Source organism: Ambystoma mexicanum, chromosome 3p (genome assembly GCF_040938575.1).
Source record: "Ambystoma mexicanum isolate Mex_15411 chromosome 3p, UKY_AmexF1_1, whole genome shotgun sequence".
NCBI lineage: Eukaryota > Metazoa > Chordata > Amphibia > Caudata > Ambystomatidae > Ambystoma > Ambystoma mexicanum.
Genome location: NC_090925.1, coordinates 1,062,302,357 through 1,062,374,445, shown reverse-complemented (window position 1 = coordinate 1,062,374,445; position 72,089 = coordinate 1,062,302,357).

Sequence of the window (72,089 nt, the reverse complement as noted above, 5' to 3'; positions counted from 1 at the left end):
AGATTATTCATAAAAAGCATTTGATAAAGCAGAGTGGAACTATTTACTTAATACACTACAGAGATTCGGTCTCGGACCTCTATTTGTCAATAGAATTGTCCTTTTTTACCAGAACCCCTCAGCCAAGATACTGTGCAATGGGCACCTCTCAGATTCCTTCTCCGTCAAGACAGATACCAGTCAGGGATGCCCCTGTCCGATCTTTTGTTTCCCTTAGCTCTCAAACCACTGTCCATTGCAATCCGATTTAGCCATGATATAAAGGGATTCCAAACACACATAGGGACTAAGAAACTAATGCTATTAACCCTATCCAGGCCACAACAATAACTCGCTGCTACTCTGACCCTGATAAATCACTTCTCGCAAATATCGGCTACAAAGTCAAATTGTCCAAAATCCAAGGTGTTCCCAATATCATTGAGTACCCCAATTGAGTATATATATGCGTGTGACTATGAAGGGACGCCAACAGGCTTTAAATACCTGTGGATTCATATATCAAATAATCTGAATGAAATGTTCTAAAAAAAAATAGAACCAATATGGAACACTATCTCAGCTTATATGGCAAGATTAAAAAAATTAAACATATCATTTTGGGACAAAATACAAATTGTCAAGATGGCGATTATCCCTAAGCTCAATTACATATTCTCGTTGATGCCGTTACGGCCCACAAAGAAATTCTTCAAAGATGACAAACTGAGGATAAAATATTTACTATGGGACTATGTCAGACCAAGAGCGAGTATGAATAAGCTATTTGCTAACCCTCTTTGGGTGGGCATGTAACTGTCTCATACCATAGATCAGATCGCCCTATCAGAGCAGGGCCAGGAACCAGATTGGCTAAAACCTGAAATGGAAGCTACAAACACGCTCGATAATCAGGGGCTACTTTATGGGGCTAAAGCTAAGTTAACGTCAGATCCAGTTGCACATGCCACACTTAGAAGTTGGGCAGCGGTCCGCAGACTATTGCAAGCAGACCTCTGCCTACAAATAGAGGCACCCATCTGGAACAACTGGAAACAGAAAATAGGTAGGCAGATGTTTAAATGGAAAGTGTGGGCTACTCTAGCTATCGGCACTATCGGAGATGTCTGAAAGACTGATGGAATGACTACGTTAGACAATCTACAAAGGAAATATGCTCTCCCTAGCAGTCGAAGATGGAAAGTTTACACTACAAAAAGCATGCATAGCAACAGCTATGAGGTCAAATAAATACTCTGGCAGCACTTCCCCGATAGCACATTTCCTACAGTCACGCAAAGGAGACAAATACATAGTTTCCAGAACATTCATCACCCTCGTGACATCCATCTTCCATGATGTCACAGCATCAGACGCAGGACGCAATTGAGAGAACCTGTTACAAGAGTATTTTACAGTTGACGATCTGGATAGGATACTGAGGTATCACATGACAGAGCAAAGCTCTCACACTTTAAAATGCTTCATGAGTGGCACTGGTCACCAAGCAAATTGCACAAGCAGGACTACCTATAGGGGTGGCAAGTGCTGGCGATGTACCCATTCTCTGCTCATGCCCCTGGATACAGAGCTATTGGTCCCAAGTGCTGAACCACATAGACACGCGCGGGGAAACATTCAACCGAGAAGCACGAGCAATGCTATCACATTACCTACAAAGCAGAGATTATTCCCACACCAGCACGGGAATAAATGTGATGCTATGTTGATTTATACCTCGCACCGTTACCATTTGCATGGGCTCCAGGCGCTCTTGGTGAGTGATAGCCTTGTCAGTCACACAGACTTGCATTTTCAGATACTGGAAAGCACATACATGCCCGTCCTACCAGACTTGATTACACATAATGTTCAAAGTAGCATCATATGAGCACATCATATATAGACTCAAGATGAGGAGAACACAGTGCATGATATCTGGGGTAGCTTCTTGGAAAGTAGGAGTTGCACCAATAGCATATAATAAGTATACAGTGCTCCCCCACAGCCGATCACATTTACCTGCACTTACTTACAACGCACAATGTACCTCTATCAACCCCGATCGTCATGAGGTCACCAATGGATAGCGACGTATTATGTTAAAGTATCATGCGTAAAAATGTAATGTTCTAGGAATATATTCTTAGTCTGCGTATCAGTGTCAGTTCTAAGTTAAGTTACGTTGCAAAGAATACTGGACACACAGGTTGTTCCGTACTGTGGAAGAGTACCGGGTCTACTGAAGAGAAATGTTCCCAACGAAATGCAAAGGTCTAGCTAAACCTATGCGACTCAGAGATCCTAGTAAAAACCATTAAACAAAAAATAAAGTATAAGTTAACCAAGAATATTTCAGGCAACCACCCCATGCTGGAGAAAGTATGGAATGATGCCAAAAAACTTTTACCGAATGGCAAGACATGGGACTATTGGATTCAACTTTAATTAGATTAGTGGACTTCATAATTCCCCCGATTTTCATGTCCCCCAGTGTCTAGTTATTTGCATTGCTCGGTTTGTGCAATTAAGGGATACATTGAAAGAGATTGCAAAAGCCAGGAAAACAAAATGGAAGAAAGGCTCAACCTTGAGCAAGTCTTCCATTCATGGCCGCCGACCAAGATGCAGCTGGTGAATGTTCTTATTTTTTTACAAAAATAGACAATTACTACACTGGGATTTAGCCACCTGGTTGTAAGTGCAATAATACCCCAGTGAGCGCATTAACACCGGGCCCTTGTGCAGTTACCAACCCATGTAGTTCGCCACCATGTGTATCTTTGCATACAAAATACATACGTACATTATTTGCTGCATATGTTGCACTCCATTGTGTTGATAGCACATTGGATTGGAAATGTGAGTGTATAGATCTCAGTGGGCTTAGAAGAGAACTGCAGGTATCACTTTGAATCCTGGTTGTGGATCAGACTTTCATAACTCCATGGTGACTATCAGTGCCTGGGTTAATAACCAGTGATTGAAGTGTATGAAAAGAAGTGGTGGAACTATGTTTCCTGATGGCCCGCCCCCGCTCACCACAAACCACATCCCCACGCCCGCTCCAACGGGCAATACAAACCCCATACTTGGGTCCCGCCTTTCCTCCGTTTCACCTCCACCACTGTGTAAAGGCTGAAAGAAACACAGAGAAAAAAAATGCTAGCGCAGCCAATCTCCCCATGAAAAATGAAAAAACAAAAAATTAAAATAAAAGATGCCCGCCGCCATATGGAAAAGGGACAAAGTCTGTTTTCCAAGTCTATGGCAGCGGCCAGACAGGAGGAGCTTGGGACCAGAATGCAGTGCTTCGGTCCCGCAGGCAAGTGGAGGGGTTAGGGAGGCTCCCTGTTGCCTCCCCGCAATGGAAAAAAAGAAGAAAAAAAAGCGCCACCTGGGTAAGTGCCTCTGGTGGCTGGGACAGCTGGCAGGGGATTGTGTTTTCCTGCCTGCTGTCCCAGTCACCTGAATGGCTCAGCACCCTTTCCCGGGTGCGAACATATAATAATACTAGACCCTCTTCAGGCCCGGTGACAGGAGACCGGCCTGTCACTCTAGTCACCAGTACTCAGCTGGGCACCTAGCAACGTGCCACCTATGACAAAGGTAAACAAGTCAGAACCTAGAAAGACTGAGGACGTGGACACTGGCACATCCAATCAAATAATCCTTCAACTAGACTGTAAGTGGGTGCCCTCTAGAGTGGCCGAAGGCGACACGTCTTGCACATTACAGAAACCTTTGAATTAAGAATAAATGGACACAAAAAGAGCTGATTCTAATTAACAAAACTCGGGAAAAGTATGAGGCATGCCTTTCATTGTTCCTATGCATGTTGTCATCTTAAAGTCTACATGGCTTGTTCATCATTGTGGCTCACTTACATCTTTTAAAATATTCTTCACTTATATGGGGGGAGGGTGAAACTGTGTGTATGTTGAATGCAATTTGGATGATAGGGACTGGGAGCAAGTCACTTTTTCACCGCTTTATGGTTAGTCATAGGACGTGTCCTTCCACATCCTTTGGTGCCTTTCTATTTTTGAGGATGCAGTATCCTCGGCCTCCAAACTAGGAAGAGAGAGGCATCTAAATGGGCCAGAACAGTTTTTGTTTGGATTCTGAACTGTGAGAGAAGAAAACTCGTTCTTTTTAGGTTGTGCCAAAAATTGGGCTGTGCTTATAGTTCGAAAAGGGTGCTTGAATTGTATTTGCCAAACACATATTTTTTAAAGTAAAAAAGGGGTTGCAGTTAATTGTGCATTGCCTGATTGACCCACTTTTGTCCCAAACGTGTGCCTTAAAGAAATTATCCAAACACAGACCTAATCTTGATGAAACAAAAATCTTGATGAAACAAATTGATTCTTTCAAAAAAAATACATTTGTCACCAAAAACCCAACGAAAAAGTAATGTTCCCAATAGTCATTGTAGCAAACCTGTACTTTTGTATTTTTGATCCAATTCGGTATTTCAGTTTAAAACTAAGACAGACAACGAGGTTTAGTATCGGCCAAACAGTGTTGCGCACCCACGTGGAGCCATTCTGGGATCTCTTCACTAGTTTTAGGGGAACTTCCAGGAAAACCTTCACTGAAGAGTTCCCCGGCCTCCAGCAAATAAGGATGACCCGCCCATATTCACTGTTGGCAGAATTCTGAAGTCCTAAGGAACCCACCCACTCCTCCTTGAAGCCCGCTAGAAATAGCACTTTAAGGGAAAACATGCGGACGTGAACTGCGTATTTTATTGTTACACTGTAATAGTTTATTTACATATTATTGTGGGCCTTTGCAGGAGCCTGGTCCCACTCACAGGGCCTTCCTGTAAAAACACTTTAAGGTCGATCACCTGAAAATGTGTGGTGATGCAGTATTAGACAAGCTAGCCTGTCCACTGTCACATAGCCCATGCAATAATAATTGTCCAAAGTCAAGATGTATGCCTGTGCAGCGAGAGAAAAATGGCGTCGAGCACAGCATCATTTTGAGATACACTTGAGCCAGCCTCACTCATGGCGCCACTGGTTCCAAACCAACCTCTCCTATGGCCAGCACCAGACTAAGCGTCCACCATAAGGGGAATCAGAAAACTCATACTGGCCATGTTTGTCATATCAAATTACGATATCTCGCATAACATTTTAATGTGTAAATCCACTCTTTACAATATTTATGCCTCCCATTCGCAAATTTTTCTTTTTGCTGGAGAATGCCTGGGCTGCTTGAAACTCTGAAAACCCTTCCGCTAACGTAGTCTCACAAGAACCATTTTGTTTCAAATTCTCCGACATACAGTCAACGCGCAACACGCCATCTAACATAGGTGGTGTCTTGTTATCTTCGGCCTATAAATCACTCTCATAGAAGGATGCTCAGCAGGTCTGTCCAAAGAATTTGAAGGACTCTAAAGTGCATGTTTTAAGAGTTTAAGAGCACAAAGTGTCTTGTAGTCGAATCCCTTCAAGGCAAATGAGTCCTGAATCCATCTGTTGACTGGGAGTTCCAGACGCAGTGTCTGACGCAGATTTGTTTAAAGTTCTTTCTTTGTGCCTTTGGCAAAACTCTTTATTGAATTAATTACACAGGTTAAGTATAGTATGCTTTAGTCAATTACAAAGGGGCGGAGGCCATTTTGTTCGCTAAACTAAGGCAGTGGAAAAGTTCCACCGTCTATCCGTTGCAAATCGGGCTACGTCCCTCCTCTGCTACTGGCTTGAGCATTTCATCCGGCATATCAAGAAAATATCGCATAATAACTCAGTTCAGGGGGTTACACTAAAATAATGCAGGAAAACGTTAATGTTTTAGGAAGAATTAAAGCATCCAATTTCCAGTCGGGGAATAAAAAAACAATTGTTTACATCCTCCTGTCAACAACATAAAAAAAGTCGACTTAAAATCTGCTCTGTTTGCGTGGCAGCTTCAATATTTTGTCAAACGATGAACAACTTATCATCGTATTTAAGTTGAAGATTTATATCTCACCCGCTTGTAAATTGAGTCACCTCCATGCGGTTTGTGCAGCTTCAGCAGGCAACAGAAATGTGTTCATCCAACCATCGCTAACTGGGTAACTGCAAGTCTGCAGTGCTTTAAACCTAAAGATTTAATTTTGGTCACTATATTGGAAAGGGAACATAACTAGGAATTGTCTATGCTACAATCTTTTTACAAACTTTAGAAAGAATGAACGTTCCCGTTAACACGGCATAAGCTGTGAATCTTGTAGGATGTTTTAATTGGGCAACATCTAATTAAAGGGAAATGTCAGCCCACCCAAAACCAGGTGCACACAGTTTTTCCTTCATTTGATAACATTCTTTTTATAAACCTGGGACCCCCATTTTAATAGAATTGATTTCCTTCAGCCTCCCTCACATATTGGGACAAGAAACACACAGGGTTGCTCCTAAGATCCAGTCATTACTAAAATCAAAACAATTGATTACACTTAAAGATAAACAAGTTATGCATCCATGAAATTCTGTTGCCAAGGATGATCAATTATCAATACACTAGTCACCTCAGTTTTCATTGATCCAGTTATGGAAATAGAGACTCTTGTAACACACACAACACCACATGTAAATTCACCCCGAGCGTGCATGCACCATGGATTGAAAAATGCATGAGAGTACATAATGAATATCTAATTTGTTAAAAAGCAGATTCATTCAAACCATTCCTCTCTCCACTTCCCATTTTTTGAAAAAAGATACCCACTTACTCAATACACGTCTGAATTTCAGCAGCATTCTAGAGAACTCAATTTCAACAAGCTTCTGGACCCTCCTGCATGTAAATTGCTTGTAGAAAGGAACATGTATGTTCAACCGTATCTGGGCTACTAGTCCTTCAGTGGTGTTTCTAATTAATTACCTTGTAAAAGTGTATCTTTCTTACTTTCAATGGGCAACTTAAAATGCAGGAAAATAGATAGTGAATAATCACCCTCTCCATTTTGTCTTCAGGAACTCAGAATTAATAACTGTGTTCTGTTTGATGGTACACCCAGGAATTACTTCAGTTATATTCTTTTCCTAGGTATGCACATAGTGAGATATGCATTTGACTACTCTAATACGTCTTCCACACTAAACGTATTCGCACAGAGAAGTAGTGTGGGGATCTTGCTGTTTACACATCATCAGGACCAGAGTATCAAATGTATAATTCCAGAGGCACATACACTTCTGAAATGTTCCCTAACTACTCAAGAAGTACAATCTATTAATACATTCCCACCTCTCAGTGTTTACAAATGACAGGGCCTGGGTTCATTTTAATTCCATTTACAGTATTGTTCCGCTCAGGATTACTTTCCCTTTAGATCATACTCACTCTTGAATTTCTTTCGTCTGTCTCACAGACAGGTGGAAACTCTCTTAAGGACTTGTTCAATTCTCCCTATCTAGGAACAGGCAACATCAGGCAGCTTTTCTCCACAGCTGTCTGCTGTCTCTTTCACTAAAGAAGGCCTGGGACTTTAACTCCTGGTTACCTCACAGTGTAACAACAATTCCTAGCATGGCTACTGAGCCTAATCTCCATGCTGTCTCTATGCAAAGTTCCAATGACACCCTAATCACTGTTTGAAAATGCCACACAGATACACCATTCAAATTTGCCAACAAACCATCACACAACATAGATTTTCCTGGATTATTTTGCCAAATCTGATGAAATTGTGTTTGTGTTAAGGTCCACCATGGACCTTGCAAACTTGAATAACTAGAGGATTATAATATAATATGTCAGTTCTACGTCAATAATAGTTCACTACAATATGAGAGAACAACACATTAGCATACCTGTAGTATTTTAGGTAATGACCTTAAAGCCCTGCTCCCACAAAAACTTCTTGTGAACCAGTGATTACTCCATTCAATGTGTGATTGATGGGTGATTACAAATTATGTGTAGACCGGGCAAGCAGCAAGCTGTGTGAAACAATAACCTTGCCCCCTGTTTTATTTCACTTTGCGGATGCTGTAGATTGTTTGCTTGTTCTCATGAATGTGCAGGCTTCCATTCAGTAGGGTCATATGCAGCTACAATCCTAGTGGTTCGCTCTATGTATACTGTGGAGTGGGAAAAGAGGTGGTAAAGTGTTAACCGCCACTATTTATTCCCCATAGGAGTGTGTATGATTTGGTAGGTGTTGGTGAAGTTTGAGAACAGACTGAATTTATTTAGTTTCCCTGCTCCCCCTGGTCCACCTAACAAAATTACTAGTTTTTTCGCCTCCATCCCTTTTTATGCTGAAGGGAAACCAATGGATGTCAATGTAATTTGCTTGCCTTCATACCCTGTTAAAAGCAGAACGAGTCCATAAGAATCCATTGTAGACGCATCTCTCAAGATTAATTGCAAGAGGCATTGACGCGTTTGCAGGCGTTTTGTGAAAAATGAAGACTAAAGGCCATTTTGCATGTGTTTTACTCTTTCTTACTCACTCGGAGGTGGAGGCAATTAAAAATGCATGAAGGGGAGCTTTTAAACAAAAGTGCAAATAGAGGTGGAACCCACAGTACAAAACGAAATTACCTGATAGTCTTTTTCACCAACATCTTTCAACGATGATGGACATATTTCCAGGTTTGTTTATCATGTAACGTGTGCACTGTTACATTGATCTGTGCAAAACAGAGAATTATTTTAGGTCTTGAAAACAAAATATGAACACATATGTTTACCAACTTGAGCTGGGACGATATGTGGTTAAGTACCTACATGTCCACTTAAGCAAATTGTGTGATCCTGGGCAACTCATTCAATCTCGCCGTGCCTTACCTGCCAAATTAGGTGCCACTAGAGGTGATTTAATATGCAAATGCATGCTATACCAAAAAAAAGCCTCACTCATAGTTCAATTGACTAGTGTTGCTCCATAGATAATGATAGATATCCTTCATAATCATCATACAAAATAGCCAATGCTATTTCTCCAAATGTATGTTGCCCTGAAGATATTGGTTACTTTTACAAATGCTTTTATGGTGAGTCTTGTCTATCACTCCTGCGTAATAGAACTCCACTGCACCACTTTTCAACTCATTTAAACATGTGCTTCAAAATGCAGGGGAAAATACCATTTTGGCCTTCAAATTTTAATTTTCTAAGCCACAAAATGTCCCATTACATGCTCCAGTATTCTTGGAAGTGGGGGCTTGTAATTCACAGCAAGATGCTGGAACCCCAATTCCCTCCTTGGTGGTGTGCTGGGAGTAGGCACAGTGTTCCTGGAGGCATTGTTGAAGCACACTGAAGCTGATTTGGAATCAGCGCTGAGGGCCTCATTGCTCAGCCCTAACACAGGAGAGGAGCATCAACCCATATTCTCACGAGCCAGGCCAAGACGACATGGGGGGGGGTGGTGCTTGAGGAGTTTGTAAACAGGTATGGAGGTATGGCACACCTCATTGAACATGGCAGGGTGGTGAAAATGGTTGGAATAGTAGGGGAAGAGACAATGAGAAGGGAAGATCAGTACATTTTCTTCCTATACTATTTGTCTTGCTTCTCTTTTGCTCTTGGCTTGTATTGTTTCCTATAGGACACATAATGAATATATGTTGAATAAAAGATGCATAACTTTTATTCTCAGGGCTTTATTCATTGGGATTGGACTCTCAGGCTATAGTTGAGGGGACAGTGGTGTGCAGTGTTTATTTATCATGCTGTGGCAAAGACAGTTTTCCTTACGGGTTAGAGGAGAATGGATTGGAGTTCAAGTGAGAAGTAGATGGAAGGTGGTAGGAGTGGGCGGGGGCGTATGGAAGGGGATGAGGAAGCAGATGGAAGAGGATGAGGAAAGCAGAAGATTTTTGGAAGGTGTACGGAAGAGCCTGTGATTTTGGAAGTGATGGACGGACGTACGGGAAGAGTAGATATCCCACTTGAACAAATTGAGTGATCCTGGTTAAACCCAGCAAAGTCCAGTGAGGCCACCAGGCTGTCTCCAGCCAGTCATACCCAAAAACACACTACTCCAATAGGAGAAAAAGACAACTAAAAAAGAGTTATTCATTGTTGAACTTGTGATAGCCATTAACTCCCCCCACTCTAAGCTCTGCCGCCATGTCCCACCTACCAAGGGTCCTCTCTCAATCTCGCCTACAGCGCTCTCCGTCTTAAATCTGCCACTGAAGATGGTATGCTCAATTAATTACAGCGTAATATCCCATTGTTATTTAGTGATTCGTGGTGCATTCCTCACTCTTCTAGGCACTTTGATAGTATGTGTTACTTGTGCCCAATATAATGGTACTCAATGTTCACCTCTGAAGGAGAAGGGCTGATTTGAACATTTGATACCTAGTTCCCTACGTAATTTCCGATGTACGCACGTGACCCTGTGAACGTTTTTTTTTTTTTTTTACCAATACATGTGCGTGCAGGTCAACACTCATTACTTCCTTTTGTGAATCATTACTGGGAAGGCACAAGGGAGACGCCGAGCTTGATAGCCTACAGCGAGTGTTGGTAAACTGTTTCTCGGGTAGTCCCCCCCCCCCCCCGCAGCTCCCCCCGCCCCCCCACTGCCTGCACAAGCCAGACAGCCCTACTTCTGAGGAAGGCTGAGCGGGTGCCAGCTCTAATTGCTAATAACAGCGTGCAGCCTGTCTTTACGCCGCTTTGAAGTCTACTTCTGGAAGGCGCCAGGTAAGTGCATGGTGACTGCTCTTGCTGAAATCAGATGCATTTGTGCATGCCACTTTCAGTCAAGTGGGCTCACACCGTGCCAATTTCCACCTTCCGGAAACCAAGGGTGGGCATTTCTGTTGGAACACCGTGCCCTTGTTGAGGAATGCCTCCTGTCCAGTGCTTAGAGACTTAAAAAAGTAGTTTCCACACCAGGACGACTGATGTACAACACTATCAGAGCGTACAATGAGAGGCATGACAGGTAGAATCTCGCATCCGCCAAACAAACCTTTATTGTATAATAACTTTTGTATTCTCTTTTTTTATTTGAGGCAGCAAATACATATTTTGAAGATAAAAAACACATTTCATTGAACAACGATTGATGGTAACAATCCCATCTCTATGCGCTGTACAGTCGGAAGAAGTGTTTGGTGGTGAAAGGGAACATAAAAACTGTGGGGAACGCTCTAATTGGAGTAACGGGGAGAGGGAAGGGTTTCCCCAGAGCAGGACATTTCGGTGCTGCCGGTTCGGCGCGGGACGATTTGGCGCGGCCGGTTCGGCGCGCGAGCCGGTTCGGCGCGGCAGTGCGCGCTGAACTGGCCGCACAGAAATGTCCTGCTCCGGCTGCCGCTTCCTACATGCATAAAGGGGAATTCACTTACGCATCCCTACTAACTTTGCAACTAGGAAAGAAAACGAGCATGATTCCAACTTTGTAACTAGGAATTCAAACGAGCAAGATTCCCATACTGCCAGAGACGTACTGCTTAATATTTCTAGTTTCCGAATGGGGGTATGCACACCGTACTGGCAAAATGTTATGGATCGGCGGTGTGTCACAGCTGCGAACCTTTTTAACAGAGAGACGTGATTCTCCCCCTAAGAGTCAATTTGCGACGTTTTATGCACATCTGGATTTCAATCACTCACATGACCCAACAAGACTTGTAGATGAAGGGCACAACTTTCATACTTAACCTGCAATTACACCTATGTGTTTATGGTTGCGGGCAAGTATGAAAGTTGTGCACCTCTCCAAAAACCCGGCTTCCGGCGCCAAAACATCCCAGTGCCAAAACAACCCGTCGCCGAACAGGCCGCGCCGAACTGGCCGCGGCGAATCGGCCTGCGCCGAACCGGCGGCGCCGACGAAACAGGGTTTCCCCGCTCTTGCACAGCCTCCGTAGCCATTTCCCCCGCCGTCTCTGGGTCTCTCTTCCCCCTTGTTCTTTCTGAGTCTCTTTCACTCTGCACTGCTCTCTTTGACGTTTTCTCCATCAAAAGTATTGTTTTACCATTTATATGTATGATTGACTCTTTTAGCCCCTCCCTCCCTCTCTCTCTCGTTCTCTCTTTCTCTCTCTCTCTCTCTCTCTCTGTCTCTGTCTTTGTCTCTCTCTCTCTGCCCCCCTCTGTGTCTCTCTTGCTCTCCCCCTCTCCATATATTTTACACGTGGCCTTCCTTTAGTTTTCTCTTTCACTTTCTATAGGTCATGCTGCATCATCTCTAGATTTGCCCCGCCCTTTCCTATTCCTCCCGCACATTTCTCTCTATTGCTTTCTTGACTGGTTTTCTACTACATTCAGGGGTCAAGTCCTAAAAATTAAAGTGAGGGGACTCATCAACAAACCCAATAGGATGTGACTTCGTCAGAAATTAGCATATCAAGGGAAATTATTCACATTTCATTAAATTGGCTTTGCATAACTACCCGAATTGAAGAGGACACATGGGATTTGCCTTTCATAAAATCAACACACACAAAAAACCAATACAGGATATTTTCTTTTAATAGTGTTTTTGAAAACGTTAAAAGGTGTGCATGTTTTAAACTCCAAGAACCAATACAAATGTTTTCCCTGTGACTTGCAGTACCAAAATGGGATATTTCACCTTTAGTTGTTTGTTATTTTTCATCAGGTTAAAGAGTGCAGTGGTGAAGTGTTTGCCCTACAAACCTGAAGACTTGGGTTTGATCCCCAGGGTTGGCATAAATTCAAAGAGAACACCCAATGTTTCCATTTTAGCCAGGGGGGGACTGAGTCCACCCTCTGAATAAAGTGGGTGGACTCTGTCCCCCTGCCTCTACCCTCGACTTGAGCCCTGCCTATGGGAAAAGACCGACAATGAAATGGAGAGATGGAAAGGACTCAACCTATTCTTCTGGAGCAAAATCCAGGTAGTGAAAATTACAATCACACCTAACTTAATTAACATTTGAATGTTGCCACTGGCTCCAGACCCTGTTTCGACTCAAATCAGAGATCTAGAGAATCATATCCTTTATATGGAACGTCTAAGACCCAGGATCAGCACAGCCAAGCTCCACACGGCGCAGACCTCAGAGGCCTGGCAGTACCGAAAATAGAACTATATAACCTAGCAATACATATCACTCCCAATAAAACATTCAAAGAATTAAATACAAAACAAGCTGTAATGCTCTGGAAAATAACATGTCATATATTTCACTATTCATTAGGTCATTATAGGGATAGGCAAAGCACACTTCCAACCCTATTTTAGCGCACTCTTCCCACAGCTGGGAGAGAGCGCACAAGTCGATGCGAATAAACCCGTTTATACATTTGGAGGCCCCCATTTGGATCAACTGCAGCCTCAGGATAGCCTCCCTTATGAACCTCTAGCAAGAGCGGGCAAAATGAGAAATAAAGACTATAAGAGACATTTGGAACACCCAGACACACCGAATGATGTTCTTCGCACAGATGTAAACCAAATTCAATCTGCATAACGACGACCAGTGGCAGTATCTCCAGCTAAGAATCTGGATACAAGCAGCCATGACAAGCACGAAATCGGGGCTTGTGAAATCCCCTCTAGCAAACCTCATACGAAAATGGGGAAGTGGCAAGAGGATAGTCTCGGCATACTATGTGACGCTCATTGAAGCAACACATCACGTAAGAATGCCATTTATCCTGAAGCAAAATTGGGGGAAAGTGTTGGACTACGCATATATAGCGAAGCACTGGTCACAACTCCTAGCCCATAGTACAGAAGGTCTCAGGGAGGCAGGACTCACATTTGCTTAAACACACATTCTGATTGGCCCTCGCCAGGGCATTACCCGGCCGGGAATCCCTCGGCCGGGATTCCGCTCCTTTGTCCCCGGCTGGTGGGCGTGGCAGTCAGTCAGACAATGAGGAGACTCGAAGCAGGGCCATCCTCACTCCGAGCATGCACACAGCTGGAGGCCGCCAAGTCACCCGCCGGGGATTCAGCTATGTTTTTTTCTTTTTTTTCCCTCCCTCCCTGCCCTCCCAACCCCACTTACCTTCTGATTTCTCCTTTTTTCAGGAGCAAACGTTCTGGGAACACTTCTATTTCCAGCGCATCCGCTCGCGATGGCCGCCATGGAAAGGGAAAACGGACTCTGTTTTCCCTTTCCCGGCGGCCATTTCCGTGGACATTTTTCTTTTTTTTTCTTTTTTTTTCTTTTCCGAAACGTTCCAGTGAGGCAGGTAATGCCCCAGGGCCTTCATTAAGGCCATATAACTATGGGCCCCGGCGCATTACCTGACTCTGTAATGCCCCCGCGGCTCGGGGCATATTGCTTAAATAAAGCCACTTCATAGCTGGCACTGGACTCCAGGGAAACTTTGTAAAGAGAAGAACCAGGTGAATGCTTGAGGTGAGCTGAAAAAGGAGCAAACATAGTACACATATTGGGGTTTTGCACACATTTAAGAAGATAATGGAATTAGATCTTCTTAACAATAAACCCTCTTGGGACATATCTATAATCCCATCTCAACCAATGATCTTCCTACACGACTTTGCCAACCTAGGAAAGCTAGATAGGCACAAACAAAAATGGCTCTGCATAAGCTGACGAGGGCGAACAGCGCCGGCTCAAGGTGCGCTCAGAGAATGTTGCCGCACAAGGGTGCCCCCACTGAGCATCAAATAAAGGGCGCCTTGCCTCCAGCTCAGTGTCATGTAAACAGCACCTAATAAAGAATCACACCGTGATTCTTTAATAGGCGCTCTTTAGATGACACTGAACTTGAGGAAAGGTGCCCTTATATACACTATACAAGAACAGCAGTGGGCTCCGTTCTGCATTTGTGATGGGTGGGGCAGCGGCACACAAATCTTGCACAGAGCGCTGACAGGCCTTGGCCCAGCATAGACAGTGAAGCAATGTATACTGAGACACTGGAGACAGACAAACACACCCACCATAGAAGAATACACGCAAGAAGTGGCAAACATAGCACTCTATGAAAGACTGATTTCCTGCCTCAACAACGCAGAACAGATTTTCTTAGAACAAAGGAACCACGTCCTAAACCAGCACAGATAAACCGCACATAGGACCATGACACTTGACACTTAACTATTAGACAGCCGTTAGTGCCGAACACAGCCAGGAATCGAGTCGTGTCACAAAGCTACGAGCCTAACCAGCAGAGGCGTAGACACGGTAGGTTCTGAGCGGGCATGGCCGACCCAAAATGTGTAAATGCCCACTGAGCAGTGCTGTGTGTGGATTTACAGATGTTAATATGACTGCAGTGGGCAAAACTACATTTCCTTCACGCCCCACTTGTTACATAATCCTTGCTATGCCTCTGCTATCAGGCTACTCCAGAATGTTTTGAAATTGAACACATTCATTAATATAGACTGAGAGTAACAAATCTGCTGAGCTGATGTGGCGGTGGCGGCATGCTTGACCGAGCCTAATTACAGGCTTAATGGGAGCTTGATGAAACAGATACTTAATAGAACAGCGATAAATAAATGTGTTGATCCGATGCCGCGACCCGTTCGTAAGAGCTAATCATAGGCACAATGGAAGTTTGACGATACATATCTTTTGTACTACCACATACTGGGAACACCATACATGTCGAACCGATGTGGCAGAATGCTTGAACGAGCCTAATAATAGGCTGACTGGGAGCTTGAAGAGAAATCATTTATAGACTTAGACAGATTGATGAGGAGAAGCTGGACGCTATACTTGTTTAATCATCGTAATTCTGACTGAACCCAACATACCTTGTTGATTTGAAGAGTAATACTTAGTGAATGTTAACTTTGTACTCAAACAACACACGTTAACTTCGTGCTCACACAACATGTCACAATTTCAGCCTTTGATTTGTATTGGCTTTGTGCTTTGAAAACAGTTTTGAAATTAATTATTCACCTTTTTTTAAAACAAGATTACCTTCAGAATGCCTATGTGGGAAAGTCCACATGGTGAAACTGATGGCCATACAGATGGCAGTTCTTAGCAACGTCACCTCATTTACCCCATTTACTAACATCTCCTTGATTATGCATTTCTTGACATAATAATTGCGTGCATTGAATTGAAGCACAAAAAAAAGTAATGTTAAAAATCACTTTTGTATCTAACTGTGCATCTGTCCTTAGGGTAGACTTGTTTGTTTAGGTTAACCACTAGACAGGTCTCAGAAGAAAACTATAGGTGTAAAACCAACTCCGACTCCCCCTCACGGCGCCGCCGCCCTGCAAAAGCAGACATGTCAGTCAACCATGAACTGCACCCTTGATGATGAGTACAAATGCCCATTGATACTGCAAGTTTCCCAGTTAGCCCGTTGGTGTTTTCTTTTTTTAGTTTACCTGTATTCACATAAGGATATGCCATAATCTGTAGCGATAGGCTGAAGAAAATATCACCCACATATCCAGGACTCACCTATAGCCCCGGGTGTTTTGATTGTAGCCCCAGATAGAAGCTCAGGTGCTACAACCAAAATGCTACCTAGCCCTGAGTCCCGCCAGTCCCGACATTATCTTAGACCCTGATCTTTTACAGACCTAGCAACACCCACTGTGTAGAAACCAGTGAAGTTTTGCACATCAATTAATACATGTGTTTCAGGCATACTTATTTCATTTTCCTTTTCTCAATATCAATGTAATATTAAAAACAGAAAAATCTCAACTAAAGAAATGCAAAGGTCATGCACTTACAGACTATATGCACAAGTGACACTCTCAACAGAAAATGTGACTTTTGGGATAAATTAGCAGCTGGCAAGACTACATACTTCCAGGAACAAGTCAACATAGGGCATAACGTCCTTCTGAGTAGACCAACACACATCTGGCTGCCGGCATTACTAACAATGAAGGAAGCCTAAAAGAATGAACTGAAACTTTGATGATCCAAGAAGAGGAATATTCCTTATTTACCATTAGGAAGTTGGTGGTTGTAGATGCAGATGACATTAACTCCACAAAACATCTGATGCAGAAGCAAAAAGTCTTCAGAGGATCGTTCAGCTTTAATGGAATCCTCAGTGCTGTTTCACTTCTCTGCACTTGCCATTGGTATGACATAAAAAGAAACACGAAAGGGAGTCCTGTCTAAAGAGACAAAGTTGATTGCAATTTAATTATATGCAAAAGGAATTTAAAGTGTATCTGCTCCTCTATTGTAGCATAATTTATGCATATCCAAAGGATAAGTGTACAGGCAAAGGGGGAGGTAGTCCATGCACTCAAAAGATTAAATAGAATAGAAACTGAGAGTAATTTTTAATTTTTCACTTCTCAGACATTCAACAAAAGCTGGATTTATGAATTCCAGTAAGTAAGGCAGCCATTGCATAAAAACAGTTATACAATTATTCCGCATTACAAAAAGAGGATGCTGCATTGTAAACTTTTGCGGCACATGTGTAACAAAATTAGGTGAGTGGATACATAAAGATGCCGTGTAATGGCCTTTACAAAGAGAAAGGTACACATACAGGCTCAAAATATTTACACATTTATCACAAACATATATAAACAACATGAACCATTGTTGCTCTAAGCACAGAACCTTGGAAAGGTCTGACAAAAGCCAGGCTAGAGGGTGACCAAAGTGGATCGACGTCCTTGACATAAATCGAACCCAAAATTTGTAAAAGGGGCCGGGGGACCTAATAACCCAAGATTGCAGGGTCCCTGGACGTTTCGGCTAAAGAGTGTCAACAGGACTGGGAGATGAATCAAGTCTTGTATTGGCTGGAGACTCCAGCTTCATTCGGTACAGCGCTGCCCTCACGGACACACACGGCTGGAGTCTCCAGCCAATACAAGACTTGATTCATCCTGGGTCGTACCCAGCCTGGTCTCCCAGTCCTGTTGACACTCTTGGTAATCCAGGATCCCCATAAGCCGCATGATGTGAGAATTTAACCACTTACATCTTTGTAAGTGTCTAGTGGAACTATGACTAAGATAGACATCCGGAAAACATTCAGGTTTTAGTCCAGAGCAAGGGGTCCCCATACCTTGGCTCCAAGAAGAAGGCTGTGACCCACTGTTTAGCCGAAACGTCCAGGGACCCTGCAACCTTGGGTTACTAGGTCCCCCCGCCCCTTTTACAAATTTTGGGTTCGATTTATGTCAAGGACGTCGATCCACTTTGGTCACCCTCTAGCCTGGCTTTTGTCAGACCTTTCCAAGGTTCTGTGCTTAGAGCAACAATGGTTCATGTTGTTTATATATGTTTGTGATAAATGTGTAAATATTTTGAGCCTGTATGTGTACCTTTCTCTTTGTAAAGGCCATTACACGGCATCTTTATGTATCCACTCACCTAAGTTTGTTACACATGTGCCGCAAAGGTTTACAATGCAGCATCCTCTTTTTGTAATGCGGAATAATTGTATAACTGTTTTTATGCAATGGCTGCCTTACTTACTGGAATTCATAAATCCAGCTTTTGTTGAATGTCTGAGAAGTGAAAAATTAAAAATTACTCTCAGTTTCTATTCTATTTAATCTTTTGAGTGCATGGACTACCTCCCCCTTTGCCTGTACACTTATCCTTTGGATATGCATAAATTATGCTACAATAGAGGAGCAGATACACTTTAAATTCCTTTTGCATATAATTAAATTGCAATCAACTTTGTCTCTTTAGACAGGACTCCCTTTCGTGTTTCTTTCTATTGATAGCCCTTTGTCCTGTGCTATAATTTGGGGCTTTCCCTCCTGTATCCCATTGGTATGACATAGCCTGTTCAAGCTTCTCAACTTTATTCCACTACTGGGATTGGTGTGGCAGCAGCATGCTCCTCTGCAACCTCTGTTCAAATACATGAACACATGCAATTTACCCAACATTATTGCTGTACTACTGTGACTGTAGTGTGCTCCTTGGATGTGACCAACAGTAAAAAAGCGGTGCCTTTCGCAAAACACCCACATAGCACCAGCACATTCAAAGAAGGCAACCATGTACACAATGTAAGGGAATGTCTGCCTGTGAAGTTGGAGTTGCATATCAATTGTGTTGGGGATAGGTTAGGACAGAGCCTAGTTTGTCAGGTAGTAATGGTAGGGGCTGATGACAGGAGAGATGGTAGAACAGAGCCGTGGCAGCTGGTGATTGTTTTAATTGGAGGAGTGTACATATTTCTCCTAAATATGCCAGAGTGACCTAGAGCAGTGAGGGAGCCCAAACCAACTAAGGGACGTTCGTGGGAGTTCTCCCCCATGAAAATATTTCTAATAACTGGTTAAAATGGTTCATTTTTACAGCTCACTGAAAGTGAACAATTGGATAAAAAGACAGACAGTTTGCAATTAAATGTTCATGCTGGCTGTGCCCATATATTTCTATGCTGGCTACACCAATATATGCCAGCATTCCCACATAAGAGCATACACACGTTTGCTTTGTACATAATGCCAGTACTGATACTATAAGAAAACCTGTTCATGGTGGTGCTGCCAATATACCCAGGTAAGAACAGACTCCAATTGGCTTTGCCATTAAAAATGCCATGCCACAATACAAAATCACTTTCTAACTGGCTGTACCAAAATGCAAGTCTAGCCACCTACTAACACATCATACTTGCTTTGTCAAAGCTGCCCGGTAAACAATGCTGTGCAAAGTAAGAAATAGCTAGATTGGATGTACCAAAATGAAAGTCTTGTCAATTAGTGACACTTATCTGCATGCTTTATTATAGAAGGTCAGCAAAAAATGCCATGCCAAAGAAATCACTATAGTAGCTGCACCAAAAAACCTGTCTAGCCATGTAAGAATGCTTATCGTGTTTGATTAATTGTAAATAGCCAATAAAAAATGCCATGCAAAAGAAATAGCTAGACTGGATTCACCAAAATGCCAGTTTACCCACGTAATGACACAACATGCTTGCTTTATCAAAAATGGCCAGTAAAAAAATGGCATGCCACAATAAGAAATGACTTGACTGGCTACACCAAAATGCCTGTCTCCCAATGTAATAACACTTATTAATCCTGATTTCTCACATATGCCCACTACAACAATGTTATGCCCCAGTATGAAACAGCTAGTCTGGCTCCATCAAATGACAGTTTAGTCACATAATAACACTTAGCATAGGTATTTATCAACGATGGCTAGCAGAACATGATGCTGTCACTGCATACTGTTTTACTGGGCAGCTTTATTTTTTTCTGTCACCACCCGCCTACTCCACATCAGTGACCTAGAACAAACACCACCACACAGATCTACACAACATTCACTTGCTCATTCACACTCCCTTTCCTCACTCATTCATTCATTTTAACACCCACAAATGCACCATACTCTCACTCATTCATTCGCACAAGGCACACATGCATAAAATACATTCTTGCATTCATCCCCAGACCAAGATTCTGCTGCTCTCCATGTGCTGGCTTCCCAGGAACCATCAAAGCCCTCCAGTGCCTGTGCACACACAAACAGGAACCAGAAAGGAAAGAGTGCTTCCTTGTTCCTGCTCATGCACGCAGGAGCACTACCATCTCTACAATCCAGAAACTGTCAATGTGTGGAGAGGTGCAGGAGCACCCTCATGCATATTTAGACGTTCAGCTCTCCAGCCTATACCCCCAATGGGCCATGCCAGACTGGGGAATCAAAACACCCCTTTCCTTGCCTGGTGCAATGGACATGTGCTCTGGGAAACAAAAACTGTCAAAGGGAAATGTTGTTTCCCTTGGAATGTTTAAACCAGCCCAGGAAAGGAAAGCTACTGGGGAAGTGTTCACACTCGACTGATTGCTCCATAATGGGTGCAGTACTTGCGGGTCAGATCTCTCCTCTCTGTTCATGTACAAGCCGCCATAGGAACACGGCCTGGAAGTACATTGAAAAAATGGGAGAGGCTGGGGTCAGGAAAGCTGTTAGGATAGGGCACAGTTGGCCAATGGGGAGTATGGTGCCAGTTCAAATAATTGTAGTGAGTAGGGCAGGGACAGTAGGTCATGGAGCAATGGAAGCAGTTGGGTCAGGGTCGGAGTTAGGACAGGCCATACCTGGGTAGCAGGGGAGAGAATGGGAGCAGTTGCAGTTAGGGAGAGTGTAGAACTATGCCCAGTTCACCCAGGTGAAAATGCGAGTAGTTGGGGATAGAGGAGTGGATAGGCCCGAGCCCACTTGGAAGGGGGTGGATAGATGTTGGTGTCGAGGAGGGAGTAGGTTGTGGTGATATGCTGAAGGGAGAATGGAAGCAGCTGGAGTAAGGGGAGGGTCAGGACAAAATCTAGTGGTCCGGGGAGTAATAGAAGCAGTAGGGTCAGTGCAGGAGGTGGGACAGCATCCAGCGTGCCATGGGAAAACATGGGAGACGTTGGGGGCAGGATAGAAGATAAGACTGAGCATAGCTGGCCAGAGGGAAATGTTGTGGTTAGGCAGAGCATAGGACAGCGTCAAGCTGGCTGGGGGGTTGGGAGAAGTTGGGGGTCAGGGCTGGCCAGGGGGTAATGGGAGCGGTTGGAGTAGTGGGGGGTGTAGGACAGGGCCCAGTTGACCAAGATGGAAATGGGACTGTAGGGCCGGGGAGATGAGAGAACAGGGCCCAGTTAGTGGGGTGAATGTGTAATGCTCACTTGTATGTTGTCTCTTGTGGGGGTCCCCATGTATGACCTCACCTCCACCAACAGATACCAGTGTGCTTCTAATCACCTCAAAAGAAATCCAATGGAGAGGGGTAGGATGGTTTGCTAGGCTTTATCCCATTGTATGATCAATTCTTTGTGTGTCACAGGAGTCGTATATCCCCACCTTCAGTGGATGAGAGGTTGCACACAATTATGAACCTTATCACAACGCTATCTCCCTTTCCTACACCACCCTAACCCACTTACTCAGTCCCCACCATGTGTATAGATGATGTTAGTAGTTGTGGGAATGCTGGAAATAAATTGACCTAGTTACTTCATTAAGGTCAATGACGTAGACCTGCTGATGTCCATTTCTGCTGGCGTTGCATACGTGTCAGGGACTGGATTGCCTTGCTCAGGTCCATCAAAACCTTTTTGAGAGATATCCTTTTTCTTTGCTTTTCAGAGTTTAAACATGATCTGGTGCTATACCTGAGCTTCAGGTCAGTGGAAGCTGCAACAGGTAAGGACTGAGGAGTTCCGGGCAGACCCTGGGGGAGGGTTGTATTCCAGTTGTTGTTTTGTCCAGGTATGACTTGCTGCTCTGGCTCACGGACGCAATATGGTCTTGAACTTAAGGTAGGTCCAACTAAGCTCTGAAGTGTAGCTCCTATGCTTCAGTATGGCTCGGGAGTCCAGGTAAGTTCATGGTAAATTGTCTGACCTGCTACCATTCAAGGGGCCAGAATTTCTGTGTTTTGCTTCGGGAATGGAGTTCAGATAAGTCTTTGGGAGGTTGGGTGACTGTGTTCAATCTTGAACCACTGCTGAAATAGGGATCCCGACAGGCCCAGCAGTGTGAAGGGATCCCTGATAGCTCAGGTCCAGGGGGGGCTCGGTCCAGTTCTCACCCTGATTTTATGCCATGGTGAGGGGTGGGCCTGGTTTACTGCAGCTGGTGCAACGGACCGGCGACTCTGGCTCACTCGATAATACGTCACACAGGAAACAGGGCTCCTGCATTCGGTCTGCATGACTTGCATGAGGCAGCGGCCTGGAGAGAGGAAGGAGCATTGCTTGTGTGGAACAGGTAAGGAAATAATGTATTAGCTTTTTAAAATATGTACGTGTGAATGCGTGAGTGCGTGGGTGTATGTCTGCTGTGATTGTTTGGAATGTTTTGGATGTATGTATGCGTGCTTATGCATGCATGCATGTGAATCGTGAATGTATGTATGGGTGCTCAGTGTGCCTGTCGTGTGATTGAGAATGCAGTGTATGTGGATGAAAGTTCTGGGTTCTTGTGTGGGGAATGCAGTGTGAGTGAAAGCGAGAGGTGTATGGGTAAGTGACTGGTGGGAGAATGGGTATGAATGTGACTGTGCATGTTGTGGGTCGTGGGTGCATGTGTGGAGAATGTAGTGTCAGTGGCATAACTGTGACATTGTGGACTGGCATTCTAGAGTCCATATCGTGAGGTACATTGAGCCAGTGAAATCTAGAAAAAAAAGTGATCCGGGTATGGCAAAATCTTAGACAAGTACTCGTCTTATGAGTCTGGCAGGTGGCGAGGATCACTTAGAGCAGTGGTATTCAAATTATTTTATGGTAAACCCGCCCTTGAGTAACAACATTGCGCCCGAGCCCCCGCTGGAGTACAATTATTGTTGCTGGGCCCCCCAGATGCCATATCTGCTATGTTTTCTATTATAAACAGTCAACATAATCCCTTTTGAAGAGCTTCACACCCTTCCTGGGCATCCGTCGGCCCCCCTAAGGGGGGGGGGGCAGCCCCACAGTTTGAAGACCACTGACTTAGAGAGAACTCAGTATTCTGACTAGAGTGATAAGAGCAGACAGAACCTAACAAAGAAAGAAGTGCAGCAGGAGGCAGATCCCAGGGAGTAGAGGGGCATAGTGTTAGACTACAGTCCTAAATTAAGCTGTAATTACCATTTTGTATTCTTTTGGAACCCCTCATTAATTTACACAGTCCATCGGAAGCTAGGGTGACCAGACGTCCCTGTTTTCCCTGGACAGTCCCGGGAAATCGCCCTCTGTCCCCGGAGTTTGTTAATTTTACAAACCCTGTCCTGGGTTTGCAAGGGTGGGTGGCTACCGTCCTTGTGCCTGTGAGCGCACCCCTTCCCCGACCCCCCGCAACAGGCCAGCTACATAGAAGAAAGACTACCGTTTTATTTGTATTTACGTTAGTCCCACTTCTATGTCTATGGACTGTCCAGGTTTTTTTTTTTTAATTTATTTGGTAACCATATCCCAAGCCCTGTGACTATATGTGTTTAAATATAGCAGTGTTTCGTACGTCTCGAATTCTAAAAGTTGCAAGTTGCTCCCTCTTTAACAACAAAGAACAGTTTGAGCTCACTTATTCTGGGCTTCTCTTGGGCAAGGGGAAGCCAGCTGATATTCACTTCCTGCAGAAGGTAAAAACTACCAAGTGGCAGTTCCTCCTAATGAAAGAGTTCAATACTCTGGGGTTCTCGGGCATCCTGGTACACAAATCCTCCTAATCGTGAAACAGTTCAATGCTCTTGCGGGGTCTCAAGCATCATAGCTCATCTTCATGCAACCGTGCCATGATCTGGGGGTCCAAGCATCATGGCTCACACATCCTCCTATTGAAAGAATTGAATGCTATGTGGAGTCTCAGGAATCAATCATGGCTCACAAATTCTGCAATGATATGATATGATATGATAGGTTATTTATAACGCGCTTAAAACCCAGAGGTTTCTAAGCGCGGACCCGGGGATCGAACCTGTGTGGCTCCATGTCGTCTCTGCCCCGCAGCTATCCTCCTGAGACAATGCAAGAGATGAATGCTCTGTGGGATCTCGGGCATCATGGAACACAGTGCTGGTCGGCAGATCCGAGATTTGGCACCAGATATGGAGCCAGATCTCGGGATCCGGCCAGAGTCAGCCGTCCAAGCCCATGAACCGCGCTGGAATACACTTAAAATAAAGAAAAGAAAAAAAAAGCACCTGCGACATCAGCATTGCCTTTTACCGCGGATTTGGCACTGTTGTGTAACAGTGCCAAAGCCGGCGGTAAACGGCAATGCTGCCGTCGCAGGCGCTTTTTTATTTATTTACGAGCCCACCCCCTCTAGACCATGCTCCCTCAGGCACCGCCCCTCCCCCCCAACTCCTCCCCCACCCTGGCCCTTGTGTTGTGGGATCCCCCACCACATTTTTTCCATTTCCACCACTGATGGGGCACACATTTTCCTAATCCAACAGTTCAGTGCTCTATGGGGCTTCAGGTAGCCCGGCACAAGTCGTATTGCCACTGTTTTCTTTAATTTCAATGAAGCCACATGCATGCCAGTACCAGGCTTGGTCTGTGCCCATGCCATTACGCGTACATTTACCCGCAACATTCCTCTCATATTTCCCTCTTCGGGGCTGACGATTATTCACGTGGGCACCGCCAGAAAACAACTGTAGGGGAATAAAATAAAAGTAATGGGCAACATGTCCTCCTTTCCTCCACAGATAAGTAATAGACCGTGATGTGCGGATCCAGCTAATAAAATACTAAGCAAAACACAGGAAAATTGCTTTCTACCCATTCGGCTGCGTTGCTATTGGTTGTGGGCACGCCCTTGATGACTTTCGGCCGAAACGTAACCTGCTGTGCCCTTTTGTAGACTGCAAACGTGTACCTATTGCTCATTCAGCCCAGCGGGAGAGCGAGGGTTCAAGGGAGGGCTGGAGGTAACATTCCATGGCCCAAGGCATGTTCCCACTGCTCGAAAGTACCCACAACTCACCCTGTAGCTGGGCAGGAGGTGCCCGGAGCCAGACCCCCGACTGTGCTCTGTCCCTGCCTTTTCAGGACTATCAAGTGTGGCAAATGCGCTTAATACACATACGCAGGGTGTCCTTTGGTGAATGGCCTCCTCCTGAAAGGCCCTGATTGAGTGCCAAGGGCCTGCCATTATTGCCTGCGCAGTTCAAAGGCCGCGGCCCACCCTCTGTGAAATCGAGGCATGGTCAGGTGGTCCGCACGTCAGCCTCCCAATTTTCTTCGATTTCCCGGAGTCGTTTAGGCCTTCACTCGTGACTTGGTGTGCATAAAGTCAATTTGACACAGCCACTTTGCGCGTTCCACGGCGTTATATGGAAATCGTCATGTTCACGCCTATCTTCCGCGAGCTATTTTGAGATCAATACAAGCCAAGCTTGACTCCTGTTTGTTGTAAAAGCGTTTCCGTGGGTTTGTTTGCCTTGTGACCATCCGTTTAACTACCCCAGCATAAGGTGCAGAGAAGGAAGTGGCTCCGATAATGGTATGTTCAGAGTCTGCAGAACTACGCAGTGGTGGCGACTTGCAAGGGACAAAGGAGTTCCATAGCCCATCACAATGGCACCTATTGTTGAGCATAAAGTCTAACTAATTGATTAATTTTCCAAGTACATGTATTTTTTTTTTTTTTTTTTTACTTGAGGGAGAGTGGCGAAACAAGTCCTGGCTATACAGTTTAATGTTGGTTGAGCACAGATAACTACACAGTCAACTAATCACAATTATGATTTAAAAAAAAAGACCTGTGTGACTGTCCAGTCATTACTAATGTATCATGTACACCAGTTACGCGGCAGATACTGGCACTGCTGATATGCACTGTCGCCGGAAGTCGTGAAACAAGCAGGTATACGGTTTTACCCACGATCACACAGTTGCAAGTAAGAAAAACAATGTGGGCGTTCTTCCTTCACGAGTAGGTGTTGCTTGCCCCCAAGGAGTTGGCACATTGGTATGTCTTTGCTACTAACATGCTGCTTGCTATATATCTATTCATTGCTGTTTCACATCTCACCCGACTGCTAAATGCTGCTGATTTTTCTTATTTCACTTCTCTGTGAACTGCCTCCCACACGTCTTTTTATTTTATTTTCATCAATATGCCTAACGTAAAAGCCACCATATATCTATCTATGCGTTCACCATGATGTGTGGCCTAGACCAACGTACTACCCATGAGCAAGCACGAGGAGAATGAGCCAATCACACAAATCCAACTGTGTCCATGCACAGTGTGACGCAGGATTTGAGTCATAGCATTGTTAATGCGTGGGTCAGGGCAATACTTCATGGTGATATGTGGCACTTTGTTAAAGCCTATCTATGTTGCAATGGCTTTCATACGTTCATACCAAAGTTGCCAGGACATTTGCCTACGAATAAGGAGTCGTCAAGGGAGCTGGGTTGGAATCCAACCTCTATCAACGCTTTTTCGTTTCCTCTCTGCAAACAGGACACGTTTTCACTACAAAACGACTACATAAATAAAAAAAAAAATAAATAAAAAAAATAAATACATGAATAAATAAGCTACTATTCTTAATATTCCAATGGTCTCCTAGACATTATAGTATGGTATTGCAGTTTATCCTCTAAAACTCAGGACATCCTGTCCTCACTCTCCTCCTTTCACCTCCCTCCCTCCCTACCCGGCCCTTCCTCTGGCCCTTCTGCGGTCACCCCTCCTCCCTCTTTCTCTGCCTTTCCACCTTTCTCTGCTGACGAGGTTTCCAGACAAGTCCGATCTATGAAAGTCTCGTCTAAACAGGTTCACCCCTGTTCCTCCAAAACTATCAAGGACCACATCGACTCCCTGGCTCCTGCCCTGGCTGACTTTTGCAACCACTCCTTCGCCTCTGGAGTCTTCCCTTCCCCCCTCAAGCACTCCCTTGTGCACCCTCTTCTCAAGAAACCCTCTTCCGACCCCTCCTGCCCGGCTAACTATCGCCCTATCTCCATCACTCCCTTCCTGGGCAAGCTCCTGGAGAAACTGGCCATCTCCCAGCTTAACCTCCATGCTGAATCTGTTGGTAGTCTTCATGACCATCAATCTGGCTTCAGAGCTGCCAGAAGCACGGAAACTGCTCTCCTGAACATCCGTGAAGACCTGCTCTTGAACCTTGATTCCAACACTCCGTGTGTTCTCATTCTGCTCGATCTCTCCTCTGCCTTTGACACTGTCAACCATGCCATCCTGCTCAACCGTCTCCGGGAAAACCTGGGTATCACTGGTCAGGCTCTGGCGTGGTTGACCTCTTTCCTTTCAAATCGACCCTCCCAGGTCCAACTGGGGTCCTTCCTCTCCGACATCTTTTTCTCCACCTGTGGTGTCCCCCAGGGATCTAATCTCTCTCCCTGGCTGTTCAACCAGTATCTGGCACTCCTTGCCCACCGCATCGCCGCTCTCTGCCCTAATTTCCAGTGCTATGCGGACGATACCCAGCTCATTTTCAGGCTACCCTCAGCCTCCCCCTCTCCTTCCCTCATCTCTGACTGTCTGTCTGCTATCCAAGAATGGTGTGCCGCCAATGACCTCTGCCTTAATGCCAGTAAGACTGAGATTCTACTCATCGGTACTCCCACTCCCTCCTTCCCTGTAGCTCTCTGGCCTGCCTCCCTTGGCCCCCTCCCTGCTCCTACCTGCAAGGCAAAAAACCTTGGGGTCATCTTCGACTCCACACTCTCCTTCTCTCCTCATATTTCTGACGTCGCCAAGAGGTCACACTACCAGCTGCACCTCCTCAGAGGTATTCTTCCCTTCCTCTCCTTCCCCCAGAAGCTCACTGTCTCCCGAGCCCTGGTTCTCTCGAAGCTGGACTACTGTAACAGCCTCTATCTTAATCTGCCTGCCTCCACTCTCCGCCCTCTGCAACTCATCCAGAACAGAACTGCGAGACTTGTCCTTGGCCTCAAGCCCAGGGACCGTATCTCTCCAGGACTGAAATCTCTACACTGGCTCCCAGTGGCTGCGAGGATAAAGTTCAAAACCCTCTGCATTGTCCACAAGGCCTTCTGGGGCCTGGGTCCTAAATACCTTCAACTCTCTCTTCCCAAATATCTTCCTTCCCGAGCCCTTCGCTCATCCGCCTCCAACTCCCTCAGGGTTAGCCGCTTCTCGAAGCAACGAGCTGGGGGTAGATCTCTCTCCGCGGCAGGGGCCTCCCTCTGGAACAGCCTTCCTGCCTCCCTGAAACTTGAGGAGAACCATCTCCGGTTCCGGAAGCACCTCAAAACCTTCCTCTTTGCTTCTGCTTTCCCTCTCCCTCTCCCCTGCTGAGCGGCTAATTAATTTCCACTGAAGCTGCACTGATCCTGCAATTGGACCACTCTAAACGGCCTCGGTCCTGGGCCCTGCCACTCTCCACTTGCACTGATGCCCTGGAACCCCTTTGCACTGCGGGTCTGTCTCTGTATCCCTACAGCCCCCCCTCCCCCAGCACTTGTTCTGCACTTACCTCACACTTGCCACCAGCTGGCCCTATTTATTTATTTATTACGTATGCCTCTTACCTTGTACTGCACTTCCCCCCCTCCCCTTCCCCTTGCACTTTTCCCCTCCCCTACCCCTGCACTTGCGCGATCTGAATGACACCTGGCCTAGTAGGATCGTTTTCTGTCTCCCCTTGTACCCCCCTCCCTGCCTCGTCGCGCCTTGAAACACTTGTGTATAGGCGCGTTACAAATACCATATCATATCATATCATATCTATGTGTGGAACAACCATGATATTCACACTTTTTTTTGGCTGAAGGGTTCTGTGCCCTTGCTACTTGCTAGCTGGAGATAGCATCCCCACGCGTATAATGCCAGCAAGGCTCCAGATGTCAGTCCAGGTGTCAAATAGTACAAGTTCAGAACTTCTTGACAACGAACACTGTTTTTTGGGGATTTTTCTCTAGTAAAATAATAATCATTACAAACAGTTTGGACACCTTTTTATTTATTTCCTTTGCATTTTGAGTTAGGCTTTGGGCCATGGCAACTCCACCACCACCTGCTTAGTGCAATTTATTTTCATACATTCTATTGGTGTCTCTTAATTGAATTGAGGGCTAACATTTAGGTCAGCTTTTTCATTTCTTACCTTTGAATGCTGGGTTTTGGTGGATGAGTGGTGAGTGCCCATCACTGATATGGAGCGGTTGAACTATTTCCAAGTGCCTAGAATTAATGGAGGCTCTTAAGAAGGTATTTGGTGGAAAATGTAAATTGGAGGAGGGGTAGGTTCGGCTCAAAAACGCTGGGGCTCATCGACTGCAGGTTTTTACTAAAGTCAGCACTCGTTCAGTTGTGTGAATATGGTGTGATTGGGGAGCAGCGAGGGGCGGATGCTGTAAGGTATGCTTAACTCCAAAGCAATTTTAAAGAAGGTGGTGCTGGTGATTTGGGGGAAAGGGGGTTGTCATTGACCCAAGTGCCCACATGCCTCCACTCAATACCTTGCCTGTGATTTCTAGTTTAGAATTCCCTGCCTTTCAACATTCCACAGTAATGCTTGCACTCCTCACAATGTGTACTCAACTTATGAAAGTGTACTCCTTTATTGATGTATGACACTGTACTTAATTATGTACTGTATGATGGATGACTTTTGCATTTCTTCAGCATATTTACTGTTCTTTGTGTGTGATTGCTTCGTGTGTTTGTTGTACGTATCACATGCATTCTGGTATATGTAGTACTGTAATGGCCAAAACAGAAATGCCTCTTCTAGAGTCTTTAACTAATAAAAACAAAAACACAATAAACACACTATTTATTTATTTTTATTTAGCTTATTACGAACTTTTCAGAAAAAAAGAAACACAAACTTCAATCCATACAAAAGAACATCAATATAATACCAAGACACACTCCTCGTAAAAACACTTCAATACAATACCAAAACTTAATCCTAATAAAAAACACAAACACCTAGATAAAAGGAAGGGGGGAAACCAATCCCTCCCCCGAACCCTCTGTAATCTTTGCCCCTTGGCCTCAAAATTCTGCCAATTTGTCCCAATTAATGAGCTTGCCAAATGGGGGTAAGAAAGATAAAAACTAGAAACGTCCAACCTGGTTTCCTACTCCCCCTCCAAAAAACAGTTTTAAAAATGTGACTGGCGCGATAACAAGTGAAGTTCTTTCACCACTTAATAAAACCTCCCATCATCTGCTGGTGTCAAAGTGATTTTGCTACCAAATAATTCTTGGAAGAACAATGTTCTCTGTCCCTTAAGCCCTGTGTAAAAAAGCAAAACATGGTGTAATGATTCTACCCCCTCACTGCCAGTGCAAGATCGGCACCTCCTGTCTCTTACTCCTTCCTGATTGTTTACAGAGGTCATATCTCCTTGGTTGCCAGAAGATTTAAACAAATTCTCAAGAGCTACCTCCTGTAATAACTGTTTGAAAACCTGGTTAAATATTTAGGGACTGAACCCACTGCCCTTATCTTGTGCCTCAGATGATGGAACAATCCAATCTTTCTCCAATCATTTTGTATTGACTTTGACCGGAGTTCTTACTACATCATTTTCTGAAGCATTTAAACTTTCCAAGCATTCTTTACATGACGATGCCCCGGATCTTAACGTATTGTTGTTAGTTCTGTCCATTTCCTTTGTTCGGTTCACACATATTTCACTGGATCCTCTGAAATGCACTTCCTACACAGTGATAACCTTTTCCATTGTGCCCTAGCCCCAAGGAAATCAGCCCCACACACTATTAACAATATGTTCTCTTCAAATGCAGGGGAGACATATAACGACACTTGATACAAGCTTCTTCCAAAGGTTATTACAAAAGGCAGTCAAAGAAAAATGTGAGCGTGAGAAAACTCTTCCAATCAAGAAAGCATGTACTGGGGGGTGTGGTTTGGTTCTGATGGGAGCGGACGCCTAGTGTTAGCGTTCCACTCCAGCGAAATCTTTTTATATTTGCCTTTCATTTACCTTGGTTGTGCTAATTAAGTGCCCCATGACGTTTTCCTGAGCATATTCGCTGCTCGTTGCTGTTTGGAGAGGAGAAGCACTGCGGTATCTCTGTGTTTCAGGACCTCCAGAGGCAGGGCCTGAAGCCGCATCATCCCGTGGAGTGGGTGGCCATCATTTCCAGTCAGCTGGTCGGCTGTCGCGACGTAGGTGGCTCGCCTCACATTGGGAAGCAACTTTCACTACAACAAAGGTCCATTCCTACCTTTTCTATACTTTTAAAGCCTGAATAACATTCATTGACTGCCTATACTACAACTCAAGTATTTTTCCAAGCGATTTGGCTTCTTTTCATCACCTACTTTAATGACTGTACATACTTCTAGTTGTTTCTGAGGAAAAATACCAAGAATATATCCTTTTTTCTCCCCTTTCCTTGTGTTTCACATATAAGTACTGTTTCTCCTCTATAATTTTATTTTCAAACCAACCCATTACTGAGTCGGGTCTCAATAATTACCCTCTGACAGCCAGATTTATTTATTTTTACTTGCCAGCTCTGTGAGGAAGAAGAGGAGCAATTAGTCGAGTTCAGTGATACAGGGAACAGAGGGTGTAGGATTACTACAGAAATATACTGTTTTTATATTCTTCCATATATGTATTATGGCTGCTTAAAAAGTACAGATACAAGAGGTCTCTGCATCATCCCCTACTACCCTAAAAAGACAGAAAAGTGAGTCCCCAATACCCAAAGAAGATATTATGGACCCTGCAGACTATTTTATTAGACATAAGAGCTCTTAAGCCCTCTATGGAAGACACCAACTCTAAACTGCAGCAACTAGACAATAAATTGTCTGTTTTCGAATCCCGACTGAATGAGTTGGAAAGGAGTTAGTTCACAGAGGATGTCTCTAATAAGGTCACTAATTTAGAAACCACAATAACCTCCTTACAACAACAAGCTGAGAATCTTGAAAATAGCAATAGAAGGAACAACCTTCGCATTGCTGACCTTCCTGAAGGAATCGTAAAAGATAACCCTATTGCCTTCCTATATCTGTTTCTTCCTCAGATTCTCAACCTGCCGGCATCTGTGCAGCTTAACATCCAGAGAGCAAATTGTATTGGTCCTAGCATGCCATCTCTAAGCACTATGCGTCCACCCAGAACCTTTATACTGGTCCTTATAGACTTCAGCCATATCACACTTATTATGAAAAAAGTCAGGCAAATCAAACAGCTAATATGGGAAGGTAGTAGAATTTTCATCACACAAGATGTCTCCAGGATAACAGCGGCGAGAAGAAAAGAACTCTTGGCATTTAGACCTGCCCTCAGGCAGCTAAACGCCAGATATGGCATTATTCATCTACCTACTTTAAAAGGTACCTTAAATGGGCAATCCTCTACCTTCAAAATGCTGTGGATCTAAGACAATATATCCAATCTCACAAAAGGAACGACATGGATACTTCTAACCCCATTACTTGAATGAATTTAGTACATTGCACTTTCTGCATGATATATTTTGAACTCCTTCCCCGGAGCGGGGATTTGGCGCGCCTTCTCTTTTCAGCTCCCCTTCCCCCAGTACATTACTTTTTGACATGAATTGGGGTGGCCGGTTCCTGTTAGCCACTGTTCTTTTGACTCTTTTTGGATATTTTTCTCTTTTGCCGATTGTCATGTCTTTTCTGTTTGTGGCACCCTCTTCCTTCTGTTTCGCTCCCTGCATGTGTCCTCCTGTTCTGCTGGGTACTTCCTCATAGTCTACGTTAACAGGTTTTATTGCCTTAATGAAAATAGAATTTTTGATATGCTGTTTATATCTATACTTACAAACCTACTCTCCAGCTCAATGCATCTTAATATAGTTTCCTGGAATGTTAAAGGATTACATAACCCTGTTAAAAGGCAAAAGGTTCTCTCACATCTCAATAGATAAAAGCCCTCAATTGCATGCACACACGAGACATATCTCTCTGATGAAGAAGCAACTAAACTCAAGCGCCACTGGGTGGGTCAGGCCTTTTCTTAGTCCTGCAAATGAAAAAAAATGGTGTCATTACACTTATCAAAAGCCTTGTTAAAGCCCTTAAATGCAAACTAGTATTTACAGAATATGCCAAGTTAGGAAGATGGGTTATTCTCAAGATATTAATTGATTCCACAACATACACGATTCTCAATATATATGGCCCAACTTCTGCAGATCCCTCCTTTTGGAGACAACTCAGAGATCATGTGCTTCTATGTAATCCCCAAAACCTAATTGCATGTGGAGACTGCAATCAGGTCATTGACCCATTTATGGACAGGAAATCAGATTTGCGGTACACCAACACTGTATCTCATACACAACTTATTAATTTTATATCCGAAGTTGGCCTTAGCGATGCATGGCATATTCTCCATCCTAGAGATTCTGAATTGACCTTCTATTCTATGCCCCATAATTCCTTCTCGCGACTCAACTATATTTTGATTCCCAACTCCATGGTTAATCTCCTCCTTGATGTCCAGATAGAGTATGTATTTATTTATTTATTTATTTATTTATTTATTACATTTATAAAGCTGCCTAGCCTTCAGGCATCAGGGTGCTTGACTTAAGAATACAGCAATTTATACATTAATTGACTTAAAAATACAGTTACATATGCATTAGTAGACTTAAGAATACGGTTAAATTGCTTCACATTGCTTAATCACTTGTAGGAGAGGATGGTGCGTAGTACTAAAGCTAACAGGTACTACGCTGATACCTGGTATTCTGGTTAAAAAGCTAGGTTTCCAGTTTTTTTCTGATGGACTATAAGGAGGGGTCCATCCTGAGTTTGGTCGGTAAGGCGTTCCAGTAGTTAGTTGCAAGAACGGAGAAACTGGAGCCGTTACGATTTGTGACCATGCACCAGTACACATTCAAAATGCTTCCCCAATAAACTCTCCCCACTCTAACAGATGAAGATTTAATACTAGCCTATTAAATGATAAGTAACTTACGCAGTTCATTATACAACAACATACTAATTTTTTCACTGAAAACAAGAATCAAGACACTTCTATTACCAATAATTGGGACTGCTATAAAGCGGTTCTCAGAGGTAACATTATTTCTTATGTTGCAAATGAAAAGAAAAAACTTAAATCTGAAGCAGAGTCCATTCTTAGACAGCTTAAACCCCTAGAAACCCATTTGCCCATACTAACTCTACCTCTATTCTAAAAGAGATCCTACAAATAAGATTTCAGTATAACAAAATCATCACCCAATATTCATGTATCAACCTACTTAAATATAAAGCTAAGATATACCAATTCTCCAATTAAACAAGTTAATTGTTGGCCATTTACCTCAAACTTAAGAAGGAAAGAACCAAAATTGTAGGTCTAAAGTATCACCTAGTTAACAGGAAACTTTCAGATAAAGAGATTGTTCAAGAATTTAATTTGTTTTATTCCAATCTATATACCTCTGAAGCCCCGCCTAATAATCCCGCTGTTAATTACTTTCTACACAATTTACCCATTAATTCCTATCCTCAGTCCAATCTTCTATCACTTAATGTACCTATAACCCCCCCCTCTGAAATACATTTGGACATCAAGACTCTGAAAAAGGAAAACGCCCTGGACTGGAGGGTTTCCCTATAGATTGTGTTGCCCATTTCTCTGTTGACTATTAGTCCCAAAGCTTAATAAACTTTATTCTCATTTCATTTCAATTAAAATGTCCCAAGGCTCATTTCTGGAAGCTACGCTAATTGTATTCCCCAAACCTAATAAAGATCCTGAACTCCCCCCAAACTATCGTCCTATTTCCCTTATGAATACAGATTGCAAGATTTATGCCAAGATTTTAGCTAATAGACTCAACCCCCTTCTACCTAATCTTCTTAAACAAGACCAAGTGGGATATGTAACAGGTAGAGTGTTTTCCTCCAATATTAGACTTTTTCTAGACATTATTGACATATTGCACAAATCAAATGACCCCCATGCTGCAATCGCTCTTGATGCAGAAAAAGTGTCTGATAGAGTTGAATGGGACTTTATGTTTGAGGCTCTCAGGTGGCATGGTTTTAGTCCCCCGTTTCTTTCTATGATTAATGTCTTATATTCTAATCTAATTTTTGGGAATGGTCAAATGTCCCCTTTCTCCCCCTTATCTAGAGGAACTCGCCAGGGCTGCCCTCTATCCCTGATTCTCTTCATTCTCGTGTTAGAACCCTTCCTAGAAGCTGTAAAACAAGATGATAACATTCAGGGAATTCCATTTGTTCATTTACATATTAAAATGGTGGCTTATGCCGATGACATATTATTATTCTTAAAAAACCCACAGCAAAGTGCCCAATATCTACTTAGTTATAGTCTCTAGGTTTTCGAAAGCTTCAGGCTACAAACTTAACATAGATAAGTCAGAAATTCTCCCCCTCAACTTACATTGCACACCCGATCACACCCATCCGCTAGGTATGAAATGGTGTCCCCAAGGATTCAAATACTTGGTTAACCACATTTCTGCTTCCAATAATAGTACATGTAAACACAATTCGGACATCTTATTAGCTAGAGTTAAGGAGTTAGTATCCACATGGTCCCACATCTATCGCGCATGGTGGGGCTGATTTGAATCTATTAGAACGATCATTTCCCCCATTATCCTCTATTTTCTCTATATGTTGCCAATTCCTCTATCTCTGTCTCTTTTTAAAATAATAGATTCCTGCCTTATTAAGTTCTTATGGGGGAAAAATAAAGACAGAATTTCGCTCAGCAAACTTAAAAAATCCCGTTCTCAAGGTGGTGTTGGTTTTCCCCGACTTCAAAAAATATCACATGGCTTTTGTTATCAAACAAACACAGTGGTGGTTTACTCAGGATGAATCATTCCGTATACCTAGATGGGTTTGCCTGGAAAGAGCTATGGCATCTCCAATATCACTCGCTGACCTTTACTCTATTAAAGAAAAGAATACATTTACTAAATACTCTTGCATACGTCAATGCATCCTATTTCTTAGGCTATATATGTTCCCATATATAGCTAAATAATCCACACTTATCGCTCCTTTCATTTGGCTTAAGCCCCTGATTAAAATCAATGGTAAATACATTTTAGGAAGCCATGGCTCTCTAGAAGCATCCCATTTTGTAATCAACGTTTTTCGCATTCTTCTCCCATTACATTTGATTAGTTTTCTGCCAAGTTCTGCATGCCTGTTTCTTCCCTGAAGCAATATCTTGCCATTATCGCCACAATAGTAGGAAATGTAGAGTTATTGATGTATAGCTCCAATATCCCTAATGCACAGAGATTACTTACAGGCCGATTCATGGAATTAATGTGCGCCGCACAAATGTGCGAAAGCGTGCGAATCGCAGCGCAAGCGTGCGAAAGCTGCACACATCGATTCATGGAAGTCCGTGGGATGTGCGCTAAAATCCTGCGTGGCACACGCGGGTGCACACGTCATCAAACGGCATGCACTACGAGCACAGCGAAATCACACATAGCGCGGCGCACACAAGAAAAGTACGCATAACACAGGGTGTAACACGCGTAATAGGGAACAACGTGTGAAAATGTGGGCGTTACGGGGGAAGTACAGGAGGCGAATGCAGGGAATGCCCACACACGCGCCTACGACACGTATTCAAGGAATCGAACAGGGGAAACGCGTGCGCCAAAAAAGACGCGCTAATCCGGAAACACGTATGCCAGCAGGAAGCAGGCGTACGCGGCCCCGCGCAGCATAAAAGGGCGCGCAAACAACAAACAAGCTCAGACGCTACGATGAATATACCATTCCTCGCAGCATTGGTTGTGGGACACCGCAGGAGGAGGAGGATAGCAAGGCCCAGAATTTTTACACCCAGGACCAGCCTTTTTGGGATGCCTGATGACACCAGGTGTATGGGAGGTACAGGTTCCCACCACACATAATAATCGACCTGGTGAGTGAGTGAGTGAGTGAGTGGGAGGATGACCTCACATCACCCACCCTGTGCTCCCAAGCACTGTGCCCCTTGGAAAAGGTGCTCAATGTACTGCACTTCTTGGCCACTGGTTCATTTTAGCGGAAAAGTGCCATAGTGGGGGGGTATCACAGGCCACGCAGTCACGCTGCCTACACCAGGTGTTGGCCATCATGACTGCACGCTCGTCAGTCCGCAGGCACATATACATGCCCAGAACACCTGCAGAAAGGCAGGCTGCCGTCCAGGACTTTTTCGGGGTGGCACACTTCCCCAAAGTGCTAGGTGCCATTGATGTGGCTCTACGTCCTCCCAGGGCAACTGAGCATATCTATAGAAACTGCAAGCGCTGGCATTCCATCAACGTGCAGGTAGTATGTGATGCCAAGGGAATCATCACCTCAGTATATGCCAACTATCCAGGGTCCACCCATGACAGTTTCATTTTAAGAATGTCACCCCTAAACCGGGACCTAGCAGCTGGGCGGCATGGCGATACATGGCTGCTTGGTGAGTATAAATGCCTCTGCCATGCATGCATGTCAGATACTGAGTAATGTCAAAACCCCACTAATGATACCCATCATCACCTTCCCAAGGGACAGTGCCTACCCTCTGAGCACCCACATGATGACGCCAATTCGGAACCGCACCACACCACCCGAGGTAAGATACAACACAGCCCATATTGCAACCCGGGGCATAGTGGAGTGCACATTCGGAGTGCTCAAGTCACGCTTTCGCTCCCTTGACTGCTCTGGTGGGCAGCTGCTATATGCGCCCCCAGTAGTGTTCAGGATCATAGTGGCAGCATGTTTCCTGCACAACCTTGCAGCATGCCGGGGCCTGCAGTTGGACATGGTGGTGCCCCCACATCCCCAGCCACATGCACGGCCGCTGCACATGGGAGAGGAAAGGGCAAGTGGTGAGGCAGCCCGTACGCAGCTGGTGGCTAATTACTTCACCTAAAATCACACCCATGTGGAGTGCACACAGCCCTGGCACATACCAGCTGACAATCAATGATGATGACATAAGGGACAGTCAACTGTCACAACCATACCAGCCTGAGATTGGTCACCTGGAAGTGTTACATTGTGTGCATCCCTACCTACTGAAAGACAACCAATGCTGTGTCACAAAAAGGCACACATTTATGCTGCATGAATGACTACCCCCTTGCAAAATACAACATGAAAATAGTTCCATGTCACCCAACCCCTCCCCATCTCAGCTACCACCACACCATGGCATGTCATGCAATGTGAAACCAAACAAATGAATGCATAACACATGACACAAGTGTCACAAAGTGCACTGTCCCAAATGGAAACAGGCCACAGACAATATACTCCCAGTAATCAATAACAAACACCACACATGAACAAATACTTACCAGCAACACAATACAGCAACACAGGATGAAACAGGGCCAAAATATGACAGTACAAAATCAAAGTAGTGCAAGTCTTACAACCTGAATAAGCCAGCACATCGACCTCTTCCAACTGCAAAGGGTTGCTGTCAGGCAAACGTGTCAGCGACTGCATACAACACGAACTGCATCTGCAAAGGAGACGGCCTTGTGAAGACATGAAGAAGGTACCTGTGAATAAGGAGGAAGACATGGACGCACAAGCACATATTAATACACCATGCAGTGTTCAATACAACAACAATCCCCACTAGGGATGTCCACACAGTTTTGACCACAGACTGCCCACACTGCTCATGGGAACCCAATGTCACTGTGTAAGTCACTGTCACTTGGCCACACCCTTTGCAAGCCCATGGAAAGGGGAAGCAGGAAGGGTGTGTGTGTGCCAGGAACCCAAGCATCTAACCCAAACACAGGACAAGCCTGCATGTGCCCAGCTGGAATACACAGTGGATGCCCACGGGAGCCACACAAGGCAACACACTGTAAAACAAAAAAAAGAAACAAAACATCAAAAATGGCCCTGTGTGGGCCGGGGGGGAGGGGCACCCAAGAGTTTCGAGGACAGGGGGCACACCAACACCCACCTGCGTGGATGTTGTGAAAAAAAAATACCTCCATGGGCTCATGGCCTGCACAGCTACGCCAATGTGGGAGAACTGCTGTCGCTCTCTTCACCCTCTGCTACTACATCAGGAGGTGGCGGTGCTATGGGAGGCAGCACATGCAAAGCCCTGGTATGGTCCTCCATGGCAGCAAGCATGCGGGTGTGGAATGTCTCGTTCTGGAGGATGATAGTACGGAGATCCCCATGCAGCACCTCATGGGTTGCCTGCATTTCTGCACGCATGGCCTCGCGTGATGCCCGGATCTCCTCACGAGTTGCCTGGAGCTCAGCTGAGAGCAAACGTGTGAGCTGCTCCAGCTGCTGTTCTGCCCTAAAACTTCGGGAAGCCTCAAGTCCAACCAGATCCTCCCTGAGGAAATGGAGTTCTAACCTGAGGGCTTCTCTGTGGCCCTGGGATCCTACAGATATGGCTTCGCGCAGATTCTCCAGTGCCGCCCGTCGGTCCCTGTTGGACGCCAACATGTCCTCCCTGTGTGATTGGCAAATGAACTCTGTTGCCTGCTGTTGGAGCTCCATCTGCCTTTCAGGGGGGAGAATGGAAGTGCCCACTCTCTCCATTGCCTGAGCCATCATTTCAACCGATGCTCCCTGTTGTGCTGCTATACCGTACATGGAGTTTTCCCATACAGTATTCCCTGGTGGCACACGGCCACCGCGTCGGCGGGCAACAAACCTGTTTGGGGCAAGGCGCTCTGCACCTTGCTGTGCTGGCACTGCCTGAGGCTGCATGACTGCATTCCCCCTCTGATCTGCTGGCCCAGGAACAGGATCAGATGTTGTGGAGTGTGACCCTGCATCCGTAACCGCCAAAGGCGGAGTTACCAACACTGACATCCCCATAGAGGGGTCTACCCCTGGTGCAGGTGGGTTGGTCAGAACAGCATCCCTGCCAGAAACACTCACCTGCGACAGCACATATATCTCATAATCCGATTCAGCACCTGAATCATAGAGGTCTGGGGAGGTGCACCCAGAGACACCCCTGGACAGTATGGTCTGCAGGAGGATTGGGTTTTCACCCACCACCACACCACGTCCTCCACTGGTGCTCGGTCGTGCCTGAGATTCCTCCTGGGTCTGCACCATCTCCTCCACCTCTACAGCATCAAGTGCGTCATCACCTGCAAAAACATGAAAGACAACAAATGGAAACAGTCATGAGCACCATAGCGCACACATAGGCCTTACAAGCCAGAGATCCAGTACATGATTTACACATGTCCCACATGACAATAACCTTGGCATGCATGCACTGTCAATGAGTTGGAAGGGGAGGCAAAAAGCAGACACTGAGGACACCAAGATGGAAAAGCAACACATGTGCTGCATGCTGGATAGCACTGTCATCACATATTAGCCTGTGAGTGGCATTGTCAATCCACATACATGGCACATGCCAGCACACAGATGGCACGTAGCATAGCCATGGTACATTTGACAAGTACAGCCATATGTCAGTGAATGAGTACTGTCACCCATCCATGTTAGATGGACATGATGAGATGAAAAATGCAAAATAGTGTGACAAAATATGCATGTTGCACACACTGCAACACATCCAGTGTGCAATAATACATTGATGGCAGGCAGATAGATACATCAATGGTTGGTCACTTCAACATGACAGAACACAACAGTCATGTTCAACATTCAAACAGGGCCCACAAATTAATGTGAGCAGGCCCTTACTCAATCAAAATGAATGGTCAAATCATTCCAATAACAAGGTAATAAATGTGGGCCAATGTGGGTTGTAATCTATGACAGAAGCATGTCACGTATGTGGCATTAGGGCAGAAAAATGTGTTGCAAAAATGGGAGGATTAAAACAATCAGGCTGAATGAACACAGACAAATCAGAACAATGTTGTTGCAAGATGTCAGTTCAAGGGCAACTACAGTAACTACAGTAATGTGGCGCTAATTGGCTACTGTGGTCAGAAGGGATACTGTCATACCCAAACCCAAGGCTGGTGAATGGTTTGGAGGAAGCACATGGGTGACCCATACCACTCAGGAGTACACACCCTCACCTGGCACTCAATCATTACACATCACCCAAGAAACATACACATGGATTACACACACTTGCATGGGCACTCACCGGACAATGCCTCATAATCTGGTAGGTCTCCCATGCCTTGGATCTGTTCCTCTGTGATGAAGGTTCCTGCAACAGACTCATTTTCCGTGAGACCCACCACCAGTCACCAGAGTAGAGGCATGATTGGAAGCCAGCTTGTTCTTTGCTCTGCGTTTCAGGTCATTCCACCGCTTGTAGCAATCATCAGCTGTGCGCCTCACAAATCCAAGGACACTAATGTGGTCCGCGATGGTCTGCCAGTGGGGCCTACGTTGAGAAGGCATAGGGCCTCATTACGACCCAGGCATTAAGGGTTAACACCGTCGTTAACCCTTAACGCCTATTCTGATTTTAACGGCTGCTCTTAGCAGCCGTTAAAATCCATGGCGCTAACCTGCCATGATGCTAATTACGCCACCGTAATTTACGGTGGCCTAATTAGCGCCTTCCCCACTCCCATTATGCCCTATGGGGCAAAAATGGGAATGGGGAAGGGAAAATGGGAAATGGGGATTTACCGCCCCACTCACCTTGGAATGGGGCAGTAAATCCGCCATCCACCATGGTGTAAACGTAGTTTACACCATGGTGGTAAAGTTGGCGCAATTAGCGCCTGGGTCGTAATGACCCCCATAGTCTTACAGCCTGCAGTCACCAACATTTCGCGGCTATGTGCCGACACATAGGCCACAAGTGCATCAAGTTCGGCGTCATTGAATCTAGGCTTCCTTGCCGTGCCGGAGTGTGTAGCCGTGTCTGGGGTCTCAGCCTGTAGTGCAAGAGCACCCTTCTTCTTCTTCTTGTAAGGTGGTGCGAATCCTGAGTGGCTTACACCGCTCTGGTCAGTAGGGGCAGAAGCGCAGGTGAACTGGGTACTAGAAGCCTGTAAAGGCACAATGACCATAGGTCTTGGTGCAGGCATTGGCTGCAGGGTGATTTCAGCAGGGCCAACGTCAGTGTGATGGACCTGGACCGACACTGTCCTGGCTGGGAAACTCAGAGCTGGGGTGGATTGAGCTTCAGCTGCCCCTGCAGCCTCCCCACTCTGGCTACTTGGTGCAACAGATGACATTGCTGCCCAAGATCCACGTGGCCTGGTGACAGCAACTTTCACCGCCACACATGGATTAGACTTGCTGACCTGGAAGTCAGCCTGGGAGTCATCCTGTGCTGGTTCAGGTGACAATATTGGCCAGTCCAAGAAGGGCTGAGCTGGGATGGTGTCAGCTACGTTTCCCACAACCATTGGGGGGAAGGCATAGGTGTCCCCGATTGGTCCTCCACACACGGGGCTCTAGGGGCAACCTGCAAATCCTGGCCATGTCCCCTACCGCGCCCACCACGCCCACCTTTTGGAGGTCGGCCACCTTTGCCTCCCTTACTGCTTGGTCGCCTCCCAACCATGGCACTGATGTTGTTGTGCGTATGGGAGTTGCAGTAAACAATTGTCCTGGGCAATTGGGTTGAAAGGGGTAGGGTACTAGATGGAATTCGTACCTTAGTGCTCTAGCAAGGCTGGATGTGACCCCTGGGGGAAGATGACGGGTCACGCAAGGCACAGACACCCCAAAAACAAAAGTACACGTGCATGCAACCACTGGTAGACCACGTGCATGGAAAAATGAACCAGCACTATGCTGTGGCACCCAGAAACACAAAAATAAGCATACGCGTGTTACACGCAGCCTGGGGTACGTGACACACGGAGGCAACCACAATTGGAAAATACGTGCGCGACTCATGTGTCTGCCTTGAAAAAGAACGTGAAAAAGACGCGCGTGTGTGCGTTGGCAACACCCCCGCCAAAAGAAGAAAAGAACGCAGTCTGAGGAAACAGGGAGTACGAACTGAAAACGTTGTGAAGTAATCGCGTGTGAACCGACAAGAAGTGCAAGAAACACCCGCTCGCTCTCCACAAAAAGCATGTACAAGAAAATAGCGTGATACTTGTATCTTTTAAGCCAGCCCACACGTGCAACATCACTTACGCGCTTACGCGCTAAGGCCCTTTCCTCCAATAGCACGGGTGACGTGCAGTATTCTCGAGTGCTGAATCACAATGCACCCGTGTTGTGGGGAACGTCTGTGCGCGTAACGTCACTTACGTGCTTACGCGCTAAGGGCCTTTCCTTGGATTTCACGCTGACGTGCACTTTTTTCACGTGCCAAATCACTCCGTATCAAGCAGGCCACACGAAAACACACGGAAGACCACGCTCCTGCCCAAAAGGCCATTTTCCTGCCCCCAAGAGCCCCGAGCACGCTCCCACCAGCCATCTGCTGCTGCCCGCATGCTGCCCACGTGCCCTGCTATTTGGTGCCTGCACGTCAGCCACCTGCAGGGGTCCAGTTGCAGTGTCCACCCCTGCTGGAACAGAAGACACCCAACTGGGATACCATCGCTCCACAGCCCAGCCCCAGGACCCAGTTGCCCACCCACGCCTGCCTCAGGGTCGACAGTGGTCTTAGATGGTGTTTCCCCGACATGGCGACCCCCAGCCAGAGAGGCAGAGGGCCACCAGCTTCAGTGAGAAGGAAGTTGGTGTCCTGGTGGAGCATGTACTGGGGCATTATAATGCCCTCTTCGGAACAACACGTGCCAAAAAGAAAGGACGGGTGAGGATCTGGGAGGACGCAGTGGTTGCCATCAACGGGGAGGGGGTGGCAACCCACAACATCAAGCACGTCCGGAAGCGCTGGGAGGACTTCAGGTCCAGGACCCTCTACAAGGCCCGGCGCCTCGCGGAGGGGGGACGGGTCAGCTTGCGCAACATCCAGATGAGGGTCCTGGAACGCGTAGGCCCAGCGCTGCACACCCAGATCCTTCAGAGGCAGACCCATCTGGAGTTGAGCGGTAAGTGGCCAAGCATTGCTGTTTGAGACAGGGCATGTTGCAGTGTGCTGGTAGTCTGATACTTGCCTGTATTTGTGACATAGGTCATATATGGGTGTGTGTGTGCAGGGACATCATGGTCCTGCATGTGAGACCAGTAATGTGTGAACCACATCGATAGTGCATGTGTTCCAATGCAACATGGGGAGCTGTATGTGGAATGCACTCATGAATGCATGCCTGTCTCTGTTCTTGGACATGGAAGGGGGGTGAGGGATGGGTGCTGCTCTCATGTACAAGTATGGTGCACATTGTGTGTGTCTGAGAAGTGTGTGTGTGACTTTGAAACGCCATGGCTGCATGACACATGACCGTGATGATGTGTAGATTCACTCATGCAGTGCCGTCACCGTTGTATCCACTGTGTCTATCCACTGTGTCTGTGGTGTACAAGCCATGATGCATGACCCTCCGGTGATGTGTGTGCATGGGATCAGTGTGAGCCATGATGCATGTGAGTTTGAAGGCAACTTTTTGGTTAAAAGAGGCCCTTGTACATGGATGCTGATGTTGATTGCATGCGCCGTGCCTGTTTGTGCATGTGTGTTGCGTGCATTCACCCATGTATTATGGAGGGACATGATGGAAGTGACATTTGACAGTGCCACTCATTTCTTATTGCTTCCTTTCTAGGGGAATATTGTACTGTACCCTGATGCTTGTGTTCTATGTCTCCCTCTACGGAGCGTCAAGTGAAGAAGAGGGCGGAGACGGCGCTGTGGAGCCAAGCGGCGGGGATGCCTCCACCGGGCGGCGACGCAAGGCCCAGCCACCATCCCAGGAAATGCCATCATGCGGGAGCGAGCTAACTGGTGCCGCGTCTCCCACTACGGCTGTAGCGGAAGGGCCGGGTGAGCCCCCACAGGAGCTTGCAATGGCGGAAGACGGTGTGGAGACATCCAGGTTGGTGGTCTCCACAGAGGAGGAGGAGCCCGCTACTGAGCTGCACATGGGGGATGGTGGGGGTAGTACCACTGGTGCAAGTGGTACAGTCCAGGGCCAGGGCCAGGGGGCAGCACAGGGCACCACGGAGGGGCCTGTGCATGTCGCTGTCCTTGACCCTGTGACTGCACCACCATGCATCAGCAGGGATGACCCGTCCCAGGCCCGTCCGCAGGTACGGGGGAGTGCCACGACCTTATGGGCTCCGTCCTGGTTGGTGTCGAGTTGCGCACGCCTGACATTCGTGATGACACGCCATCATAAAGAGCAGCATCACGACGTGGCGCTGTTGGGAGGGGCCCTGGTCGGTGGGGTCCTACATGTGTCGCGCACTCTGGCGGACCTCTCCTCCTCTGTGGAAACTATGCGCCGGTCGTTCTCCCTGCCGTCTTCCGGCCCCAATTCCACCAGGGCCCCCTTTGGAGCTGGCCCGACCAACACAGCCAGCTTGGTGGAGATCCCATCCCTGCCACAGTCGGGAGTTGGCGGTCCAGCAGGGGTGGACACCAGACAACTGGAGACCAGCAGATGGAGGATGTGCAGGCATCATTGGACAGGGCACATGGACAGCAGCAACAGCAGCAGGCTCTAGGTGGAAGCAATGATGGCTCTGGGCCATCGACATCAGAGGGGCAGGCATCGGCCAGAGGCAAGGAGGACCCTGGAATGGGTGTGTCTTCCGTGTGGCTGCGGTTGGGCCAGCGTATAGATGCAGAGTGGCAGCTGGCGGAAGAGGCGCGGCTCACCATGGTCAGGACGGAGTTCTCCATGCGTCGGGCATTGAGGCGGGCAGAGTGCCTCGAGGCAACTCGCAGGGAGTTGGAACAGGCCATGAGTGCATCCCTGCGAGACCTCAGGGCCAGGGAAGAGTCCCGCCTCCAGGACATCGACATGGAGTTCGATGATGCCCTGGCCCGGGACATCACAGAGTGAGCCGCAGGACTTGCCCGCCGCCATTGTTTATAGTTAGATAGTGTTAGGTTTCCTTTCTGTTATTATTTATTTTGGGGCGCTTGGACAATGCCCACATGCTTGTATATAGTTCTTCATTAGGTAGGGTTTTTTCTAGTTTTCAGCTGAAAGGTTGGGCTCATGGACTCTAGATTTGTACTTTGTAAATAGTTCAACACTGGATTTCACTTTTTATTTTGATTTTTTTTTCCCATGGATCAATGGTTTTGTCTTGGTTTATCACTTTGGATTTGTTTTGCCAGACAGTCACTTTGGACCCATGTGCATTTGGATTGATTTCGATTCTGCGTTCACTCATTTTCTTTTTATATTTTGGACATGCAGCTTTTTCTTCATCATTTCCATTCTTGTGTGTTTCATTTCATTCCCTTGCTTTTGTTTTTAATACATTTTCCTTTCCTACTTCAATGTGTGGTATTTTCTCTTTGGTTACATGCATGTCAGGATGTGTGTTTTCTCAATCTCATGCACGCATTGTGTGGGTGTAACAGAACTGTGTTGATGTGCATACTTGCCATTTGTGATGTGTCATGCGATAGGGATTACATTGTGGGGTGGATGTGATATCTGGTTGTGTTTTTGGACTGGGTTGGTGTGGGGTGTGATGTGGGTGGCCATAAGGGCCATGATTGAGTATCGTCATGATGTGGGGCTGGGGAACATGAGTCGGGGCCTGCTGGCAGTTGCCCGTCAATGCTGGGTGGGTGGGGGTGCTGGGGGACATGAGTCGGGGCCTGCTGGCAGGTGCCCCTCACTGCTGGGGGGTGGGGGTGCTGGGAGACATGAGTCAGGGCCTGCTGGCAGGTGCCCCTCACTGCAGGGGGGTGGGGGTGCTGGGGAACATGAGTCGGGCCCTGCTGGCAGGTGCCTGTCAATGCTGGGTGGGTGGGGGTGCTGGGGGACATGAGTTGGTGATCACTAGGGCAAGGTGACATGTGGGCTGGCTGGGGGGGGCATTCCCATGGTGGATGGGGTGCCTGCGGGACATGACCAGGGGTGCAGGGTAGTCTCCTGTGGTGTGGGTTGCCTGCAGGGGCCGTGGAGGGGGTAGAGGGCACACCTGGGAGGACCCACACTGCCAATTCATGTATGGGACTCCCTGCGCACCCCACTGGATACACGTACCCCGCTCTGACAGTGAAATCGCTGGGAAACTTCTCACGCACCCCCGAAATACACGTACCCCGCTCACACAGGGCCAATCGCGTGTGGAACTCCCCGCGCACCCCAGACATACACGTACCCCGCTCGCACAGGGCCAATCGCGTGTGAAACTTCCCACCGTGCACGGGATTGTGCACTGTGCATGGCACACGAGGAGGGGTTGGGGGCGTAACTGGCACTGCTGCAGGGTCGCTGCGCCACACTGCACCACGGCTGGTAATGGATGTTAAAATCCATGAATATGCTGTGCGCTGAAAACAATTTTGGCGCACGCGGCTGGCGCAGACTGTCGCACGCGCACACAGTGCGCCAGCTGTGTGCGCCACTTGTGTGCTGAATTCTATGAATTACCCCCTTTATATGTTGAACTCAGACACTACAGCCTCGATTTATTATAAAACCTTACTGCTCACTTTGCTTACTCCAAGAATTGATTGTCTTCATAATGATTGGAAAGATGATTGCCCACTGTTGAATAATCTATTTTGTTGGCCCTCTCAATGGCAATACATCTCTAAGATGACAGTATCTGCTAGGCAAATACAACCCCTGTTCTTTTTTTCATCACTGAGCATTCATTACCCCAGTCTCCCTTTTCAAATGTGGCTTATTAGCTAATGATAATTGTTAGAGCTGCTTACTTTCCCAAGGTTCTTTCAAGCACAGTTCATATAATGTCAACATGCCATAACATTTTGGAACTCTGTGTGGAATACCATCAAATGTATTTGTAATCTCCATCAAGATTTCTGTTTTGAATTCCTTATCTTAGGTAGTTCCATGTTGCATAATAATTCCAGTTGCAAACATGCATACTATTTGTTTGATGTATGCGTAATCGTTGCAATTCAAACTATCACTACAAATTGGAAAAACCTAAGTCATATTCATTACAAATTCTGGTGGAACTCTATTTGGAATATCCATAGTTTAGAAAGTTGTAACACATCCTCCCCTGATCTACTTAGTAACTATCAGTTGAAATGACAATCTTTCATTGACTTCCTATCTGTTGCTAATCCATATTTGTATCCTGTAACTTATTATCCAGCATATGTTACTTAGTATATTTGGACCCGCAATACCCTCCTCCCTCTTCCCTCCCTCCTTTTGTACATGTCTAGTCTTGTTTTGCTTTCTTGTTTGTTTTGTCTTCCCTTATATTTCTAAAACGTTCTTAATTCTGCTTTGTATAATATGATATAAGGATACTTAATTTACAGATGCATGAATTATCTATAACTTATTTTATGCCTTCTATATTTGCAAACATTTTTGTCACATGTTGATTATATCAATTGCCGTATACCCAATTTCTATTAATAAAAGTCTTTTAAAACAAAAGAAAAGCATGCACTATTCACGGCATACATTACAAATATCAAGGGTGGAACGGATTGAAACTAGGACCGTACATCGTTGCAGGGCTTTACCTGGGTCCACTTTCTGGAGTTTACCGCAAAACTTTGCAAACTTCATAAACTTGAAAAGCTTTTCGCTAGCACCATAAATGCACAGAAATCGGGAATGTCATGCTTCTATATATACATATATATACACACTTATGCGATAATGAGCATGGTGAAAGATGTTCCAAAATGTCTGCACTTTTCTTCTCTGCAAACAGCTGTAAAGGAAGCAAACATTCCTCTAACTTTACCCCTTTCAAAGAAAGTGTATGTATACAAATATTCCTGCAAAACACTGTAGTCTGAAATTATTTATTGCAAGCCAACTACCACCAGCTCAAAAGATGATAAAGATGCAGGCAGGCTACATAGCATACAGGTCTGTTTATCACGCGTGATTGGTCTGGCAATTGGGACTGATTTCATCCTCATGGCTAAGAATCTGGAGGCATCCATTGTTCTTCTGTGTTATCCTTACTCGTTTCCCATATTAAAACGCAGGTACTTACTATTGCATGTACTACAATTAATTTGTGAAGTATTAGTGAACTAATTCGTATTTCTTTCAACTTTTTTAGTGAATAAAGGATCAGAGGGTGTGGATGGAGGAGGAGGAGGCCCCAAAATGTTGATTTCATTTGATCTTTCCTTAGCAACGGTTGTTTGTGTGTGCACATTGCACAACATGACAGAGGAAACCAAGGGAAAGGGACATTTCCAGACTAGGCTGGGGGCAGGAGCATGGGAAGAAGCAAAGGGTGAATTCTGAAATTAAACTTCTGGAACCGGAAGCCCTTTAGTTGGTACAGATTGTTTTGGGATCAGTGTACTGTAAGGCAAGCAACCGCAAAGCCAGGCCCCTTTGTATTGGTGAAATTAAAGTACACATACATTATTAGAATGTGTAAAACAATAATACATATAATACATTTCTAATATATGTCTAGAATATATGTATCTATTTAAGAGAGTAATGTAAATCATTTACTTTTATTTTAGTTGTGCAAGTTTCTAAAAATATGCACAACAACATATATAATGCATCAGGTGTTTTCCAATTTGCAATGATTTTTTTGTAACTCGGATGTCAACGAAATGTAAAAAACGCCAATATTGTGTTTTTCTTGTATGATTAATTATTGATTCTTTACTTCGTTGTTATTAAAAAAATATTGTGAAAATTGCTACTTTTAATTTTTCTACCTGATATTTCTTTTTCCTTTGTGAATGTGTTTAAATATATTTCTTTATGCAGCTGTGATGTTTTTCATGAATTACTAAAAGGTACTATTCACCTTTATTCATTATTATATCTGATCAAAATTACTTGTCACCTTGTACTTTTTTTAATTTTACTTTATTATTATTTCTGATCAATATTCATTTTTTTAAAACTGGTATTATTTGTGAATTGCTGCACTTTGCACTCAAATTGATTTTTTATTATTTCTGATCAATATTACTTTTGTTGTCACTTTGGTATTTGTCATGCATTACATATGTTCCTAAATATTGCGGCTGATTCATGGAATTATTTGTGCCGAAAAACAGAGATTTGTGCGCCATTCTGCCCGCAAATCCCTGTTTAACAAATGGGGATTTGCGGCCAAAATTACGCACAAATCCCCGTTTTTCGGCGCACACATTCCATTAATCAGCCCCTTAGTTGGTATATTTATGAACTGGAGTGGGTGACTGGAGGGGTGTAGTAATAAATCACAAGGGAAGATAGCATTTGCATGGAAACATTGAAAAGGGCACAAGAGTAATGATTATACAGTCACTGCTACATCATAAGCAAGAATGAATGAACAACTCCTAAGAATGTCCCAAGTTAGTTAACATTGGAAGCAGTGGACAATGAGCAAATACTTTCAAGAAATTGACACAATCAGTAATGTCTCCAACAGGTCCAGTAGCACATTTTGTTTACATTTGAAATAGTATGCTGCACACTTAGACATTTCATTACATTAGAAATAACATATGCTCCATAACCTAGAAGACTGCATATTTAAACAAGTTCATGTAATGCATGAATGCATCTAGTGGCTGCATTCATAAATATTGTGTTTCTTTCATGCAGGTTGACCAGTTAATCCATCAAGGAAAACCACCAATGTGGCTCATTTTGAGATCAAACCGTCTAAATTCTTCAGAAAACCCCAACAGCGACCAGTTGATACATCGGGTGCATCTGCCAGTACTGTAACCAGCAGTGAACAACGAAGGTCTGCTGACTCTGAGCCCAAAGCATTATCCAATTTCAATTGTGGAGAAAAGGAGGTGGCTGGCACTACAGTGCTGTTGTCTTTGGTGATGAGGAGGAGTCAGAGGAAGAGAGGCAAGCACTGGTTAAGAAGCAGAAAGGTCCGCCTGTGATTGTAGAGAAGGCATTTGATTCAGGAGACTGTACAGATGGTAATGAAAGTGAGGTGAAGACCAAGGGAAGCCGTTCCTCACCAATATTGCTTTCAGGCGATCAGGATGATGATGTCTATAACCCACTGTGAACTCCTACAGAACCTGATGATCACTGCCACACTGTAGTGATGATAACATTGCTTCGGTTAGACCTAGATGTGGAAGTGTCACTGAAGAGCAACATTATCATTTTTTGTCTTGTCCAAGAAAAAAATGATTAAGATAGACTATGGCAAATAGTCCAGGTAGGCATGGAAGAACAGTGGCAAGGATAGACAGCAGTCTAACAACCTTAGGGACCTGGGTATCGTTCATATTGTTCACTAGTGAATCTGCTAGCATCACCATGAAAACAGCAAGCTCTAAAAAGTGACTTTGCCAATGTGAACAAGCAAACATCAAGGGTGTGAGATTCTTTTCACCATTGTTTAAGACAATGAATACCTTGCAATCTGCATGCTCTGCATCATGCTGTGGGAAGCTAGCACACATTGCGGTACCAGAGGACTGTGAAGTCACTTGGAAAACAATCACTGGGGCAATCAGAATGCTCATTAGGAAAAGAGCAGGCATGCGCCAGGTGCTGGCATTTATTCTGAAGGCAACACACATATGGTTGAGGAAGAAAATGATGGTGAATGAGATCTTGCAACACCTCAAGAGGTGAGCATGGCATCAAGCCACATGCACCCTTTGTCAACCTACAGCCAGAACAGCAATGTCTCCCCTGATTGGTCGTGGTCATCACTAAGTGAGCCAGGCACCCCACTTGAAAGTCTGGCCACACACCTGTCTAAAGTTTAGTGCTCTTAAACAATCAAGTACCAAACCAGCTTTTATCAAGTCTACAAAGTGCCAGATAAACCGTGCATTGGGGTGGTCTTACAATGTAAGCTTAAATGTTGGCAGTTCACCTCCTGGCATAATATCTAGTGGACACTGAAAAAGAGTAAGCAATTGTCGAAGCCTTGTATACCAAATACCATGTAACCAGCTGTAGTTTTCAATATTTGTAGTGCCTGTTCACCACAGAACACTTTCAACAACAATCAGAAAAGCAGGAACAGAGTCCACCGTGCATACCATTCATGTGACAATAGACACGTGCAGCAGTGGGCATGTTATAAACTATATGTGCACCAAGGCACATAAGGATCTCCTTTTATGCAACTGCACATTGGCAGCTTAACCTCTGCAGCTGCCATACAAAAAAAAAAAAACCTTGCTAGCAAGCTATGTTGTCAATGTTTGCTGAAGACAATGCACAGAGCAGCAAACACCCTAGCAGTATTCAAAGCCCAGCTTTTAGGATGGCTTAAACCAAAAGGACGGACTGTTGGATTTGTTGTCAGTGACACTGGTAGTAACATGGCACAGAGTGTGTTGGATGAAAACTATTACCAGGCTTCCACCTATGATGGAGAAAATAAAGTTACAATCTTTTGCACAATGTGTTATTTTATTAAGGATTTTCTTTCCATAGTGTTATGTTGATTTATTGGGTCACTGTGGTACTGTTTTACAAAACAGGACATTATTTGTGTTCTTTATAGTCAAACAATAACCAATACAATCTCCTTCCTCTTTGAAAAAAGCGGAACATAATGTGGTCAAGATCTTGATTACAGACTAGGCTAAAATCCTAGCATAACCACTTAACCATAGTTTGAGATCTTCGGCATCCCATTTACATTCACAGTGCATAAACTGTAAATATTGCCAGTCCCTCAATATTTCAAAATTCACAATTCCCAAGTGTGATCTAGTTCACATAGTATGCTCTTCAAAAAAAGCCTCACCCATGGTTTAATTGGCTGTTGTGTTACTTCATATATTAATAGTGATCACAGCACTGGCCGACGGGATCAACAAACAAGTGAAAAACAAATTGAAATTCAATTCTCTAAGCACTTAATTTTTATTACCAAAAGAGTCAAGATTGAATAAACACAATGATGAGGTTAGAGCACATGCAGTATACACTGTGGTATCCTACCTGCCTTTCCTCCTCCTTAGGACTGTGGTTCTAACTCTGGCCCTCCATCCCTTGATCCTGGATCGCAGTCTTTTGCAATTGCAATGGTCACTTAAAGTCTCTTTGGTTTTATAATCTCCTAAACACTTCTCCCCCCTCTCTATCCGTCACGGATGTTTCAGGGGTCAGCATGAGCATCTGTTGGTCCTCCAGAATTGTGCCTCTAAATAAAAACACCACAGTACCGTACACCATCTGATGGGGCACAGCCATTAGGCATTTTACAAGCAGTTCGACAACAGGATACTGCAAACGTTCCTTCCCATTTGGATTTAAAGCTCACTTGTAAACTTAGAGCTGAAGAATAGTTCACCTCCTTTAGACCTTTTTTCCCAGCATTCCTCTGGTCCTTGGTTCCTTGATATGCACCCCTTGAATCAGATTAGGAGCACTTCCTGGCCCAGGGTTTGACAAGTTTTTCACCTCTCTTGTTCTTTCCTGTACTTGCTGCACTTTTCTCCAGATCCTCTACTTTCACGCTAAAATGGTCCCCAACTCCTTCTTTCCTTTTGTTCTATGTTGGTGTTGCTCTTTGTCCCACATCTCTCTCTCTCTCTCCCTCTTTCTCTCTCTCTCTCTCTCTCTCTCTCTATTTCTCTCTCTCTCTCTCTCTCTCTCTTTCTCTCTCTCTCTCTCTGAATGTCCCCCTTCACATCCTTGCCTTGCCTTCATCTCTCTGCTCCACCTCCACCATCGCTTGTTTCATGTATAATGGCATGTGTTTAAGATTTCATGTGACCAGTCTGACACTGGTACCAGTGCAAAGACGCCTATGATACAACTAAGCCTTTGATGTTGCAGGGTGATCAATTACCTTCATAGACATTTTAGGAACTTTATGGTGTTGATATACCTTTTCACCAAAATGTTAAAGCAGCAACGTCATTTGGGGTCACTAGGGGTCGCATCTGCAACCCATGGGGACTCCGTTGAAACCCCAATTTGTTTTTTAAAGCTCCTTGTGTAGTGTGGTCCACCGCAGCCCCTGCTATGAGCAGGGGCCCACATCACCAGGTCTGGGGGGGTCCCCAGACTAGTCCTCACCAATCACAATGAAGACAGGGCCCAAGAGGCGCTCAGTAGGAGATGGCTTTGGAGCTGACTGTGACATGTGGCGCATGGTACATGCCACGTTCAGCTCCAACCCCTTCTCCCGCGGCTTCCTAGCAGCTTACATACAGGAATCAGGAAGCTCTCACAGCTTCCTGGTTCCTGTTTGTGAGCAGTACAGAGGAGCCGAGGGTGGTCTGGAAGCACGGACCGAAGCTTCAAAAAAGAGGTAAGAAGGCTTTTCATTCAAAATATGAAGTATATTTTGCATGTGTCAAGTGCGTGTCAGATGTACGTATGTGAATTGTGGGTGAATGAGAAGTAATGTTAAGTGATCTGTCTTTTTTTAAAAAAAAATTTATTTACTTGTATATAATCAAAATATATGATTTTTACAAGGCTGATCTGTATTTTTGAATGTTCTGTGTGGGTGAGTGTGTGCCTGTGTAGAGAATGCAATTAGTACCTTTAAAAGAAGGTGTGAGTGACTGGTGGGTGAATGAGTATGAATGCAATGGTGTGTTTTTGAATGTTCTGGGTGGGTGTGGGTACGCCCGTGTAGAGAATGCAATGAGTGGATGGAAGAGAAGGTGTGAGTGAGTGGCTGGTGGGTGAATGAGTATGAGTGTGATGGTATGTTTTTGAATGTTCTGGGTGGGTGTGTGCCTGTGTAGTGAATGCAATGAGTGGATGTAGAAGAAGGTGTGAGTGACTGGTGGGTGAATGAGTATGAATGTGATGGTGTGTTTTGAATGTTCTGGGTGGGTGGGTGGCTGTGTGATTAATGCTGTGTGAATGAATGCGATAGGGGAAGTGTGGGTGAGTGACAGATGGTTGAAAGGGGATGAATGTGTGCATGTGTGTGTAAGGCCCTGGGAGATTGGGGATCACTAGAGAATTGTTGCCACATCCTTTATTGACTTTGCATGTTTCACTGGCATTTTCGGGCAAAGCCAAGTTCATGTGTGTCATTAACTGGCTAGACTGGCATGTTGCTGCAGTCTAGCCATTGCTTACTGTGGCATGACATGTATTACTCGTCATCTTTAAAAAAGCAAGCATGATAAGTAGTGGGTAAGTAGTGTAAGCTCGCTAGACAGATGTTTTGGTGTAGCACCCTGTATATATTTAACTGTAGCACATTTTATTAACTCAGCTTCTATGATGAATCACGCACGATAAGTGTTGTTATGCTTCTAGACTGGCTTACATTGGAACCAGTTTGGACAAGTTTTCATATTTTGATATATCACTTTTAATGGCCAACCCAATGGGAGTATGTTCTTACTTAGGAGTGCTTGCACATGTTTGCAGAGCCAGTTTTGTGCCCATTGCCAGTAATGAGACTATAAAAAATATCTTAAAGGGAATATGTGTATGGTCATATATAGGAATAATAGAATTTGTTGGTGGAGCCAGCATGGAAATTTATGAGCACAGCCAGTAGGAACATTTTTTTTTATACTGGCATGTATTGCAGGGACCGGCATGATAATGCATGTGGAAATGCCCTGTCAACCTTTGGTGACTTGCATCGATTGTACATTTGCTGTGTAATACACAATTTTGACCCATTATTCAAAAGATTTTCTCAGGGGATGGAGAAGTATCCCTGCTGATGCGCCCAAAACCCACTTTCATTAGTTTGAGCTCCCTCGCTACTCTCAGTCGCAATCGCATAATTGTGGCAAATATTTACCCCTTCCAAAAAAATTCCCCAGCTGCCACTGGTGGCTGGTATAATTATGGACCAGGCACTGGCGCCTTCTGACTACCTACGTGAACATTTAAGCTTTGATTAAGAAACATATTTACTTCTTTCACCGGCACTGGTGCATGCCACTGCAGTGGCATAATCAACATGGACATTGCACACATCTGGTGGTCCAGGCCCTGTGCTTTAAGGAGCTTGGGGAGGGCCCCACAGCATGGCTCACAGGAGGCTCCTCAAATTTTATTCTACATCATTGGGCACCACTGGGTCTGACAAAGGGGTAGTGTGCAGTGCTCCACCTTGAAGTCTGCCTGTGAGTCCCCGGGTGAGAAGCAACTTGTGGGTGTTTTCAATTTAAAATAACTGTATGGTGCCACAGATTTATGCGTGCAGCAATGATATTACATTAAATGTTGGGGACAATTTAAGTCCTCTGGCACCCATTATTATGCTTAGATAATAAAAACTATGGAGGATCTTGAGTATATTGAAAGAACCTTTGCCAGGTATTATACTCCAGCAAAGATAAAATTATCAGGTGCATTCCCTTATGTGCATGCAGACCAGTATAATAGGTTTCCTCTTTTGTAGTGGTAGCTGACTCATAGATACATTTATAAACAATTAATTTTGTTGATACTAAATCCTGGTCAATAATTTAAATATCAGGCCTTACTCGTAAAGCCATTTTTCTCCTGGGTAAACAGCAGCGCCCACCTCCCCACGTCAGTGCTTTTTTGGCTTGTTTAACACATACACTAGCTGTAGCCTGCGTTAGAGAATTTGGTCAACCTGTTACATGTAATACATTATATATGTTGTACATATTGACCCCACATTGAATCTGGAAAATTACATTCCTCAAATGTGTGATCGTGGACAAATCACGCCTCTCTATGTGCCTCGGTTATTATATCTGGCTGAAATGAGAGCACCTGGAAACACAGCTGCTAGATGCATCTGAAATATCTGAAGGTTGTTTGCCATCACTTCCCGTGAAGTCACATGGGGGCAGTGTCAAATGACATCACTTCCTGTGATGTCATCAGGGGTCAAGGGCTGTGTGATGTCACTTCCACTACCCCTGGCATTTTGGTGATATGATGCCCCTGGGTTAAAGATGTGTGTTCCATTGGTGGCCAGTCAGAAAATACATTTCTAACTTGAGATGGCAAATATTGTCATTCATTGAAGAGCATCACAGGTGAATCATATCACTGTTGCTACTATGCAGTCTCATGGAAATGCATAGGTGCAGAGCTTCAAAATTGTTCTTTAGGGTGGGGTTACATTATCTACTAAAGGAACTTTATCCCTACTGGGGCCTGGTTTTGATCTCCATTCGGCATTTCCGAATCTACAGCATTTGTTCACAGATGTATATTCACTTGGATTGAAGATGCACATAAAAGCTGGATCTAATTCATAACCAAAGAAGTTACTCTACAAAGGCTGGGGAAACATTCTCCCAGAGACGAATTTGGATTTATTTAGCACAAGTGAATAGATGATGCTTGCGAAGTGGGGAGTGCTTTGACTGCAGAAAAACCATGAAAGTCCCTTAATTAATCTAAAATAATACCGGAGAAAAGCGTGGGACTGGGATTCAAACCAGTGTTGCTCTGCATCGTCTTGATTCAAAGCACAATGCTTTGCCCCGGTGCTATTCCCCCAGCCCTTAGTAGAATATGGGGGATCTTGTAGAGATTAGGTTGCTGAAGTTTGACTCTAAAGTGCCGTCACAGCTCAGTGCAACGGTGTAAGTCTTCACAACTTTAGCTAGTTCCTAAGAGTAGGGATATTTCTTCTGTTCCACTAGTGAATAAAGTCTCTTCCTTATATATGCATGTGTATCTTTCATTCTTCTTCACTGAAGCAGGATTTCCTACAGTGGTGGCTTATTCCCAAAAGAAGACCATATTATGGACATTTCTATACCTATACAGGCAGCGTGACATGTTGACCGTAAATTTGTGTTTTACAATCTCATCAGTACACAGGACAATTGCTATCCTGCATTATTCATTGTAGCTCACCAATATAAATACAAACATAGCTCCGTGGACTACCCAGAGAAGATAACATTTGTAGATTAAGCTCCATATTTCTAAAGTTTTGAGGTCTATTGTATAGAAGACCATTGTCAATTGGGGCTCATTACGAATTTGCCAGTATTCCGGCGGTAAATCCACTGGAATACCGGTAAATGGAATTACTGATACCGCAACTTGGTCAGGCGATATTACCACTGGAGTTATTACTGGAGGTTATACCTCAGGCGGTAATACGACCTGAATACTATTGGCGGTTTACCAGTGTAAATTCCTATTTAACCAACGATATTACCAGATGGTACCTTGAAGCTGGAGGTAGCTCCTCCATTTTCCCTCCCAAAATTCGCCAGCATTACCATCCGGTAATACTGGCAAACTTGTAATTTGGCAGTGTGGAAAAAATGAAGGTATACGGTATTACCTCCACTTTTTTTCCACAGCGCCAAAGACATAATGAGCCTGTCTTGAAATTAGGAGTTTCCAACTGTGCACTAATGCATGAATGAAGGCAACATCAGGATATGTACCATCACTGTGGATGGGGAATGTGGAAATCACAATTCAAAAATATATGTGCTCTAAAATGATTAGTTCTCTGTGGTCTGTGTATGTGTGTGCAGCCTATCATCAGTAGTTCTTGCAGCCCCTGAAGCTTGAACAATGTTGATAGTGAGAAATGGTTCACACACCCAAGATGGCAATGCCTCTTGACAAGTCATTGTTTCACAGTGAACCGTGTGGAATAAATTGACCCACTCATCAGAATGCCCATTCATAACCAAGCTGCACTTCAGCAGTTAACAGCAACATGGCTGTGCTGGCTCCTTGGAGCACCACTGCCATGCGTCAAAACTGCATTTTGCAGCTACAAAATGATGGCAGCCTTGTCTTGCCAAGCACTTATTGGGCAAGTTGGAACAGGGAGCACACTGAGAAAGGCCACCGGTGTGTTTTCTTGTGTGCACTAAAGAAGCAAAGTGAAAAGCTGCACTGCTCTGCTGCTTGCTAAAAAGGTCCCATTGAAAAGGAAATATTTTACATTGAAAAGGATGCTGCCCCGACACTCTTTTCATCTGCTATACATCACACTGTTTCTATCAGTGAGACCATGCCATTCCCATCCATAGTCAGATTGTGCTCCAGCAGAAGAGAGCATTATCCCTGAATGGCAGTCTGCGTCTGTCATGATCCGCCCCTGGAAGCTATGGCACGATTGGAAAGCACTGCCACGAACAACCTGACAGTAACGGCCTAGCCCTCAACCAATATGGCCGCCATCGCTATTTAAACCAGCCCTGCCCACTTACCTGCGCGTTGTATCTGTGATTTCCATCGATACGCTCGCTCGGCTACTCCTCCGAATAGCCTCCCCCCCAGCCTCCTTCCGTTTTCTACCTGCGCTTTACACCACTTGCCCAGCCTACGATTTGCCTTGCCTTCTTCTTTCTCCGGCGCCTGCCGCTCTTCATTCCACTCTGTTTACTTACCTTCGGCGCCTCGCCATTCCGACTCGCGGTCTCCTCCGCCACTCTCGCGCCTCCTTGCGTTAACCTCTATTAGCTTCGGGGTTCTGTCTATCCTTCGGGTTTGGAACTATCCAAAGCTTCTAGTCTCTCCCTCTCTTTCTTTTCGTTCTGCTTACATCGCTCTCTTCTGAATCATTTACGGATCCTTCTGTGACATCTCGCATATGGTGTATGATTCCTGCCAGTTTGCTTCCTATGGGATCCTGAGAAGTTAAAGTCACCCCAGACTTTACCGGTCAGCCTCTTGCAACTATACTCGACTCGAGTATCCTTCCTGGAACTGCCTGCAGGGTTTTTTGTGCCATCCATCGGCTTTTTCCCTGTCTTTTTGGGGCTTGGCTCCTCGGGGCCCCCCTCAAGACAGGTCCCATTCCCTGTCGAGGTGGCCTCCGAGGGAGCCAGGCCTTACTTGCATGACAGGAAATCAAAGGAGAAACCATCTAAGGAACGTCCCAAGGTACTACGGAAGAAGTCATCCAGTGTCCCAGGATCTTCAGGTGAGGAGCAGGGGGCGGAAGGTGATCAGCGTGACAGAATACAACGCCCGAACGTAACCATGGCTTCTCTGGAACAGTACCAGGAGTTGGTTGCCGCCTTACAGAGTTTAACCCTAGAAGTTCAAGCCCTGAAGACTGAGAACGCCGCTTTACGCCAACAAGTGGTCTTCCGCAGAGATGACCAAGGGGATTTGCCGCCTATGCCTCTTACATTTGGAAAGTATGATGGTTATCCCGGCGGTCTAAAGGAATTCTTAGACGCCTGCCAAATTCACTTCGCCTTTCGACCTTATGCCTTTGAAACTGCGAGAGCTAGGGTCGGTTTCCTTATCACCAACCTAACAGGGAATGCCTTGGCCTGGGCCACCCCTTTGGTGACCAGAAACGATCCCGCTCTGTCCAACTATGACCAGTTTGTGGACCTCTTCAAGGGGAGATTCGATCGTCCTGAGGTCCTATACACCACTCTAGAGGCAATACTCGATGTGAAACAGGGGAACACAGACGTGCAGACCTACATATCCCGATTTCTGAGACTAGCGGCGAAGACAGACTGGCCTGATTCGGCTAAGCAAACGATATTTAGGAGAGGTCTCCAGGACGAACTAAAGGACGAGTTGGCTAGGGTAGCTCGCCCACCGTCGTTCCAAGATCTCATGACTCTGACCCTACAATTGGAATACCGGCTATCTGAACGCCGACAGGAAAGGAGGAGACCGCGGCTCAATCTACCATCACCTAGCCCTGCTCCACATCCCCCCAGAGACATGCCAACATCAGAAGAACCAATGCAGATAGGAACAGCCCGAGGTCCTTTGACGGCGGCCGAACACAAGAGAAGGAGAGACTCCGGCCTCTGTTTATACTGCGGCTCCTCGAAGCATTTACTCAGGGACTGCCCGGAAGTACCTCCACGAAGAAAGGAAAACTCCAACCCTCGGTCCTTTGCAAGGGAGGTCTCGGGGGAACAAGAAGCAGCCCTTGCAACCTTACCCGACCCTCGGAACTAAGAGAAGACAACAGTCTAATGATCTTTCGAGTTCAACTATGGACTACAGAATCCTCCCCCATAGAAGTTCTAGCCATGCTGGACTGCGGAGCCGCAGGAAACTTTATGGATATCGAATGGGCTAAGGCACAACGAATCGCCATTAAACGCAAGGAGAAACCTATCTCTGTAGAAGGGGTAGACAGTGAGCCCTTGTCCTCAGGCCCCATAGATTCCGAAACTTTACCCTTGCATTTGGTCTTAGGAGAACACCATGAATCTATGATATTTGACCTGATTCGAGCAGCACATTTTCCTTTGGTGATAGGTATTCCATGGCTCAGACGGCACAACCCTCAGATTAATTGGACCACCAATGTTGTGCGTTTTGACTCTACTTATTGTAAGGATCACTGTACCATCAATCCCCCTACCCAGGGAGAGAACAGGGAGCACCAAGCACCCCAGCATAAGGTAGTAGCTGCCATTCCCCTACGATACCAGGAATATGCTGAGGTGTTTCAGGACTCTGTACCCAAGCTCTTACCTCCCAATCGACCAGAAGACTGTGCCTTAGATCTCCTTCCAGGGTCTGTGGTTCCCTTTGGTAGAATGTATACTTTGTCTCCTTCCGAAAAAACTAGCCTTACGGATCTACTTGGACGATAATCTTCAGAACGGACTCATTCAGGAATCCTGATTGTCCGGGGGAGCATCGTTATTCTTCATCCCCAAAAAAGATACCACCGAATTACAACCTTGTATTGATTACAGGGGTCTCAACCAAATCACTGTGCGTGACCGCTATCCTATGCCTTTAATCAGAGACATTCTGGAAGCGGTCAGAGGGGCCTCTTATTTCACGAAACTAGACCTCAGGGGAGCCTATCATCTTCTCAGGATAAGGACAGGCGACGAATGGAAGACCGCATTTCGAACCCCATTCGGGTTATACGAATACCGTGTCATGCCCTTTGGTCTCGTGAATGCCCCTGCTGTTTTCCAAAGATTTATAGATAAGATCTTTTCTGACATGTTGTTTGTGTCAGTTGTCATTTATTTGGATGACATCCTTATCTACTCAGAAAGCCTTCAAGAACACCAAGACCATGTGAGACAGGTGTTACACCGACTCCTGTCTAACTGTCTTCTGGTTAAACCCGAGAAATGCCAGTTCGAAGTAACATCTGTTTCTTATCTAGGTTATATCCTATCCAAGGAAGGAATCCAGATGGAACCCGAGAAGATTAGAGCCATCATCGAATGGAAAGAACCTAGAGGTGTAAAGGAGGTTCAAATATTCTTGGGTTTAGCCAATTTCTATCGCCAGTTCATCCCTAATTTTTCCGACCTGATGTTACCTATTACCAGTCTTCTCAAGAAAGGAGTTAAATACGTTTTTGGTCCAGAACAGAAGAGGTCGTTTTTTCGTTTTAAGGAGTTATTTACTTCGGCTCCCATACTTGTACAACCTGATCAGACAAGACCCTTTATCGTGGAAACAGACGCGTCTGGAGGAGCGCTGGGAGCCGTACTTCTACAAAGAACGGATGATGGCCTCAAACACCCAGTCGCGTACTACTCAAGGACTCTGACGAAAAGCGAACGTAATTACTCAGTTCTGGAAAGAGAATTACTTGCCATAAAATCAGCCTGTCAAGAGTGGAGGCACCTACTCTTGGGAGCAGCTTACCCATTCCAAATACTTACAGATCATCGCAACCTCCGGGTATTGCAGCAGATGGAGTGCACCAATGCTCGACATGCCAGATGGGCCTATTACTTTTCCCAATTTGAGTTCACCATTTCATATGTACCGGGTACTGAAAACAAGATGGCAGACGCACTCTCCAGATGCCAAGGAGAGGAAGACAACCTACCACAAGAGCATGACCTCTTGTTCCCAAATCTGAAGATTACGGCTAGGGTCGTGCCATTTCTACAAGATCTGGTAACCCAATACAGTCGTCTACCGGCCAGACCCGCATCCATCACTCAGGCCAATGACGGTCTATTCTACTATGGTACTAAACTGTTTCTCCCTTCCAAAGAGCTTCAAAAACAGATACTTTCGTGGTGCCACGATACCCCCCTAGCGGGACACCCAGGGATCAAGAAAACACAGGAACTCATAAGCCGCAGATTCTGGTGGGCAGAACTACCCAAGGATGTAAAAAGATATGTAACCGCCTGTCCCGTATGCGCCGCCAACAAGTACCAAACAGGCAAACCTTTGGGCCAGTTGCAACAGCCTATCCTACCCACTAGACCCTGGGAACTGATTTCCATGGATTTTATTGTTGACCTGCCGGAATCCGAAAACAAGACAGCAATTATGGTCACTGTAGACACCTGCAGCAAGATGGCTCATTTTTCTGCTCTTTCAGGTCTTCCGTCAGCTCCAGAGACGGCTTCGATCTTTCTCAGAGATGTTATTCGTCTCCATGGATTGCCTCGGACCATTATTTCGGACCGCGGATCCCAATTCACCTCCAAATTCTGGACATTACTATGTCACCAATTGGGTATCAGCCGAGCACTTTCCTCTGGTTTTCACCCCCAAACTAACGGACAAACCGAGAGACTCAATGCTGGGTTGGAACAATATTTAAGGTGTTTCTGTAGTCACAAACAAGAAAGATGGTCAGCCTTTCTCTCTCAGGCCGAATTCGCCTACAATAATAATTACCACACGTCCATTCTCATGAGTCCATTCTACTGCACTTACGGGTATCATCCATAACAATTACCCTGGACCGGAATGCAACCTACCCAATCTCCTGCCATAGACGACAGGTTGTCGGAACTCAAGGAGGTTCATAAAATGGCTAAAGAAGCACTGGAAGGCAGTCAGCTCACACAGAAAAGATGGGCGGATAGAAGGCGCCGATCCAACCCAGAATGGAAGCCAGGACAGAGAGTCTGGTTATCTACCAAACATCTTCCTAGATGGATACACACAGGCAAATTCGCACCTCGATACCTGGGTCCTTATCCCATCATCAGACAGATCAACCCCGTAGCTTATGAACTACGCTTACCTAAGGGTCTTCAAACAGTACATCCAGTCTTCCACACCTCATTACTCAAGGAATACAAGGAGGATCCTTTTCACCGCAAGACTCAGAAGACTAAAACTCCGAAGGTAAAGGAATCCCAAGAATACGAGGTGGATTACTTACTGGATTCACGTTACCACCGAGGGAGACTCCAATATCTGGTCCATTGGAAGGGATATTCCGAAGACGAAAGGACGTGGGAACCCAGATACCATCTTCACGCACCCAGACTCATAAAAAGGTTTCATCGGAGGTATCCAGGAAAACCAGGGGGTTTCCGGGGAGAGAGAGGCCATACTGTCATGATCCGCCCCTGGAAGCTATGGCACGATTGGAAAGCACTGCCACGAACAACCTGACAGTAACGGCCTAGCCCTCAACCAATATGGCCGCCATCGCTATTTAAACCAGCCCCGCCCACTTACCTGCGCGTTGTATCTGTGATTTCCATCGATACGCTCGCTCGGCTACTCCTCCGAGTAGCCTCCCCCCCAGCCTCCTTCCGTTTTCTACCTGCGCTTTACACCACTTGCCCAGCCTACGATTTGCCTTGCCTTCTTCTTTCTCCGGCGCCTGCCGCTCTTCATTCCACTCTGTTTACTTACCTTCGGCGCCTCGCCATTCCGACTCGCGGTCTCCTCCGCCACTCTCGCGCCTCCTTGCGTTAACCTCTATTAGCTTCGGGGTTCTGTCTATCCTTCGGGTTTGGAACTATCCAAAGCTTCTAGTCTCTCCCTCTCTTTCTTTTCGTTCTGCTTACATCGCTCTCTTCTGAATCATTTACGGATCCTTCTGTGACATCTCGCATATGGTGTATGATTCCTGCCAGTTTGCTTCCTATGGGATCCTGAGAAGTTAAAGTCACCCCAGACTTTACCGGTCAGCCTCTTGCAACTATACTCGACTCGAGTATCCTTCCTGGAACTGCCTGCAGGGTTTTTTGTGCCATCCATCGGCTTTTTCCCTGTCTTTTTGGGGCTTGGCTCCTCGGGGCCCCCCTCAAGACAGGTCCCATTCCCTGTCGAGGTGGCCTCCGAGGGAGCCAGGCCTTACTTGCATGACAGGAAATCAAAGGAGAAACCATCTAAGGAACGTCCCAAGGTACTACGGAAGAAGTCATCCAGTGTCCCAGGATCTTCAGGTGAGGAGCAGGGGGCGGAAGGTGATCAGCGTGACAGCGTCAGACCAGATCTGGGAAATCAACAAAAGCTTTACTTTCAGCTGTACAGGAAACTCTTGATTCTTGTGCAACAAAATTTCAAAATAAAGCCTTCAAAACAAATCCTAGCACTCTGTGCATAGGTCAATTTCAGTGGAACTTTGCCTTGAACATACTGCTGTGTGAGAGAAACTGACCAGAGCTGCAAAACATTATTGGGAATTCAGATGGAAGAGAAAAAATGGATTTGAGAGGGACATCCCAGCAGATTTCACCACGTGTTAAAATGTGCTTTTGCAAATAAGACAATACCTGTTTTAAATGTGTCATGTTGAAGAAGGCCCTGTCTTTGCTAGCAATGTAAAGGGGATGTTGCTGGGAAACATATATGGGGTGTTTTATTTCAATAGGCTTGCTTCTGATTCTGAACAAAATAAAATAAAATAAACTTTTAAAATATGTTGGGTGTCTTGGGAAATCAACCCAAACAGGTTTTTGGCCATGGCTCAAGGGGCAGTTGGGTGCTGACAACAGGAGGGCCCTACTCCCAAGAGAAGCCACAGTAGATTCTGGGACACCTCTGTGTTAATTATGCCTTTAGAAGCCCTGGATAGACCAAGAGAAAGAAATATCACACACTCATCAGACTTCTATCTGTGTTCTAGGTTAACACAATAGATTCTGGGACGTCTACGTGTGAAAACTCAAGTAACACCTCCCCTCAACTTCTACTGGGGAGCTTCAAACCCTTGTAAACTATGCCCTTATTTGATAGACAATGCTGGCCATCTGTCTCAAAAGACTATTTTATTAATACAATTTTAAGACTTTTATCTCTGCAACAGGACTTCACAGAAATGTGAAAGTTTAACAGTTTAAATGTCATTTTTGTGGCTTTTAAACAAGACGTGGTAGCTTCACTGGCATATTGTGGACAGAAATGGCAGAGAATTCTGAGCAAAGTGTATATGATGCCACTTTGAAATTCAATACTTACATGCCATATGATAATATATACACATGTATAAAGTTATAGAATTTAAGTAAAGTAATTTCATGGAAAAATTGCGAAAAACTATTGGACAGACGAAACAAAGTCCTAGAAACGTGAGAATTGGACTGCCATGCTCTGTGTGAAATATGTAACCTGCCTATGTAATTTGCCAAAAGGCCATGACTGTACAAATGTGTGATTTATGTTAAGATTGATTTTTGGCAAAAAGGACTGTGGGATGCCTTTTCACCTCATAAAATACAACCTCATAAATGGAGTCCTTGAGGCGGCAATTAACTTAGGCTGACCTATCCGGTTCTTGGAGGTAGGTCTAGCTTAGTTCTGCCCAACAATATACCCAGTGATGTCACTCACTTTATAAAAGGGGTGGGAGCACACAGCTACAGGAGACTCTCTCCTGAATTTTCAGCACCTGGCTATCCAGACATTCCAGATCCACCTTTGCAAGATTCCAGACTCTACTGCTAGGCCAAAGCACAGCTGACCCTATCCCAGCAAGGCCAAAGCTTAGCTGGTCCTATCCCAGCAAGGCCATTCATCCAGAAACCCCACTAAAATCTCAGTAACAAGGGGGGAAAACTGTTCACCCTTTTGGGAGCATCCTGTGACCAGACCGGCTTTTTGTCCACTACCTGCATGCCTGCTGTACCCTTGCCATCCAGTGACCAGACATGCCCAGCTGTTTGCTGTGAGGGGCGCCCGCCATGTTGTGACCAGACTTTTTGAGTCCAGAAACCAGTGGACTGTCCCAAAACCCAAACTAAAGTGCGGATTGTGAGTATTTCCCCATCCCATAGCAACACATAGCCTATCCCATCTTGACCTTTTGTCGTTGTCCTACTCTTTAAGTAATTCTATTCATACCCTGATAACTTGTCTTAAACTGTTCTAATTCTCTGTGCATCTTGTCCTTGATTTCCTAGTGTTAGCACCATTCTTTCGTTCACTCCATCTTGTAAATCCTTAGCAATATTTTGATTAAATTAATTAATTTTACATAAAGAAAAGGGGTACACTGCATGAAGGGTTACAACTTCAGCGTAACTTCACGGGTGGTGTTCCTCTTTTCTAGCCATTAAATCTAGTGTAAGTGAAATTTGTCTTTTCTTTAAAACCAATTTTCTCTCCTTATTTGCTTCATTTTACCAAAACCGAACCTCCTTTCACCTTGAAAATCTCATCCAATTATCCATCTATAGTAAGTGTTTCACTTCTATATTGTGCCTGTGATGTGCATCTTTCACCCAGCCTAAAAACTGCATTCTGATTCTATGTATTTCGCCCAGTTTGTTTTAAAAAACGTTTTGACATTTAAAACTGCAAATGTGTAAATTGAAACTTTTCAACGTGTGAATTTGGCTGCACTGTGTTTTCATTTCAAGATTTTTTTTAACTGTAGGCCTTTTTTTGATACATTACATTATAGTTGCTAGTGATGTAACATCCCTGATACTGTGATAAAACATATGTACATCACTATTTAAACACACATAATTAATTATTTGTCAAAATCTGAGTGTCATTTATGCCATTGCAAAGGGTTTTTTTACTCTTTTTTGTGAGGGAAGGTCGGATTTTGATTCTGTTTGCTGCCTCATATCCCTGATTCCCTGCTGCTTCCTTCTGTCCAGAATCTGATTAATTTGGGTTTGAGGGAACATTGCAGGGGGGCATCTTAACTCAGGTTCCTATCCTAATTGAAAACATGCTCCTATTCATTTGGGCTTTGGATATGTTCTTGTAGAAGGTTACCCAAGTGTATTTCAGTAGTTTTCATTGTAATTATCACCCCATCGGTGATTGCTGCCCAATAAAAAAATGGTGTGATTTCTTTTGAAATTAAAGTAAATTGATATTGTATTCCCACGAACCGGCCTGGTTCATTGTCCATTGTGACCCAGGGTATTTGTAAAAGGAGGTGTGAGATGGGTTGGGTATTAGCTCAATTCAAATTCGTAGAAAATAAAGAGAAAGTATTCTAATTGAGCGCTACATCCTATGCTAAGGGCAAGAGTCCTGATCCGGTGTGTGATGCCCGGTTAGAATCCTTCACTACCTTTTGCTGCACTCAGGGTGTTACATTTACAGTATGTCTGAATCTGCAAAGACTAATATCTGACAGAAGGTCTTCAAAGTAGGGTGTACACGAGTGCTATTTTTTCAGTACTGCTTTGCCTTGCTACATGGTTATCACCATCTGTTTTTCACTATGGCACTATGGTTGGCCTATTGATTGTTGTGTTGCTGTTGTCTGTGTGATCTACTGAAACCTCTGACATTAAATGGACGGTTTCTGGGATTACTCAGACTGTCTACTTGGAACCGCTACAACAGTATTTATCAGCAAGTATATGTTGATGGATGCAGATATATTGAAAATGGATTTGCTTATCAGGTATATCGTGATTTCAGCGGCAGCCTTTTTTACGAGTATACAAATACGAAAAACGTAATTGAAATTTTGGAAATTTGGAGGGGTGTGTGAAGGCAGATAAGGGGTTGGGTTTGTCACGAATAGTAAAAAATTGGTGGCAGATAGGGGTTTTCGATTACTTTTTTTGTAATAGTGTACTCGTAAAAAAAGGCAGTCGTAAAAATGACTGTTGATGAAACCACATAGAACCGCTTATTGGAAACTCCATACACACTATTGGGTACTTTAGTTGACGTTGCATTCGACTTGTGTTTTGTTTATGACCAAATAGTAGTTTGTAATTATCTTTTCTTCACATTAAACACAGAGGATCTGGACCTTACCTTCATGCGTGAAAGTCCATGCCAGCCAGTGTCCAATGTTTAGAGTTAGGCTTTGAACAAATGATTTGGTATCAGAACCGGTACTAAGGAGATTCGACAAGACAAGAGCCTGCAAGTACTGTGGAAAATAAGGTGTTACACATGTTCATTCTTTTAATTTCAATCACAAAAAACAATAAACATGAAAACATTGATGTATCAAAGCTGTCTGGTATATTATTTAAAGAACATCAGTCCCCTTAGAGCTTCAGGCTGTAAGCATCGGATGCACTCTGAACTTAGAATGAGAAACTATTTTAAATAAGGGAAGCATTTAAATACGGATATTTAGCAAACTGACAATTAGGCCGTTACAACAACTACAGTGAGAAACCTTTAAGCAGGAGGTGTTGTTCATGTAGCCCTCTTCTCCTTGATACTGTGTGCCTGGCGAGTCTGGCTAAATCTGCAACAGTGTGTGATGCATGTATCATTAGCTCCTCCGATGCAGGGCATTTCCACCTCCAAGATGGAGTTACACGATACTCCTAGTGCCCTTCTAGCTGACCTTGCAATGGATCTGTCCCAGGAGGCCACGCCCCCTTCCAGTGCATCATATCCAGAAGGAAGAGCAACAGCTCCTCGCATAGGAGTGCTGCCACGCTTCGTAAATTCGTTTAGAGTAGATCGCTCTCTATATTCTGAAATGTGAAGAAATTGCTTAACTTTAATCCTAACCTCCTTATTCCACTTTCTTTCCCCTCTTATCTAGTGTTCTGGAAGTGCCGGCTCCGTAAACTCTGATCCTGCCTGTTCTTATCTCGGAATGCTGCTTTCACTCTCCTGTTCCATGTCAAGTGTTATATGTCCACCGTGGAACAATCCAGACGCAGCATCTTCACTCTACGCTTCCATGGTGAGCTGTGCATACCCGTCACAGTGTATTTACCTTTCGTGACTCCGCCTCCTTATTTCACCTGTGGAATATTCCTTCCCGCTGGCCTGAAGAGACGTATTCACATTTCATTATCTTCCATCCACTTTCACTAGAAGCGACTCCAACGCTTTCTGCTACCCTGCAGATCCCTGTGATCAGAGAGGCACAAGAGCCTCACTTATTGTACCTCTTGGATGGAGATAGGGGGCACTTTTGGGTAAATGCATATTCTAGGAAACATAGGTGCCCAGATCCTCATTCCTCATTCTATTCTTTGTACTTCTCCAGCTGTGCAGACTTCCCTCTCTCTCCTCCAAACCTAAAATCCTTTACCTTCCGACCAAAACGATTCCAGGGTAAGCAAGTTCTCTGGAGAGGGGGAAGGGAGCCTGGGGTGATTGTATAAACAATAAGTCCATTGCTCTTTATGAAGTCCTTTATCGGAAGACTCCAAAGCCAGTTAAATCTTGGAAGACTCATTTCCTGAGATTTGGATCACGGTCCCACTCCATCTGAAGACTGCACTAGGAAACCACGTACCCCAGCAGCTCTTCACAGTGTTTTTCCCTTTGGGGTTTCCCTGGGGTTCTCTCTGTGCCCAAGCCTTGGGCTGGGGCCTCGAGGGTACCACAGGTAGATTCCTTTACTCAACTAACAGCTGGCACCTACAGAGATCGAGCTACACTCAGGTGGGTGGTCATCCATTTTTCTACATATCATTCTGGTTGTGATCCAAGCATTACACTGTGCAATTTTCCATCAGACATTGTTCATTAATGCTTTATTTAATATTACATATTGTTACTCGGATTTATGGTGAGGGAGAATGTTCGGTAGCTTTGCTGTTGTGTTGCTACGTGCAGTTTAGATGTATCTGATTACAGCGTGTGAGTCTGGTGTTTTGTAACGTGTGTGTGCTGGGGCCTGCTCCTGGGTCACTGGGGCGGGCCACATAGATGTTGGGGTCACCTGACAGACACTGTTGGGGCTGCGTTCACACAACAGATGGATCACAGGGATCACCCTGTGAGCTCTGGATCACCAGAGACAGACACTCGGGCTGGGAGCACCCAGCTCAACACAGCCCCGGCTCTGGGGCACCCCAGGCCAGGGTTGCACATCCTGCCATGGTCACACGGCCTGCCCGTACATTCGAGGGGGACGGTGTTGCCCAGTAAGGGCACTGTCCTCATGCAGGGCCCTGCCATTGGTCCTCCTGCATGCGGTGTGGCACCAGCATTGTGCATGAAATGACGTCACCGGAGTCAGCTTCGGATCGATTGGCGAGCCGGAAGCGACTCGTCTCTTTTATTCACTTAGTCACATGATACAGTTCCTGGGAGCTACCTGCAACACTCCTTCTTTTTCATAACAACAAAACAAATACCAAACCACAGCATTGTACACACACTAACACAGAACTGTAGATCCCACTAGCTTCCACACACTTAGGGCCCAGGTTACCTACAGGGTGATGGCCCGGGTTGGTTGGCTACTGGTGACACGTCAACACTCCACATACAAGCACACCCTTTATTAACATGGGTGAGTGAGTCTTGCCCCACTGACACACCACCCTGTTCGCACCTGGGAGCACTTGCTACAAAACCCATAAACATAAAAACACAGCTTCATGCAATATTCTGTCTGGACCAGTTTGGATCTGTGGGGTCCCAGCCTTGAAGTGTACCATCACAGGGTCCACAGGGTATTCGTCCAACCTCCCACTGAGGTGTCATTCAGACAGTTCGGAGTTCACAGTCCGGTAGAGCCGCACCTGGGGGCACCAGGGGCCACATCGACTTAGTCCTTAGCGGGTGGGGGAAAATAGCATGACAGGCCAGCACCAAGGTCAGGGTAGGCAACGCCACACTTGGGGATACCGGGGCACCACCTCTGTCTAGTCTATGGATGGTGGCAGGAAGACTATGACAGCCCGATAACAGGGTGTTGGCGTTCGATGACGGCCTACTCACATCACGCCCCCCTCTACAGCAGGCTACTTGATGTTTCCCAGCTGTGTCCACTGCTGGCGTGCACCTGGCTTGGCTCAGAGGGTCAATGGTACCCGAGAGCGCATAATCACTCCTTCTGGAGCCGCTACCCTTCCTGGCTCC